The following is a 71,337-nucleotide window of genomic DNA, read 5'->3' on the forward strand; positions in this document are numbered from 1 at the left end:
TTACCCGGCTATATGAAGCTAAATTTATCAGACCCTGCAAGTATGCGGAGTGGGTTTCAAATATTGTTTCTATCATAAAAAAGAATGGAAAGTTGAGAGCCTGTGTAGATTTTCGCAATTTGAATAAAGCCACACCAAAGGATGAGTATCTTATGCTAGTTGCGGATACAATGGTTGATGTAGAGTTAGGTCATAAGATTTTGAGTTTTAGGATGGAAATGCAGGATACAATCAGATATTGATGGCAGAAGAAGACATTCAAAAGACCGCGTTCCGATGTCCTGGAGCTCTTGGACTTTATGAGGGGGTAGTTATTACCTTTGGTTTAAAGAATGCTGGTGCGACCTACCAACGAGCTATGAATTATATATTTCATAGTCTTATCAGCAGAATTGTGGAGATATATATTGATGATGTGGTGGTCAAATCTAAATCCCCTGAGAAACATTTAGCCAATTTATGCGAAACATTGGAATGCACAAGGAAGCATAGTTTAAAGATGAATCCAAACAAGTGTGCTTTTAGCGTATCGGCTGGAGAATTTTTGGGTTTCATGGTGCATAAAAGAGGAATTGAAGTTGGCTAAAGGAGCATCAAAGCTATCAATACTATTGTTCCACCAACAAACAAGATAGAGTTACAGTCTCTAATTGGAAAGGTCAACTTTATCAGGTTCATATCGAATTTGTCAACATGTATTGAGCCATTCATGCCGTTGTTGAAGTTAAAACCGGATCAAGAGTTCGTTTGGGGAAAGAAGCAACAAGTTGTTCTAGACGAAATCAAAAAAATATTTAAAATTGCCGCCAGTTTTGATTCCGACGCAACTAGACCGGCCGTTCAAGTTATACTTATCGGCCGATGATCAAGCAATCTGATTGGTGTTGGTTCAAGAAGTTGATGGGAAGGAACGAGTGATCTTTTATTTAAGCAGAAGACTTTTAGATGCTAAAACCAGGAATCCACCTGTCGAGAAATTATGTCTGTGCCTGTATTTTTTTCATGCACGAAGTTATGCCATTATCTATTGACCTCCGAGTGTATGGTGGTATGCAAAGCCGACATGGTTAAGTATATGTTGACAGCTCCTATCATGAAAGGAAGGATATGCAAATGGATTTTGGCTCTAACTGAGTTTGACTTACGGTATGAATTGGCTAAGGCTGTTAAGGCTTAGGCTGTGGCTGATTTTATCGTACACCATCGGGATGAATCAGTAGAACATGATTGAGCTAGTGCCTTGGGTTTTATTCTTTGATGGATCATCATGTGACAAAGGATGTGGTGTTGGCTTATATATTGTGTTGCCTCGGGGGGGCAACATTTGAGTTTCCTTTTTCGTTTAAGAAGGGCATGACCAACAATCAGATTGAGTACAAGGCGATATTGAAGGGACTCCATATATTGAAAGGATCAAGAGCCGACGTTGTTGAGATTTTTGGCGAATCATTGTTGGTTATCAACCAATTGTTGGGGATTTATGAATGCAAATTTGATTTGTTGCAAGAATACTTCAATGATTGTAAACAATTATTGGAGTTTGGGATTGTGTCATTGCACCACATCCCTCGAGAGAAAAATGGAGACACCAATCGGCTAGCTCAGATGGCGTCAGGATATCGACCAACAGAACAAATTATGGATGTTACAGACGATCGAGTTGGTGATTGGAGGAAAGAGATAATTGATTACTTGAAAAATCATTCCCAAAAGGTTACCAAGAAGTTACCTTTCAAGGCTAACAAATACGTATTGCTCGATGAGTCCTTGTATTATTGGACGATTGATGGAGTACTTTTGAAATTCTTAAGTTGAGAAAAGCTAAGTCTACAGTGGATGAAGTACACGGGGGAATTTGTGGTTCCCATCAATCGGCTCATAAAATGCGATGGGTGACATTGAGAACTAGATATTATTGGCCGACGATGTTGGAGGATTGCTTCAAATATTCTAAGGGTTTCCAAGAGTGTCAGCAATTTGGAAATGTTCAGAGGGCACCAGCGCCGGCTATGAACCCAATTATCAAACCTTGACCATTTAGGGGATGGGGAATTGATCTCATCAGCCAAATTTATCCATCATCAAGCAAAGGTCACAAGTTTATAATTGTGGCTACGGATTATTTCACAAATGGGTCGAAGCGATTCCTTTGAAGAATGCCAGTTCGAGCAATGTCATGGATTTTATTAAGGAACATATTATTCATCAATTCAGCATTCCTCAAACTATTAAAACTGATCAAGGATCAATGTTTATGTCCGGAGAGGTTGGGGAGTTTGCTGATGGATTGGGGGATAAAGCTATTAAATTCTTCGCCTTATTATGCTCAAGTTAATGGTTAGGCAGAAGCTTCCAATAAAAGTGTGATCAAGTAATAAAGTGCAAGATTGATGATACTCCTAGAATGTGGCACACAACTTTGAATGACGCATTATGGGCATACCATATGGCTTATCATGGAGCCATTAAAGTTTTGCCTTATCAGTTGGTCTACGGGCATGAAGCAGTATCACCTTGGGAAATCAAGACTGGATCAAGAAAGATTGGTAATCAAGACTTGGTATCGGCCGATGAATATTATGGTTTAATGAAAGATGAGTTGGAAGACTTGGTTCATCGTTGGCTGATTGCATTGGAACGGATCGAAGCAGATAAGGTTCGAGTTGTCAAATATTACAATAAAAAGGTGGTGCCTAAAAGTTTTCAAGAAGGGGAGCTAGTTTGGAAAACGGTGTTACCGATAGGAACTAAAGATAATAAATTTGGAAAATGGTTGCTTAATTGGGAAGGACTCTATCGAGTGAATCGTTGTGTTCCTGGAAATGCATAAATTCTGGAGACCTTTGAAGGAGAATTGTTTGCAAAGGCCTTAAATGGAAGATATTTGCAAAAGTACTATCCTAGCATTTGGGTAGATACGTGATTCTGTTTACCGCCAAGACATTAAAAGTAGGCCAAACACACAGGAGTTATGTGAAGGCTGATGTAAGGGAAATAAATTATCTTTTACAAGACCTTCTCGATGGCCTCAATCGCACGCAGGCGGATTTGTTCTACATTGGCTATCAGCTTAAGGTCTTCCTCGTCCGATCCTGGCACTTGGCTTATGCTTTGGTGTTGACGGTGTACTTGCTTAATAAAAGCCGTGAACTCTTCTTTCTTCTTCTGGATTGTGTTGGGATAAATATCAATTTGGCTCTTTCTTCTTGTGGATTGCGTTGGGATAAATATCAATTTGGCTCTTGGTGGCTGTAATGTCTCAGTTGACTTGGTCTAGTTCTTGCATCAATCGATCTCGCTTGATTTCCAATTCCTTTATAGTCTGTTATGCAGCAGAAGAAGAAGCTGCCAGGTTGTCAGCCTGCTGCTTGAGTTCTTTAACCCTTTGACGACCGGTTTCAAGTTGGAGCATAGCTTGTTGATTAGCCTGCCTGTCGGCTATCCGCTTTTGAGCTGCATGAACTTGAAAGAAGTTTGACTCAATAAAAGCTGCCGGGGTTAGCATTGCTACCAAGTCTGGGGCCAGATGGTTTCTAATTTGCCTGTACAGCTTCTGAATCTGCTCTGAGTCTTCCAACAAAACTGAAGCATCTTGATGAAGCATCTTGTGTATAGCCGATAGTTGGTTCTGGACATCCGACGATAATTGGGTGTTCTTTTGGCTTGAACTAACCTCTTCATCATCAACATACTCATCAATGCTGAAGGAAAAGAGGGCCGATGTTGATGGCTTCTCAACTTGGAAGATTGATCAGGATGAGTAGCTGTTTGTTGAAAAAGTGTTGCTGTTAAGGGCAAAAAATTCATACCTAGGTAGGGATTTGTTGCTACAAGAGGACATCGGCTTGAGATTTTTTTTCATCGGGCTGCAAACCTTGGGGAGTTGGGAGGATTCCTGGGTGATATCGAAGCCGACAGAATGGCCTCTGGATGGCTGGTAGATTCTTGGTGGGCTGTCTCTTCCCGCAAAAAAGGTTATGAATTGACATATGATAAAATGGTGAATATTGATTATTTCAATATGGATTTTTACTTGAATTGGTTCCTCCTGGACTGGATCGTGCTGTCCCTTCAAGATTTCATCTTCTACGGGGGAGGCCGATGCTGGGTCCATAAGTTTCTAGAGCAAAAGAAGATTTAGCAAGAAGGACATTTAAAGGAATAAAGAGAATATAAAGGACATACCCTGATGCTGATCCAACGGGCAGACTCTTCTTCCTTTAATCTGTATCCTTGGGGCAATTTCGTTTGGTGAAAGAAGAGGTGCCTTTGAGGAGAGTAGACACAGGTGGGGCATCGGCTCCCAGGATCGGTGTACGAGTCGACGGACCAAAATCAATTGGATGGCCAGTATTACTCACAATTGGGATTTCATCATCGGTTTCTTCCTGGGCAGCATAAAGGGTTAAAAAAAAGAGGAGGAAAAATTAAGTGATTGAATTTACTTGAGAAGAAGCTTGAAGAGGAACATTAGCTATGAAAGAGCAGCAACAGAAAAGTCTCGGTATCAAGTCCATGGAGCGATCAAACAGATTTTATCGGCCAAAATATTCAAGACATTGGACTTACAAAGTTTGAAGCATGAACGTTCATACTCCAAACTAGGGGACCTGTGTTGACACTGGATTTTAGCTGATAAAATCCCATAAAACCTAGAATAAAGAAAGTGCATGCAGAAGGTGTGCGCAGTGTAACTGATGACGACGTCACCATGAGGCCACCGGAACACGAGAATGGCACCAAGACAACGACGACACCATAGGCTGCTAGGGCTTGCGTCGAAGCCGATATATTGAGGAAGACGGGGCTTTACGCGGGCACGACACGATGAGATTATCTTCATGGCCAACAGCAAGGGCGAAATCGTGGTGGTGTTGAGGATGGCAAGATGACGCTCCCGTCGCTGCCGATACTACGATGCTCCCGGAACACCGCAGGCTGCCGAGGCGATGGTGATGTCGTGGGTTAGCTGGCCGCAGTACATGCATGCAAGGTGATTAAAATAAAGAAGATTACTAAGATTATCATGCATGCGGATCAGTCTCTTTTCGGATGAGTCGGACAAGAAAGCTTCATCAGCGAGGATTCTACATAAGCGAGAATAGAGTCCATGTATCTTCATATTTCCTTTGTTTAGTTAAGATTTCTAAAGTTAGCTAGTCATGTTTGGTTCTGACTCTGTTAGTTTCAGAGTACAAATATGTACCTGCAGACCTTGTAAAGGGTTGTCTCTCGATCAATACACAAACACACTTATCCTTTTCGGCCTAGCGCCACCCTTAGGAGTAGGAGTAATGTAGCTTCTCGATAAGTTTCTTCTAGCAAGCGGGGCTGCATCGACTTTGATCTCCGGCAAGCTCTAAGATCCATTTCTACCAGCGACTTCTCGATGAACATGGCTGCATCGCATTGATCTCTAAGATCCACGATAATTTGTGAACTAAGCGTACATCAGCTGAGAGTATTCTTCTTCGATGAACATGGCAGATCCAATCTACTAAGCATCGCATTGATCTATGTTGTAATTCGGTTCGCCTTCAAGCGTCACCATTGTTGACGGTTGTTTACACGATAATTTGTGAACCGTAAGCGTACGGATCAGTTGTAGCTGTTCCCTCAGAGTATTCCCCCAAGGTTTATCAATCCGTAGAACTTATAGCACAAGATCTATTTCAACTAGCATTGTTAGTATTAACTTGGTGTTTATGAAAGATTCAGATCCAATCTACTAAGCATGTACAGATAGAGCAAAGGTAACCAATCTATAACAACCTAGACTATGCATATGTTGTAATTCTGAGCATGGATAGTAATGCAACACAGATACGATCTTAGTAAAAGATATCTTTAAATCTACATCTCCGGTCTGGATCCTGAAACCCCCTACCTTACATAAGAAAGATCCTATCACGATCACCTCTATCAGCGCAAGCAGGTTAAGGGCATGATCATAAGAACATGTCATACTCATCGGTAGATCAGGCATGCAAATCTGGTCACCACGACCACAAGAACACCCTAGGCAATCTATCATTGATTCATAGATTGAAAAGCAAGCAAATCCGATAAAGCATAAAACTATCAAATGAGATACTTAGATCGCTAAGAACATGAATACATCTATTACTTCACCATGAATGATTATACATCACAAGATCACTACCGGGATCCTACCTTGATCTTGATGACTTCTAGCTCCATAACTCCAACGTGATCTTCGTCGCAGGGTGATCATGCCGGCAGAGGTTCGCCTACGCTAACCCTCGATAACTCCTTGGCCCTCGGCTCTCCGGAGAGGTGTCGTTCAAGCTCCTTCTGCTTCTCTGCTACTTCACGTCGTGTACGTCGTCTTTCATATGGGGCTCGGTGGATTTTTCACGGTATTTATAGTCCAGAGAGCGCATGACAAAAATTGGAAGGCGAGGGGGCGAAGGAAACCCCCAGGCTGATCGGCCTAGGAGGGTCCAGCCGATCGTCCTGGGCCTTCCTTTTCGCCTCTCGCGTCCTGTTTCGTCTCCAAGTATCCTCTGGTGCTCTGGAATTTTCTTTTCACTTGCATGTGGGCCTGGCATGTCAGTAGCTTCGGGATCAGATTGATCTTCAATGACTTTCCAAATCTTCGCTTAATCTTCTTCGGTTTCTCTTTCATTTTGAGCTGGCCTTTGCCATATCTTCATAAACTTAGCCCCTAAGTAACTTTGAAGGATTGATTGCCAAAGATGGGCACCAGGGGCGCAAGAGGGTGCAAGGACGATCGGCCTGGGCTCCTCTAGGCCGATCAACCTAGCCCCTTCCTGGACCCTTTGACCTTCATCTTCGTCTGATTCGATGCTCGTTCAGTGTTTTATCCAAAAATATGCTTTTAAACCCAATTTCTTGCAAAAATATAACATCCTCCAAAATACGTTGCATATGTGAAAATGACTAGTTTATTAGGTGTAATCAATAATTTAGGTATTAAATTCATGTCATTATTGAAGATAAACAGGGGTAAAAGTGTGTCAATAGTGAGCGTCAATAGCCATTACCAGGTGTTCTAGGCTTTAATTACCGTGCGCATAACTGTGATTTCGTCTAGATTCACCTACCAATTATCGATTCTCAGCATGTCTTGTAAGGACCTCTTGCTAGATGTGGTAGAATCAAAGTTATCTTGACTTGATTATGATCTATCTATTACATTGCTTTAATTGCCATATTATTAAGTGATTAATAGAGCATGCTTCAACAGCCGATAGTTTTTTATTCTTGGTCTTGTTGCCACCTACTAGTCTGGTTTATTAATGGGTCGAAGTTAATGTCCTATCAACCGTACTGTCTTGGTTAAGTCCAATCTACGTCTTATGATGATTAATTAGATCTATTAGTTTAATCAGCTTGTAAGCGGTCCTCATTGTTATGTTTAGATTAATGGATTAAAGTTAGTGCCCTCTCAGCCGTATTGCCTTGTTTAAGTTCAATATACGTCTTATGACACCAACTAGATCTAATTGATTTAATTAGCCTGCCTTTAATGGTTGTTGTTTTGTCTCGCGACGGCTCATACACCAACTAGATCTAATTGATTTAATTAGCCTGCCTTTAATGGTTGTTGTTTTGTCTCGCATCAGCCATCAGCCGTCGGCTCATTGCACTTTATTCCATCATCCGACCAACAAGCCATCATACATCTTATTTGCCCAAGTGTTGTATCGGTTCAGCATCGTGATTCTATTAACTAGCAGATACAATATCGTCGCACACCTTGTCAGTTGAATGGTTAAACTGACTAGCACACCCCGAACCTCAAGAAGCTTAGGATCTGCACTTCAGTTAAGCAGATCTCCTAAGCCTTCGTGTGTGGCGTGCGAGGGATCGCCGGTCGATTTTTCGTGTCAACACTCCGCCGCTCACAGATCGGGAGAGAACGAGCTGTTACCAAATTCTCGTCATCACTCTGGATACGGCCTTCTGCCGCCACTTCTCTGTGTCGGCAGGCGAGGGCACCGTTCATGACTTCAGCCATGGCCGCAGCATCCCAGCAGGGCCAATGGCATGCGGCCTCTTGAGCAATATGAGTAGCCTCTCGCGGGTTGTGGCGGAATCGACGTGATGGAACGTGTTTGTAGCAATAAGAGCATTTGCAATCGATTAAGAAACTATACTCCTTTATAATCTACCACCATGGGGTTCGGATCTCCTTTCTCTTTATTTTTCTCAGACTCTTTTATTCTCCTCTCTCCTTGAAAGAATGGAACCCCTCTCCGCTTTCCTCCTTTTCTCATTGTCAACGATACATGAACAGGGTTCCTGCCACATGGCAAGCCCTCATGACTTGGCACTAGACCTGAGCATTTTAAACCCGACCTGGCCTTGGCCACGGGCCTGACCCGAGCCTGATGGTTTTTGGCCCACCCGCGTCATCTACCAGGGCGGACGTGGTCAGAGAAAATCAAACTCGAAAAAAAATCGAGCCGGCCCGAGCCCGCCCAAACAATTAATTTTATTTATTTTCCAACTAAAAAAGAACGGGTGGCCTGAGCTCGACCCGAGCCCGGTCTAAAAACTCAGCCCGACAACACCCATACGTAGTTCGTCAGCACGAATTTTCGGTTCGAAATGAACCGGGCTTTTTGCGAACCTAACCCGACCCGCAAAATGCTCATGTCTACTTGGCACCATGTTAGCAAGCCTTCGGTCCTCAGGGAATCACACATGGTGTTTGACTATGAGAAACAGGTGTAAGTCCCCCAACAACTCGTGTTAAGGGGCCATGCTCCCATACACTAATCCCTAGCCCATGTGGTACAAGCGAACCCCTCATGGGCCAAGGATTTTAGGGGCTATTTGATACGATGTGCTAAACTTTAGGAGTGTCACATCGAACGTTCGGATGCTAATTAGAAGGACTAAATATGAGCTAATTATAAAACTAATTGCAGAATCCCTATACTAATTCGCAAGATGAATTTATTGAGTCTAATTAATCCATGATTAGCACACGTTTATTGTAGCAGCACATTGTCAAATCATGGACTAATTAGGTTTAATAGATTCATCTCGCGAATTAGACTTCATCTGTGCAATGGATTTTATAAATAGTTTATATTTAATACTTCTAATTAGTATTAAACATTTGATGTTACGGGTACTAAACTACTTTAGGGGGTGTATCCAAACACCCCCTCACCTGCTTCGCCCCGAGCCCTCCTTTTTGCACTTCAAAGAAGGGGCTTATGGGCTCAAGTACAGGCTACTGTTGGTGCATTCAATGCGTCTGCATCGACTGCGTGCACACCCCACTATGCCTCAATGCCCCTCCACAGCAGGCAGCGTGGCCCTATCGGCCACAGTCTGTGGCAGGGCAAGTACACCTCATCTCGCGCTAGGCTAGCCTCAACACTTGCATTGCACCAGCGCCATTATCTACAATCTCGTGCTATGGAGCAGAGGCGAGAGAAATAAGAAAGAGTGGGAGGAAAAGTAGAAGTAAAAACAGATTGACCCACCTACATATTGGTCTCACAAGTTAGGAGAGATAAAAAGGGAAAATGGGCAAAGAGGATCTGCTACAGGACACATCCCAATATCCTAAAACTATGAAAAGAGATACATGTTGTCACTGCGGAATCTGACCGACAAGTAGTTTTGCTGTGCGTTAGATCGGATATGGTCTAGTACACAATGACACAGGTTTTATATTAGTTCGGGCAACATGCCCTACGTCCAATCGAGGTCGGTCGGTCGACCGAATTCCTGAGCCCAGGTACTCGAAGTTTGTAGTGGGGGTACAAACGAGTAAGGGATGAGAAGGGGGTGTCCGAGACCCGGTCGTGCTCCGGTCCGAGTGGAGGAGAGTGACGGGAGCTCGAACGTGCGCTAAGTGTTAGAGAGAGTGTTTGAGTGCGTATGAGCGTCGGAGTGTCTTGAGAGAGCCAGAGAGTCTCCCATCCCCCGAGGGAAGGAGAGTGCGCCCCCCTTTATAGTTCAAGGGGGCGGCCTTACAAGTCATAGAGAGGGAGAGAAAAGGTGTATGGGCGCTGCCTAGTCTTATCATTGCCTACATCGCCGAGTACGGTATCACATCGCCCTCACAAGCATGTAGCACAGTGTCTACCTAACATCGCACGGCAGCACTGTGCGGTGCGTGTACAGGGCGTGGCGAGGTACGGCCTTCTATACGGTAGTTGACCTGAGTGCGTTTTCTTATCCGTTTCACCTACTCCCCGGGCCCATACCGAGCGGGAATCCCCGGTCGGTCATCCTGGTCGATCCCGGCCGTTTCGGTCGGAGGAGCGGTGTGAGTTGGTCCAACATATCCCCGGTCGGGGGAGCTCGGTCGAAGTCGGACTGTGGTCCCGGCCCCGACCAGGCCTCCTGGTCGGAGGCGCCGGTCGGTGGCCAGATCATGGTCTCGACCTAGTGTTTCATATCTGGGCCGGTCCAGGCGTGCATTATCGCTGCACCTCTCGTTGGGTCAGGCATTTGTCGAAAAGCGAGCCCATTGGGACCCGGATCTATGGACCGATCACATGTATAACCAGATAAAGGTAAAAGGGGGATTTGCTTGAGGTGCCCTGCTACATCTGAGTTGAAATGAGATTACATTACTCTTAAAGTCCACCGAATGTCCTTGAACTTATAATGTTGTGTTTTCATGTTTCTAAACTCACAAAATACATAATAGTCTCCAAATTTATTGTACCATATCTATACCTAATATTAAAGCAAGTAATGTTGCTGCTAATTTTTTTTCGTTCATTGTGGTTATTTTGCAAAAGAGTCCCTTAACTTTTATAGAATCAACCCGCAGTCCATATTCTAAAGAGGGGGGCTCGGGTGGAAAAAGGGGAAGGGATGGGGTTAAAGGGGAAAAAGTTTCTCCTTTCCTCCGTCTCTCTCCCTCCCGTCCGCCGCCTGCGCTCCCTCATCCGCGCCCCCGGACCCTACCCCGAGCCTCAACGGAGAGGCGGCCGATCCCCTCTGCTCCCCGTGCCGCACCTTCCTCCTACCCTGGGCGTGTCGCCTCTGCTGCCGCCCCCCCTCCCCTGTGCCCCTGCCCCCGTCACGGCCGTGGAGAGGGGGAGAAGGGAGAGTGTGAAGGGAGGTCCTCTCCCCTCCTCACCTCCACGAAGGAGGCACTGGAGGCGGGGCGCCGGCGGGAGGCGAGGCAGGGGCGGCGTCGAGCAGCAGCCGGTAGTGATTGGAGGGAGGGAGTACCCTGGCGGTGCGGCTGATGCCCGGAGCCGGCGGTGGCGAGCTCCCCAGGCCAGCAGGGGTGATGTCCCGAGCGGTGCGGCTAGGACCTGCGGCTAGCGGGGGCGAGATCCCCAGATGGTGTACCCGCCACTGGAGGCGGCGGGCCCACTTGGCGGCCATAGCGCCTGGAGCACAGGGCGGGCGGGGCCAGCGGCAACGCGGCCGCACAGCGCCTCAACCACAGACGCACTCTCACCGCCGACGGCCGTTAGCAGCCTCTGCAGCTCTCCCTTCTGTCCGCGCATATGGCCATTGCTCTCTCTAACGAGCTTGTCTCTACTGCACACAAGTTGTTTGTAGAAATGCCAAATAACAAGAACGAAAGCAAGAGCCTGTAATATTGTACATGATTATGCCCCCGCGCAGGTATTAATCTATCCACAATATATATTCATTTGAATTCAATATCCACCAATTTCCTACCAGCAGCTGGACATAACCAAAACAGCAATTACTAGCATTACTCACTGAGAAATGACTAGAAGTCTAGAACTATTCTTCTGTGCTGTATAAATTACCATTTATGTTAATTATTTCTCAAGGAATTGTGCTTCTTTTGTGGTACTCAATTTGTTGAAACGATTATTCCTCAAATTCGTGTCAAATGGTAACATTCAACTGGGTTCCATGGCGACTCAGCTGAAGGAAACATGTCTCTCTAATTAGGAAAAGCATATGGCTGCCTGTACAAGTCGGAGATAACTATTTGCTGTTAATAAACATCCGGATACAAAGCAACCATATAATAATGTTGTCTCAATCTCATGTAGAATATGGGCTTAAAATTTCATAACAACTATTAGAGAAATCAAATAGCTCTCTTAATTTCTGAACTGCAAATACTGCTCTTCTAATGTTTTGGGCCACAGACGTGTGCTCAAACAGTCATCAAGAACAAACTTTCTGCATGTATCCATGCATAAATGGCTATGTGAAATTTAAATGCTACGACATAGAACATATGAATCAATAAAATAGTAGGTTTTGAGGTTGCAACCTAAAATTAAAGCACCCGGACAATACTGATCTGAAACTTGGTAGATAGTTCGAGAGCATATATAATGAGTTTATTGCTGTAAAACATATGTCCATAGCTTTACTTCCTTCATGACTACTTGAACCATTTTTCATTTTTATTTTACAGTGTTGATATTAAGAACATGGAAATCATACAACCAAGGTAATGTAAACCATTGCATTCTGTATTAGATCTAATTATTAAGCAATGAATATGTAATTCCCAAAGCTTGCAAATATTCGAAATGCTATCTGATCACTTTTTAATCTCTGTATGCCACTACGGGGTGTTTCCAGGAAGCTTGGCTGCTCATGGTTAATCCTTAATTCCTTTTATATATATATATAGTTAAACACGATGATCGAGGGAGAGCGACTCCGAAAAATTTTCGGATTCAAAATTTCGAGTTACTATTCACAGCACTATTCAAATTCGGCGAACACTATTCAAATTCGTGGTACTATTTAAATTCAGCTCACTATTCACTCACTATTGCGCACTATTGAGCAACTATTCACTCACTATTGCGCACTATTGAGCTACTTATTCGGGGTCGCTTTCGGGGGATACGAGCACGCACGGGTGCGTGATTAGGTATATTCCTTAATTAAGTCTATTCTCAGGATCTTTGCGGGTTGGCGAGACCGAAGATTCAGCCGGTCGTGCTACTATGCTTGTGACAGTCCTACTCGGTACTCACCGCATGCCTCGCTGGCTCGCTTCAGAACCAGGCCAGCCCGGACTGCACCCTCACCGTCCCCAGCCACGCTCAACCAGGACTGAACCCGCCTAAAATTTCTAAACTAGCTCTCACTCACATGATGTCAGTCATAAGCTTTATTTCACCTTTGATAAGATCTGAGTGCTCATACACAAAACAAGGTGGAACAGTAAGGTAATGTCTTTGCTGTATTCTTGATGCCATTTTACATAACCTTTTATTTAAAAAAAATCATAAACCTGAAACCAAACCTCATATAATAAGATTCCACCTACATTGACAAGTGCATCAGTTAAGCTTGAAAAGACAAGTTATGGCAGTAATTTTTATTGTGACTGCAACATCTCCACGAGCACTGTTGTAGAAAAAAATTGACATACAGACATAGTAGGCCAAAGAATCAATGCACGTAAAAAGTTTATGCGTTGAGACAGGGTCTAGATATTATTTATAGATAATATTTCAAGATCTTCAGCTATAGACCCGTAGCAACGTACGGGCATATTTGCTAGTGAGTCCTAAATCTTCATAACTTGAGTTAAGATGCCTGCGTGGTATGCTGATAGTGATATGACGTAGACTTGACATCTAGGGCTCATAGGCCCTATCTCTCGTCTTGCTCCCTCGTACACTTTCTCTTCCCTCTCCCTCTCTCTCAACCACTTCCCCACCAAATTATGCGTCGCGGCATCAGAACGTGGGTAGTGGCAACAACGGTTGTATCCTTATGCCCCCGCCTTCCACGCCAGTGTTGACCAACCCTCTCACCGCCTTCTGTTTCTTCCTCATCCCTTGGTAATGCGAGCAGACACCATCGAAGAAACATCCACACCACTCCACCGCGTGTGCCTTGATCTCCACCTCTGCTGCCATGGTGTTAGAAAGCGACAACAGCTGGTGGTGGGCATGGTGCTGGCGTGAGCTTCATCATTTCACCTAGAGCCTAGAACATTGGGGTGACGAGCAACAGAGTGGCGAAGTCCAGGCTTTGGCGCGCGCTCTTATATGGAGAAGCTATCCCCTTGTCCCTCTTCTTGCAAGACAAAGCCCGACGACCCAGGAATGCCGTCATGCATAGAGGCAAAGCTTGGTTCATGCTGTATCATTGATGTCGCGACTGAGACCCACCAACTTCATTGCCTCCAGTCCCTCCCTTTCTCATCCGACCTTACATTGATCTACACCTCAACCCCCTACACCCTCGTGCCTCGACTCATTCTCTCCTAGCACTCTTCATGCTCCACATTGTGTAGGTAGGGTGTTTGCTCGTGCCACGTCGTGGCCTCGTTGCCACGGGTGGGTCCAACAGAAAAACCATTGGTGTCACTCAGTAAAATCATGTTGTCATTTCCATAATTCACACTAACAATCATTCATTTTTTACAGGACTTAGCAAATTCTTTTGTAATCCCATGACACAACCAAATACCTCTAGCGTCGCCCCGTTTTTCGCTAGCCAACCTCCCATACGAGCTTACCTATGGTGGCCCTAGGTAAGTTCACCCTAGCCTTTGGAGGGCTGTACATGTCCCTTTTGGGCATGAGGCCACCTGGGCTAGCTGCTACGTGTTCCTACTTATCATGCTATTGTCTTGAAACCCAGCCACTGACGTTGTTCCGGCACTTCCCTCCACCAACTCCCACTGCATATGTATTCATAGAAGCCTACGTGTAGATTGACCTACTCCCTAGCTACCCTTGTCCACTCCTGTGTCCATGGCTTGAGCTTGAGTCCTGGCCAGCTGACCATGGGGGATGGCATGTGATGAGACCGTGAATTCCTCTTCTTGGATCAAAAGTCCAAGCGCAATGTAGGGGGAAGAGAGAGCAGATAAGAGAGAAGAGATTGCACGATCCTACGTGTCAGGTTCATGTCAACATTTGACAACAAAATTTATTTTTAATGTACGAAATTGGAATGCAAAATTATTTATTAAACTATGTATAGTTTGCAAATGCTCTATATTTTTACTTTTGCAACCCGGCTGGCGGCTATTAACGTGACTTGCCTTCCCGGGGCATGCGCCCCCACCCGTCAGGCGGTCAAACCAGTTCGCCCCCGGAGACGGCGGGGCCCGGCGAAAACTAATCACGAAACGGCGGCTCGGGGGCGCGCGGCGGGTTGTTGGGCAGTAGGCAAGGCCGTACGCGGAAGAAACCGCGGCAGCCCATTCCCCATGCCCAGCGCAAGAAAAAGGCGCAACCCAACCGACCGATCGAACGGAAGCAATCAAAGCCAGCCGCGGCGCCCTCTCTTCTCTTCCCAACAACAAGCGAGAGGAGGAGAACGCGTCGTCGTCTCGTCCCCGCTCCGCCAGACCGCCACCACACCCCGCGCAAGAGCCTTCAGCACCGGGCGGGCCCTCGCCACGCGCGTTCCCCCCCAATCTGCAGCAAGCGGCGGGAGCGGCGGCCCCCCCTCCTCTTCCCTCCACCGCGGCCGAGCTCGCCGGCGTTACCCTTGCGTGCTGCAGCTGCCGGTGGTGGTATGGCTCCTCGCTTCTCGATTATTCTCTTTGGGGGATTTTCGGGCGTTTCTGTAATTCTCTGGGTGACGGCGGCGTGGGGGCTTCGGGTTCTGATCGGCGGGCACGGGATCGATTGCAGTTGAACCCAATCTGGGTTGTTGGGGAATCTTCGTCTTGGCGATGGACCAAGTCGAACCAATCGAGATTGGTTACCAGAGAGGGCTCTGCCGCGTGCGGGCTTGGCTTGACACGGTAGCTATCTTTTGCTAGTTCCTTGCGCTGGGGTCCGATTGAGGAATGGCCGCCTAGAGTATTGAGCTATCTGGGCATTCCGAACTAGTTTGCTGTTTTGGTAGAAAACTACGATAATGCGCGGCGAACTGTAGATGAACTTTTTTGTGCATGATTGGAGGGGGGAGATAGATGGTTAGTCAATACTGGAAAGCGAAATCTGTTGGGATCTTTTCCGCAGGGTACCGTGAAAAAAGTGGGTACATACTGGATACCATTCAGATTAGGCTCCTAACGCCTGTTCGACTTCTAGTAACCTTACCGTGAACAATTGCCGCTCAATTTGTAGCCACAGGATGCAATTCCGCGTTTCGGAACGTGTACTAGTCCTCCTGTCCTTTTCATAGTACTTTATAAGAAGCTAGCAGAGAAACTAACACACTTAGACTTGAGGAGAGATCCACATCCGATTTAAGGCAAATTTTAGTATCCATGAATTCATCATGGCTCCTTGTTCTTCAAGTGTAATATCAATGCCTCTACTGCACATATATAGTCCTACCTCTGGGAAGGCATTGTCAGCCCATAGGTACAGATTTAAGTATTACATGGGACATCACTATAAGTCCATATGGATAATTAATTATACCATGTGTGTTAAATGTATACTGAAGGACTTAGGATTTAGGAATGGTTAGATTGGGCTTGAGGAGAAAGATATTGAGATACCCATCAGACAGAGTCATCTTGAACCTGAGATTGCTGTGGATAAATGTTGATTCATGCAAGTTTATGCAAATCATTGTTCTTCTCTTCCAGCATGTACCCAGTAAAGTTTATTCGGATAAGCCTCTCTCATTTTTCCGGCATATGCTTTTATTTTCTTGTTTGCATCTCCAGTAAAGATATAAATTTTCACCATGTGCTTTATAGGTTCTGTTGCCTTCCTTGACTTCTGTAGTTGTACATGTAAATTGTATACCTTATTTTCCTTCTTATTAGCTATTCAATTCCTTGAACTCTTCAAGATCTTTTCCAACAGATTTAACGCATCATCATTTTTAATATAAATTTTATCATGACATCCTTTAGGTTGGAGATGACGCACATGTTTCCAAGGGGAGGTGCCTCATCTAGCTCAACCTCTATGAGCAGCCAGAGGAGTGAGACGGATGATGATAGGATGATTGCAATGGTTCTCTCTGAAGAATATGCCAAGTTAGATGGTGCTATGGCCAAGCGTCTTACGAATTTAACATCGATTCCTGTGAGATGTCTCATGCCTTTTATGTTATTTTTATTCCTTTGCCTTTTCCTTTTCTTCCCTGCACAGTACTATTGGTGTTTGTTTCATAGGCGCAATCTCTTCCTTTCTGGTACAGATTGATGGCTTCTTACCTGATACTCATTTTTATATGTATGTGTGTAGCATGTTCCCCGGATTAATACATACTTCCCGACATATAGTGATGCCACTATGGACCATTATCGCCTTCTTGATAGGTAACTTTTCATGAGCTTTAGGTTCCTTTAATTTTCCCAAAGCATTCGCATTTATTATTATAAATTAGGCCCTCATTTTTCGCAAAGGTGTTTCAGCATTTTGTCTTATTTTTCAAGGATTAATTTTCTGCACATTTACATTTGTACAACTCCATCCTCCTATTAATCTTTGGTAAAAATTTAGAGACCCCTATCCTTGAGAGTGTAGAGTTCTTCTTTTTTATCATACAATATGTAGCTGTTGAGTTAAAGGCTCAAAGTACAAGGTTTTCCATTGAGTTTTGAGATTTGGGAATGTACCTGGGATGTTGGGAAGAAATTGTAGAAAACTGTGAATTCACAAGCAAACAGGCGAGATTCAACATAGGATATGTTTCCCATCATACATCTCCAACTCCTAATAAAACATATAAATTGCATCCTTTTCTTTCTGATTTTTTTGTTCACAGAGTATTCTGCGTTTTCAAACAATAATTAGCCATATGTTTATTTTATGCACATTATGGATATGGAAGTATTGTCTATATATATTGTGCCTGTTTCAGTTATAGACGGAATATAAACTTATCCTCACAATGTAAGAGTTTTTTGTAGGCTAAATGCATATGGCTTGTTCGAGGTGAGAGTAGCTGGTGATGGAAATTGTCAGGTTCAACAACTTCTTGTGCCCATTCTGTTTATCTGACGAAATTAGATAATCATGTTATACTCTTAATATATGCTCATGTGCCTTTTTTTGTTTATGTAGTTTCGTGCACTCTCAGACCAGCTATACCGTTCACCTGATTATCACAAGCATGTTCGAAAGGAGATTGTAAAGCAGGTATGTCAATCTGCTGGCCATATTGGAAGTACCACTTTCTTAATCTATTTTAACAAGCTGATATGGTTCAACTGCAAGTTCTTGGATGCTGCAACACATGCTTTTTACCTTGGTTTATTTTCATTGCTCTGTGCTTAACTGTATTAGTATGTCTATTTTCTTATGAGCGTATTAAGAAACTTTTTTGATCTGATACTTCCTGTTCTGAGCAACCCGCATGCTTACATTACGTGTGCTGTTTTTCTTCTTGTGCAGCTCAAGGAATGTAACTCCTTGTACGAAGGTTATGTTCCAATGAAATATAAACAATATTGCAAGAAAATGAAGAAGTATGTATTTTCCTAGTAATAGCTTTGCTGCTCATTAGTTAAAGTTTGTGAATTGTGGTGTCATTGAATACCATCTTTTCCAGATCTGGTGAATGGGGTGACCATGTCACACTTCAAGCAGCTGCTGACAAGGTTAATTTTTTTTTCTCCCTGCTATAATTCAACCATCATTTGTTTAGCTTCTTCACACAACTTACTGTAGTACTGCAAGATTTGTAACCATTACATTAGCTATGTTGTCCACAAGCATGACTAAGAATAGAAACCTTAACTCTTGTAATTTGTACTCCCACCGTCCATCAATATAAGGCATATTCTGGTAAAAGTAAGTCTTGAAAAGTAGTTTAAACACAAATGTACCCCCACACCACCACCACCAACAAAAAAAACGTCATTTAGTTTTGTCCTAAGTCACTTTTCTAAGTGTGGCCTTATAGCGAAAAGTATCAACATTTATTACACCAAATAGGTATATTACGAAAATACAATTCATGATAGATCTAATCTAATGATACTTATTTGACTTATTTGTTATCATAAATATTGGTACTTTTTTGTATATACTTGGTCAGACTAAAGAAGGTTTGACTTAAGAATGACTTCTTGGAATGGGGGGAGTACTGATGAAACTTTTGTACACTAAAGTGCATTTGATTTTACTAATTGTTTGTCTAAACTTGCAAAATTTTGACCTTTCTATATCAAAATGCACCTTACGTTGATGTGGGTATTGTTGTAATGCATTTGATTATACATATTTTCTTTGTGCTTCACTAAAAGTTCCATACTTCTGATTATACACATGCTCATTGATTTATACTCTATATAAGGGAAGCCTTTGCGCATATTTACTGTAGTGCGACATGACTCTTCCTGGAGAGTGATGATGTCTAATGTTTTCCTTTTGCTTTTGGCAGTTTGCTGCGAAGATCTGTCTTCTAACATCATTCAGAGATACCTGTTTTGTTGAAATTGTTCCGCAATATCAAACTCCACAGAGAGGTAAGGTTCTTTTGGATTAAGCCCCGAATACTTATTAGTGACTACTAGCTTATTAGCAGGGTTGGAGCTTCATCCCCCCCCCCCCCCCCGCCCCCCCCCCCCCCCCCCCCCCCCCCCCCCCCCCCCCCGCATTTGTGTATTCTCCACTAGATGGGACAGTATTTAGGTATAGTTTGCTAATAAAGCTTGGTTAAATGGCCACCCCTAGACTGTTGGCCCCCTCTAAATTTTCCTTCAAGCTCCGCCACTGCTTATCAGCCACCTCTGCATACTAGCATAGAGGACCTCACTTGTGATAACTGACCACTAGATTTTGCATCGTATCACTTTGACAATGTGCTGTTTCATCATCATTATTAGTTAATGTTTGGATCTGTTGGAAGACCTCATGCATATACCTTTATGATCACTGCACGCTTACGCAATAGATTTACATACAAAATCAGTTGAAGAAAAGCTAGCTATGATTACTGACCCCAAAATCTTAAATATTTTTTTCAGAGATTTGGCTAAGTTTCTGGTCAGAAGTTCACTACAACTCACTGTATGATGCTCGAGGTGAGAAGCACAATATACTTGTAGTAACTTGCTTGTACGAAGTCTGGGTATACATTAATGTGGTTGCATCTTGCTATCTATGTCCATCTTTTAAGAAAAGAAATTACTTATCACTGTGCAGATATCCCTAGCAAGTACAAACCTAGAAAGAAGCACTGGTTATTGTTTTGATAACCACGGTTGATTTTGCTTCATACTGGTGGGTCAATATGCTTTACTTACACCACTGTTGGCTGGTGGCATCCTGGAGATAACCCTTATGTGGATTTATCCCCTATAGCTCGGAGTGAACAATCTGTTGTGTTTGCTCCTTGGGGCAGCATCATACATGCATACAGCACCTGATACAGTTACAATGCTGACCTGAGCCTTGTGAATATATACACCCTACACTGACAAACAGGTTGATTGTATACCTTTCCCTATTCGTTCGTTGTTATATTCTTTATTTATTTATACAGCTGCATATTGGTGCTCTTCATCAGTCCATTATTCACTTCATTTTTGGAACAGTTTCCTTTTGCTGGTATGCTTTATGGTGCATGGCTTCAATACCTGAATATGTATATCAGTTATGATGTCTGGATGTGCCTACCAAGCAGCGAACACCCTGACTGACTGATTTGAATGCTTATATATTATAGTGTACTAGTGCCTATTGGAGTAGTCTCTTTTTTTCGCGGCGTGAAATGTTTGTTGTTTCGGCGACAACAGGTGTTTTTATTGGAGAGTTGACCTCGTGTTTAGTCTTTTTATGGTGGTGGAAATACATGAAAATTGGTAGCGATTAACCGCACAAGAAAGCCGAAGAGATTTTTTTTTTAGTTTGTAGCGTTATCTAAACCTAAAATAATGGTATACCCCTTTTGTTTTCAAGGCATCCGCTGATCATTTGTCTTGAAAACGCCCCTGGACCCTGACAATTTCTGTTATATTGCCGTGGTTTGGTACTTAGGTGAACAAATTCACCGCTTGCATGTTGGTAATGCATGGCGTAGTGTTGTTGATAATTGGCGTGATGCGTTTTGTTGAGCGTTTCACGGGCCGTGCGCTTGACGAGCTGGGGATTGCTATGCGGTCGGGGCTCCTATATAACTTGAAAGTTGGTTAAGCACGTGGCTTTAAAGCCCATTAGTAGACCCAAATTAAGTATCTAAATTTAATATTTCGGAAGATTACATTCAACGTTTCTCGAGAAATAAATCAACATTTAGATATACTATATTCAACATTTTTTAAGAACTATATCAACATTTTTGTTAAAAAAATATCACTTTCAACATTTTTCACAACCTATTTTAACATTTTGGAAAAATGGATTCAATGTTTATCAACAACTGCATTAACATTTAAAATAAAAGCCACAGCTTCTTCTCCAGTGCTGATGCCGGCGCACAACAGGCGCGGTCCTGGGCGCGGCAGAGGAGCGCGCACGGCGGCAGCCGGCAGGCCGCGGCCCCGGGCGCAGCCGGGGGCGCGCGGGCCGCAGACCGGCGGCCAGGGGCGCGGTGGAGGCGCCGGGGTTGCGTGCGCAGGCCGGCGGCCATGGGACAACTGCGCTGTGACGAACCAAGCACCGTGAATCTTCCAGACCATGCACACCTACGCCGATTCACTGCACCAACACCGGATGTTTCAATAGGCAAAAAAACGGCACCAAAACCGTAGCGACCTGATCTAAGTTCCTCTACCATGTGCGCTATCTTGATTTACTGGTCAAAAGTATAGTAGCTAGGCCAAAACGAAGCAGTTTTCCCTTAAATTCAGTGAACATGATCTCATTGAGCATCAGAAACAGTATCAACATGGTTCATGGATTTCGCTCAATAAATACATGAGGATTTGGAATTAGATATTCTGGATCCAAGTTAACAAGGCACAAGCATGGATTGGACTTGTCTCGGTCCAGTTAGCTGCAGCAACCATCACCTCTGGATGGCTCAGCAACCAAAAGTTTCAAACCAGCAAACTGCATCGATTAGTGCGGAAGAACCTTATTAATTACGAAAAGATGAAAATTGTCTTAACAGAAAAATTTATCAATTACTTTGATATAAGAGTCACTGTAAAGGGATCATTTTATCGTGTCATGAGCCGTGGTAACCAGCACCTTAGCACTAAGCAAATGACTTATGTTTCATAATGACGCTGAAGAAATATATCATGAGCGTAGAGAATATTCAAACTATGGATGTGTAAGTGGTATATATAAGAGTAAAAGCACAAAAAACTAAAGTCTCACTCCAGTTGGACTACAAATATATAAGATGAAAGTAAGGCATATTTTAACACAATCAGGAGAATGTTTGCAAACCAGCAGAAATTGAAAGTATAGGAGAGAATATAATCTGATCATAACTTTGAGGCTAAACCTATCTGAGCAGGCAATTGTGCAATCACCCCATATACTGATGACTGAATGACATAAGAAGGGCACAATTATGCTTCTTATTACTGTCCAGGACAAAAGGTCACTCGTGGAGCTCCCAAATCATTTCCCTTTTTCCCAACCCAAAACAAAAATGAAATGTTTATCACTCAATCCTATGTCCAGTGTTCAGCTAGGCGATACTGTGGCATTTAGACCAGCACCGAATTGTGGTAAACGGTAGTTAGGAGGGCATAAGCAGCTGCTTAGGTGTATTGCTAATTTCAAATTAGGAGGGCATACATAGGTGGCTGCTTAGTAATTTTTCTTCAGGCAATATACTATTATGTTTTATGTAAAATAATTAGATCAATTTTGTAAAAGAAATGGGTGAAACACCCAAATCAGAACTCTTTTAGTAACACCAATGCCACACACTGAGATGCTATTCACAAAAATGAGCACTTTTCTGTTGTCTAAAAACATAACATTAGACGTGTGGCACCATAAGCACATAACACGGAGCCAGGAATGTATTCAATATCTAGTACTCCATCTTTGATTTTCTTGCATACTGTTCTAGCAGCCATAGTGAATGCCTGCACCATGGCATGTGTTTTTACTAGTTCCCAAGAGGAACAAACTGTGCAATTGTACCAAAATCACTAAGGATAAAACATCACCTCCTCCACATTGTGAGCAGTTTTTGCTGATGATTCCATAAAGAAGAGCCCATGCGTCTTGGCAAAACTTTCATCCTCCTCATAACTGACAGTGCGTCTATCAGACAGACCACATTTGTTTCCAATTAGAATTGCGGTCAGATTGGCTGGTGCAACCTCCATTGCATCTTTCAGCCACCTTGCAACATGATCATAAGTCTCCCTCCTGATTGTTCAGGTTAGTCAAGCATATATAAGGAGCATTGTATGTATGCAGAAGCTTAAACAGCACAGTTACCTGGTGATGTCATAAACGAAGATGGCCGCAGCAGCTCTTCTGTAGTATGACTTATTAATATATCTGTATAATTCCTGGCCAGCCTGTAAAATAATGAGATAGTAGTAGCATGAGCAGGCATTTCAAATAATTGCATTGTAGGTTAATTAATTAGTTGCAGGCAGTAGAAGCAGCGTTTAAAAAAGAAGGATGGGTGATTATGAGCAGAGACCGTGTCCCAAATCTGGAGCTTGGTAGGCTTGCCTTCGATGTCGACAATGCGCATGCTACAATCGCAACCGAGGGTGGGATCGAGCTCAGGTCGGAACCTCTGGTCCGTGAACTGCAGGAGCAGGCACAACTTCCCCACGCCTGCACGCAGCAATCAATCAATAACAGGGAAATTTATCTCCTCTGATCCCACGGAAGGAACAAGAGGAGGGATCTAACCAACATATTGGATAGGGAGAGGCCAGGATGCCAAAGTGACAGACCTGCGTCACCGATGGTGATGCACTTGAAGACCTGTTCCCAGACACCTCCCCTCCCGGCGCCTCCATCGCCAGCAGCGATTTCACACAGCGCGGCTGCAAGTTGGAGGTTTCTAAGTTAGCGAAGAAGAACAACGGCGAATAGGGGACTGAAATCACCGGTACTAAACGGCAGCACAGGCGCCCACGCACTGGATTAGACGGCCTCACGGCCCACGGGTAGTCTCCTTGGCTCCGAACTGGGGAATCGGGGAGCAGACAACGGGAGAATATGGAAACCACTTGGACGGCGGAATCCTCGATACTGGACAGTCTGGACTGTCTGATCGGGGATGTACGGTGTAAGCAGCTACGTAGTTACGTTACCTCGTAATATTTTCCATTTAACCCTCCATGTTTTACTGGATACCACCTACTTCCCAACAGTACTATCTCAGTACAATAAATGCAACCCTGCAGTTGCAACTGACATAGTTCGATAGTTCGAGTTGCAATTGGTCTACACTATGAGTTGTAAATAGGATATTCCTAACTCAGGGAAGTCGGTAGTCTATAGTATTTGCAACTCTGAGTGCAGACCGATTACAACTCGAATATGGCTCCAGTTGCAACTACAGGATCCCATTTACTCCATGTTTTACTGGATACCACCTACTTCCCAACAGTACTATCTCAGTGCAATAAATGCAACCCTGCAGTTGCAACTGACATAGTTCGATAGTTCGAGTTGCAATTGGTCTACACTATGAGTTGTAAATAGGATATTCCTAACTCAGGGAAGTCGGTAGTCTATAGTATTTGCAACTCTGAGTGCAGACCGATTACAACTCGAATATGGCTCCAGTTGCAACTACAGGATCCCATTTATTGCACTGAGATAGTACTATCAGTAGGTGACGTACAGTAAAGGGGTGTTTGGATCCATACACTAATTTTTAATAATTTTTAGTTTGGGTCATATTGGATGTTTGATATTTGATTAGAAGGACTAAATGTGAACTAATTGTATAAGCCGTGGCTAATTCGCGAGATAAATCTATTAAGACTAATTAATCCATAATTAACATATATTTACTGTAGCATCACATAGTCAAATCATAAACTGGTTAAACTTAATAGATTTGTCTTGCGAATTAGTCTTCATCTATATAATTGATTTTGTAATTAACATATATTTAATACTGCTAATTAGTATCAGAGCGACTAAACTTTAATCTCCAAACAAGACCTAAAACAGAGGAACTGTACCTCGGTGTTTACGCTATACATCTCCGATATGACAGTCGATAGTGGAATTTCCAAGATTCCATTGGTTTCCACCACGTATTTACCCGCAGACAGGTGCGAAGAGGAAAGTACAAACTTTTTGCGACTAGTGTTCCTACGTGTCAGGAGGAGAGTATCCGACGCAAGTTCAGCTAGGGTAAGCGAATGTTCCGAATCCGATGCAAGCTCAGCTTAGGTAGTAATGTTAAATTCTCTCTCTTTCTATATCCTTATTATATTTATGTGGTTATATCCTAGTCAAATATGACGAGAAATTTGATATTTGACATATAATTCTTGAACCTTTTAAGATTTGATATAATGACATGTAGAATCATATATTATAATGACATGTAGGATCAATCTAAATCATTAACGCGTTGTAATAAAATAATATTCTCTACGCTCCCTCCATTTACATGCATATCAAGATTCAAACTTTACTAGACCAATAATTTTTTATTTTTATGATGTAAATTTGAGAGGATTTGTAATCAAATGTACTCTCCAATGATTATAAATTTATAACCATAAACAATATAATATAAGATAAATTAATGGTCAAAACGTAATTTGGGAGATCGTGTCACGTCATATCACGTCTTATAAAAATAAATGGATGAAGTAGCAGAAATGTCCGTGCGTTGTTACAGGGTTCTACCCGTTCTCAAGTCAATCCGCTAGTGAAAAGGAAACATACAGACCGGATCGTTCTTTGTTAAATTGAGTATGCACTTTCTTAGAAGCTTCGGGTTTGACGTTGCCCCCATCCATTATTCATGTCAGTACGGCGCTGGGGAGCTGATCGCTGAGCCTAAGCAGCTCGCAACTCAACAACAAGTGTAACCAAACACAAAGGACTCGCTAGCTCTCTCCTGCGTTATTCTCCCGGGTAAGTAAAATAATCCAAACTCAAATCTTGTCCTAGCTCACATGGCGCTTGCCAGAGCACCGCGGCTCGCCACATCCTCCTGTGCCACGCTGCCTCATATGAACTTCACCGCTCTCGTGAGGACCAAACATCTATGTCGTTTGCTATCGCTTCTAGCATCCAGCCAAATCGACACCGCAATGCGCACTGTACTCCCTGACAGTCTCGCTTGCTCACTCACGTGCAGGGTGTTGGCCCAACGGCGGGTGCGGCATCATGCTGTCATCCCATGGGCACACACACCTCTCCAAACAGCACGTCCGTACCACCACTACATCTTCTCCACCAAGAAGCTCAACACACTGAGCATGGCCGCCGTGTTGGCCTTTTCCACCACGATCCCGCTTTCAGATATCGCCATCGCGGTACTCCTTCTCCCCTACCTCCTCGCCCTCGCCAGGTTTCCTACTTGCAACGTCCCGGTAAGCCCAACCTAATTGCGCCCATCTTCCCAAGCCTCGATGGGCGGCTCCGCCTCACGGTGCACACCATGGTAGGCTTTGTCATCCCAGCTCTCTACATTCTCTACAGGCTTCGAGTTGGGGACACCGTTGGCGTCATCGCCACTATGGCCCGACATGTGTTCCTCCTCTCCACGTAGGTCGGTAGGTGTTCACCGAGGGTACCATGGTGGTATAACCGGGCACGTTCTCGCTCCCTTTTAGAGCCATGCTGCAGCGCCTGAGTGGCGGCGAGAGGAGCTGCAGGAGCTCGACGAGCTCGAGTAGCCCACCTGTGGCGGCAAGGCGGGTGGTGGTCGCGGCTAGGAGCAACAATCCAGTGGTGATGATCGTCAGCAGCGAGCTCTAGAAGGCCGGGTGCATCTTGATACTAGCTGGACGGGGAGGGATAAAGGGACAAGCGCTATGCCACTAGCATCGCGTGTCGGATTGCCGGGTCAGGAGTCATGGTTGGAGATAGACTGAGAGAGTGAGTAAGAGGCGGACGATGAGTCGTACATGCCGCCGAGCACGGACGGGTGGGACGAAGGTGTGGATAAAGAGTGACGAGTATTTTAGGATTGAGGGTTAATTATGAAAGAAGTGAGGGATTTTTTAAGACAATTTTAGGATTGAGGGCTAATTATGAAAGAAGTGAGGGGTTTTTTACAAGATGTCCATAACGGTTGGAAGAAACACTTCGCCCTTAATATTGTGTGTGTATTTTACTACGGGGAAAATCCAGCTTACATGATAAACTATATATTTAGTCAAACTCAAACACGTGACAGCTTACTGTCATCAATCTCTTAAGAACGAATTACAAGCGGGAAGCAGTCAGCAACTCCGGCTCCGACCTGCGTCCTTCGTCAGCACCGTGCGGCGCCACTTTTTCTCCGTCCGTTCTCTCTCGATCACGATCACACCACACCAGACTGTGGTTCCATACGATGCCAACCATTAGGCAATCAAGGAAACCGATGGACTTGGACGGCGCGCAGCTCTGCAGACTACGTACACGCAGTCAGGCCGCGTACGCGCGCGCACGGCCGTGTCCCGACTTCCCGCGAGGACGTGGAAAGAGCGTCCTTTTTCGCTCGGATTCCTCGGTCAGCCACGCGCTTTTCCGTGCGAGAGACTCCGGTGCCGGGCGCGCGGTGAGTGGCCGGCAACGGCAGGGTCCTGCGCGACTGACTAAGCTGAAGCGCGACGTGCCGCGGCCGGCGACCGCGCCGCTGAATGAAGTGGACGCGCGCACGAACGCGCGTGGCGCCGTGCGTGGGGACACGCGGGGACTACACGGCCGGCGTGGCGTGGAGACTGGGATCGGAGGAAGCAGCGCCGGGCGGTCCTGGTGGCTGCTAGTCAATGGGTGCGAGTCAGCACTCAGCACTGCACACTGGCAAGGACTATTGGCATCGGGGTGGGCAGTCGGTGGTGCCGCATTCGATGAACGAAGAGGAGACGGATCCAAGGAGCACGCAACTCGTCTCGGGTATAAGAAAGTTCAAGGACGTACTACTACGCATCAGTACACTACACCTTGCGCTCACATCTTGGTGCTCTTGTTCATCGACCCAATCGATCAGAGCTGATCACATTCTAATGGCATCCGTATGAAACCTCGACGAAATCTCCATTAATCTGTGATGGAGACGGAGCCCCTCCAAAACTAAATGATTTGGATAGATTTTTTTCTTCTTCTGAAGCTCGTATAGAACCTCTCTGAAACTCGCGACATTCCTAGCTGAAATCGTCTTACTACTATTCCGTTTCATTGCGGTCTGATTCCCATACAACCGTTTGCACACAAATCCATATAGAACCATGTGTTTAAAAACCATCCAGATTATATATGAGCTACCATCAGCTGGCGATTTGATTTGAGCCATCTAATTCTAAGTCGTATGTAATAAGTTGTATAAAAAGATTATGCATGTGGCTCGTTTGCATACCCAACTTTTGATTGTTCTGCAGTAACATGAGCAGCACAAGGGATATCCAGTTAAAATAGGCAAATATGTTCAAGTGGATAAAGAAAGCCTCAAAAGAGGCCCTAAATAATCACCATCGGTTAAGTTATCCCCACAAAATTTTCACGTAACTCAACTTCATCTCCGGTATAGGAAAAAAGACAAAATACTAAGCGAATGGGAGAGCATATGATGCACCTGATTGGACGGCATATGCATATACTTGTTCTGATGAAATCCAAATGATCTTTCAGCTAAAATGAAAAAAGAATGCTCATGCACGTTATGTTTCACAAGGGGCAAAAAAAAAAACGAACTCGTCGCTGACGAGGGAAATTAAGTGACCACGACACATAGGAACATGCATGTATCACAAAGGCCCAACGCTCTGAGTCTTGGCCATGCACAATCGCCATGCTGCCAAAGGCGACATATGGCCAGGAAATAGTTCCGGGACAAGACAAAGTCCCTAATCAGATGTGCCCTTTCAGAGTGCAATGCTAAAGAAATCAGAACGTCTCCAGCAGTGTTTTGTTCCATGCCGGCCCCGGCTCCGGGCAACTGTGATTACGCAGCCTCATCTGCACATGCCAAGAACTTGAAGCAGCAGTACACGCTGGATCTTGGATAGCATACACAGTAACGTTGCAGAGCTTTTGCCCGGATAGAGATCGCTTCCTGCAGTTACTTTGTAGTCTCTGGCTCTTTGCTGGTCTCATTTCTGCAGCAGTTTTTGGCCCTTGTACCGTTCAGAATCTGTGTTGCATTTCGTGATAACGCCTTGATCGTTGCAGTCATCTGAACTCCTTGGAACACCGATGTTCGCTCGCTACACATACAGCTCTAAAGCAGAATTTTGATTTGCCATGCAATTTTGAGGCATATCCATTGGTCGTCAGAAGGCTGATGATGCCGGAACAATTGATTCTGACGGTTCGTTAAATTGTTGCCGAACTTCTCAGAAAGAACGCCTGCAGTAAACTCTGAAGTCTAAAACGCCTGAGATGTTCAATATTCAGAACTGTCTGCATGGAAAGCTGGCTTTTACATGGTACCCTGAGAACCAACCCCAGCTTCCATATTCATGAACCAACCAAATTTGCTTCTCCTTGACGAACACTGCCAACTCTTCCCATAACACTTGCTGGTACACCATTTTTGCCGGTCCGGTAACTGAACTGAGGATCAGAGCCACGATTCCATTTTTCTTGGATGCCAAACTCCATTCACTTTTTCGTGCAGGTTAGGTCATCTTGGCAACGGTGTCGCAAGAACAATTCCAGTCTCTCTTGCGCTGATTCGCTGTCGCTCTTGCGCCACTCTTTCCCAGCTTCCAGACTGCAATTCTGATCATTGGCATCTTGTCTGATCGAGCGATCTGGTGTGGACGGCGAGAATAGAGCGAGGGACGCGTGCACCGTGTGTGCTCGGATGATGCTGGAGGCTTCAGGACAGCAGGACATGGAGCGAGGCGTTCTTGGCGGCGGCGCAGATGGGGCACGCGTCCACGGCGGCCTCGCACGAGAGGCAGAGGCACAGGTGCCGGCACGGGAGCAGCAGCACGCACGCGTCCCCGCCGCCGCACGCCCTGCACGACGACGACGCTGCGGTCCTGGACGCCGCGCCGGCGCCCGCCGCCGGCGCCTCGAAGCAGCTCGACTGCGCGTCCTCGGCGTCACCCTCGCGGGCAGCGCCAATCGCGCCGGCTGCCGCGCGAGGCGACTGCAGGAGCTGGTCGAGCGTGGCGCGGAGGCCGGCGGCGACGGCCTCGTGGCTCTGGGCGACGTCCATCCACGCCTGGCACTCGGCCCCCATCTGCCGGGCCTTCTCCTCCAGCTCCGCGTTGTGGCGGAGCGCGCGCTCCAGCTCCGCCTCCGCCGCGCGCAGCCGCCCCGACGCGGCGCGGTCCACGGCCGCCAGCAGCGCCCGGGCGTGCCTGCGCCGGGCCGCCTCCAGCACCGCGCGCATCCTCTCGCTCTGCAGGAACACGAATCACAGCCACGCCGATCAGAAAACAATCCCACCAAATTAAGAAATCGATTCCAAATTCCAATCAACCACCAGAGTTAAAATCGTCGATACGAAAAATCCCCGTACGTACCTCGAGTGTTAGGAGCGCGTCGATCTCCGCGTCCTGGTGGTAGCACAGCCTCGACAGGAGGCCCTGCGGCTGCGAGACGGCGGCGCCATTGGCCAATCTCCCGCTCGTGGACGCCGTGCCGGAACCCGGCGCCCTTCCCTGCCCGTTGCCCACTGGCACTGCCGCCACAAGTTCCTGCGCCACCGCCGGGGGCAGGACCACGCTGCGATCCTCCAAGGAACCCGCCGCCTCCGCCGTCACGCGCGGCCGCTTCCTCGGCTCGAAACCGTAGTTGCACGTCAGCTCGCTGCGCGGGAAGTCACCGAGCACCGGCGTGCCGCCGAGCCCTGGCGCCGGCGCGCTCAAGCCGTACTCGTCGAAGAACGCCGTGCCCGGCACCACCCCCACGTCGTCCATAGCCCTGCGGAAGTGCGGAGCGTACAAGATCAGAGACCGATCCTGGGACAATGATCGATCACACAGCGGAGGAAAGCAGGGCAAGAGGTTGTTACCTGAAGGCGTGGAGGTAGGGGGGGAAAGCGTGGGAGAGGTGGCGCGCCTGCACTGCCATGGATGGCGCCAACGCGAAGCAAGGGGAAGTGGGCGTTGGGTGGGAAGCGCAAAGTGGATGAGGAGAGTTGGTTAGACGCAGGCGGCGTGGCGTGGGAGCGAGAGAGGGAGGTTATATATACACACAAGTGTATTTTTCGTGCTATGTATCACAAAAGTGTGACGCCCATCCTTTAGGTTCTAATAGGTGCAAATCAATCCTCTAACTAATTAAACTGGTGCATTATTCATCCCACCTCGGTTTAACAACAGTTTATGCCATGTAATCAGCTGACTAATACTTAGACACATCAGCCAACGGACCAACAGCTCCAGCAAGCCTTCCATTAATCGTGTGCTCGTGTGAGCCGCCCAAGCCACATTGAATTGAGCTCCAACACCACCAAATCGACCTCTGTTGTAGGCAAATCGACACCCACCGCAGCTGAATCGAGAGCTCCATCACCACGAAATTGAGCGCCGCTGTGGACAAATCGAACCCTGCCGCCGCCGAATCGAGCACCGCTGCAGCTTCAGCCCCGCCGGCCACCGAATCAAGCCTACCGACCGCAACATCTAGCTCCAGCGCCACCACTCGAGCCCTGTTGGCCACCGAATCAAGCCTGTCGACCGCAACATCTAGCTCCAGCGCCACCACTCGAGCCCTGTTGGCCACCGAATCAAGCCTGTCGACCGCAACATCTAGCTCCAGCGCCACCACTCGAGCCCTGTTGGCCACCGAATCAAGCCTGTCGACCGCAACATCTAGCTCCAGCGCCGCCGCATTGAGCTCCCCCATTGCCACATCGAGCTAGGGTGCAAGGCATGCTGAGCAACAACAAGGGAATAAACATTGTGGGATGAGTTAGTTTCCCATCCGTCTCCTTCCTGGGTGTCCTGCTGCTGAAGAGTGGAGGAGGAGAAGGAAAAGGCGCTGGTGTTAGCCGGTGGCATTGCGACGGCGGCAACCATGAGCTAGAAAACGGGAGTAGGCATGGATTGCTTAACCAGGAGGTGCATGCTACTGCTATATGTCAGGAGCTTCTGCTTTGGCCTGCTCGATCTTCACCAACAGGTAATCAGTAGCTTAGCCAGGAGTAGTGTTGTTAATTTGTGGATTGGGGAGCTCATGACTTCAAGAATTCAGATTTTTTTCATAGCTGCCATGTGGTCGATTGGTCTTGATGCAAATATATGCCCTTATCAGGTTAACATGATTAATAGAGATGCGAAACTCTGAAACACAAATGGAATAAGTCATACATGTCTGAGATTCGCAAAAGGAACAAAATAAGGAATTCCAAAAAATAAAGATGAATAAAACACACAAATTGATCATCTCAATCTTCCAGGCATAGTTGTGGCAGGTTGTTCTTTTTCTTCCTAAGCTCCTGAGTTCTGACATTTGCATTAGCAGACTGCAGATTGGAAGATGAGCATTGTCCCTTGGAGAGCTTGGTGATGTCACTTTTCTTCCTCTTCTTTGTACCAACCTGCATAGTACATACTTAGATTTAAGTGTATTTAGGTAGGAAAAAAGGAGATAAAACATGAAAAAAAATAATTAACCATGCTTTTCTTTTGTGACGGTGCTTTCGCTAGAGGGTTACCCTGTTCCTGCACCTCCTCCTTGTGCAGCCAGGTGAGCTTTATATTCTTTGCAAGTTCTCTTGTTGTGAGTAGTACATTTACACCAGCTGCATTTAATTTTTGTTCCTACCTTTGACAACTTAGTTGCTTTAGGTTTTTCATGTCCTTCTCTTGTACGCTCTTTCTTAGGCCTTCCAGGAAGCTTCACATACTCTGGAGCTACAGGTCTAGCTTTATCTAATGTTGGCCATTGTTGCATGCCCTCAACAGGTTCTAGGCAATGTGCATAAGTCCTCTTGAAATGTTCTACCGAGTAACAATCAGCCACATATGCATCTATATTGTTAGTAAGCAAGTGTATGCATGATATAGCATGATGGCAAGGCAGTCCTGACAGTTCCCAATATCTACAGCTACACTTTCTCTCATTCAAATCAACATTATATCTGTGCTCACAGTAAAATACTTCACCTCAAATTTGATTGCACCATTCGAGATTGCTTCACAATTTGCAATCAACTTAATGTATGAATTTATTTTCTTGTAAATACTAGAACATATTAGCCGTGTCCATCCGTCGCACTTTGTCCTTTGTTCCTGGATCCTAACCATTACCTTCCTCCTAACGATTTCTAGCATAAAAATGATAGGAAAAAAATCTTACTTCAACAATCCATTAATTAAAGCTCTCGCATGTGTTATTATCTACACTGTCGCAGTTGGATCCTAATTTGAAGTAAGCTCTAGACCAGTGTTCAGGGGCTGTTTTAAGGATAGCGTTAGCTCCATCTCTTGTTTTCTGTGCAATCTTGGCCCTCACTAAATTGAATAGAGGAACACTTGGTGCCTTTGCACATCTCCAAAAGAGTTTTTGCCATTCCTTTATCTTGTAGATTTTTCTCTAGTTAGCGTAGATATGCCTTGCACAGTTTCTATGTTCAGCCTGAGGTGCCCAAAAGCTCACAGCATTGATAACGCCCTTTTGCTGATCAAAACTTATCACCCAACCAGTACCATCACCCACTAGCACATCCTTGAATACCAAATAACAGAACCAATCCCATGATTCATTATTCTCTTTTTTCCACCACGACCCATGCTATTGGGTACATTTGATTGTTTGCATCCCTCCCTAAGGCACACGATAGTTCTCCGTTGGTTGCGCCTTTAAAGAAGCAACCATCAAGGCCTATCACTCTCCTACATCCAGCCATGAATCCCTTCTTTACTGCATCTAGGCACACATAAATTCTCTGAAAGATAGATACTTTCAAGCTTGATGATAACAGTTGATTCAGGATTACTTCTGAGCAATTCAGCTTGATACTCATATATTTTGCCATATTATCCCTTTGTTGCATCAAACCACTTTAGCATAACAAGCTTCTTAGCTCTCTTTACTTTATGAATGCTAACATCAACAAACATTTCCTCTACAATATGAGATTTTAGACTGTCTATCCTCCAATATGGGTTGGCTCTGATTAGCTTTTCATACTTCATGACTATTCTTTTTGTAGTCACTAACTTGTTATCTTTCCTTTGTGGGTATGTGTGCAGATCATTGAAGGTTGTGATTTGCCAACTTTTAGATTTGGTTGTATCAGAAAGAAGGCATGTCCATGGGCATGTAACCCAATCACACACAGCTCTAACCCTCTCTAGGTCATCCTTCTTAAATATAATTAGTTTCCTCTCATGAAGTCCATACTTTATGATTGCCTCCTTGAATTGTTTCTTATCAGTAAATTTTATACCCAAAGAGAACTGTGGCACCTCATGATTTTCGCTGAACCTAGAATCTCTTGACTCTCTTTTGACAAGGTGCCCTTCATCATCTATTTCATCAAATGAATCATTAAGTCAGTTAAGTCTTCATATACACTGCCATCTTCATTCTCTATCTCCTACCATGTTTTTCGATCCAACCGATAACCCCTCAAAATAAATCTCATCTAGGTGCTCATACTTGCTTTCACCAAGCATCTTCTTGTACTCCCTGAATTTTGCAGTGATAATAGCTACTTCATCATCTTCTTTAGATGATGATGAATCACCATCCACATACTCACTGTCACTGCTCTCTTCATCCTTTTCTTTGACCACTTGCACAATTTGTCGCTTCTTCTTAGCTACAGTCCTTGTACCATTCTTTGACCTCAACTTTGCACTGTCATAAAACTCATTACAGTTTGTTATCTCACTGCATCTGACTTCAATTGGTGGAGGAGTAGGCACAACTGGAGTAATCAAGTTGCTTGTAGCCATATTACCACCACTAGATTCAACACATACCTCTACATAACTCCAGTCCAGAATGGTATTCTTCATGAGTTCAAAGTTTGTATCATCATATAACAACATGAATCCATCACGCATATCCCTACCGGGTATTAACTAGTGGAATCTCATGTCATTTGCCTCCTGACCAGACACTCCCTGAAATGCCCTCTAATCTCTTTTAGAGGCATCTTGCTGCGCACAATATATATCAACTCATCAGACCCACCAACGTAGCTAACATTGCCACCACTGCTCACAAGATCGCCATCCCAATGAATATGAACTACTAGGTATTCGAAATGATTCATCTCTACCGTACATGAAGATGTGTTCTAGATGATCACGACGAGCCGGCCATGTTGGCGAACAGAGGATGAACACAACACAAATATAAAACGAGATGCAAACAGGAGAGCTTACCAGAAAAATTGTAAGCTTAGTGACGTGAATCAATTTTGTGCACCTGTCGTCACGTATGTATGTTGCTGCCGTCTTCACGAGCACTCGTGCACTAGGGTTTATGTTAACCATTGTATGGCATCGAGGATTGGTCAGCATATGATGTGGCTAAGAGGTTGGTTAGTCAGCTGATTACGTGGCATAAACCATTGTTAAACCGAGGTGGGATGAATAATGCTCCGGTTTAATTAGTTAGGGGATTGATTTGCACCGATTAAAATATTAGGGATGAAAGTCACACTTTTGTGATACTTAGGGGATGAAAAAAACACACACACCTGGGTGCATCCTGTACATAGAATGCACCCAGGCCAGTGGGCGTACCAGGTTGGAGCAACCAGTGCACCCAACCAAACATGCGGTGAGTGCTTCCTAAGTTAATTTGTATTTTTCACCTACCATGTAAAACCACCTAGCATACAAATCCCACCAGACTACATGCATGCATGCATGGATGGAATCTTTTGTTGGTTCAAATCTTTGAAATAAATTTTCTCCTAAAACGTAACCCCGATTAACAAACCGTTTGTTCCATCTGTCTCAAAAATATTCTTAACAAAACTAGATTCAATATGGATATATTTTTTTTATCATTTAAGCGAGTTGCATATCTATGTACTATCAATTGCAAGTCGGACTACTACAGAGTTGCAACTAGTTATAACTCTGTGTATTGTTTACATCTGGTCGCAATAATCATATCAAGTTGCAATCATACATTGTTGCAACCAGAGTACCAACCGTGTTGCAACCGAGTAGTAACTAGTTACAATCAGTAGTAACTGGTTGCAATTCTATTCAGTAGGAAGCATATCTGGGTGCAATTAGAGTAGCAACTGGGTTGCAACTAAGTATTAAATAATTGCAACCATAAGTAGCAAGTGCTGAAGAGGCTACAATCAAATTGCAATTGGGTTGCATACGTTCTTGCAACTCAAAGCTGAATAGGTTACAATCAAATTGCAATTGGGTTGCATACGTTCTTGCAACTCAAAGTACAACTTAGTTGCAATGACATACTTAAAAAAAGCTTCATCAAATATAGCCTTCATGGATCTCATTGTGTTAAGCACATTTTTTCCAACAACCTGCTGCAAACGGATTTAAAATCGGATCTGCGGTTTAAGAGATATCGTATTTTTTTTCATTTTGAATCAAGAAAAGATTCCTTGCATGCATGTTTTCTGGATGGATGAGTTATGCTGTGAGGTGGCGTCACGTAGTTGGTTGTCTCCATTTAATTTTGCACGCAGGAGCGCGGAACGTAAGGTGGAAGGGTATGTGCATTTCTTATACAGAATGCACCTAGGTGCATTTTATATATATATACGCGCGCGCGCGGGGTCATGTCCCGCTCGGGAAGCCACGACGACGGCGACGACCGTGACTCGATCGGGCGTGGTGGGGAAAAGGCAAGGCGGATACGGCGCCACACGTATGCGCGGGGGAGGGCGCGCGCGCGCGCGTTGGGAGCGGCGACAAAAGCGGCTGCTGGCTCGTTTTCGACGGGGCCGGGGCGTGTGGGGCCGGGCGTGGAAAGGCAACGGGCGCGACGCACCGGTGCGCCAAATGGACTTGCCCATCCGCGATGCACTTTCGTTTCCGTGTGCCGCCAGGGGTTGTGCCATGTGAATGGGACGCGTGATGGGTGGTGGTCCGGCCGGGTGGACAAGACTGGCCTAGTGATGATTGTATGGATAAGTGAGGATTAGCACTAATCTTCTTTTGTTGGATCGGTCATCGGTGACAAACGTGCTGCAGATTGTTAGGTGACTATGACTATGATAAAAAATAAGGCTCGAGGCATCCCTAAAGCATTTTAGGTCGAGAAGAGGTCCGAAAGCTAGTTACTATCCATTAGCTGTCGCTTTAGCGACCATGCTACAACCAGTCCGCCATGAGAACACACCTAGCAAGATATTTTGAATCATATTAGTCGAACGTTGGATATTGAGCTCAGTCGGTGTCTTTTCTAGAATGATACTCCCTCCGTCCCAAATTACTATTCGTTTTGATTTTTCTAGATACACACCTTTTGATATGCACCTAGGGATATATTTATATCTAGATATATAGCAAAAATGATGTATCTAGAAAAGCCAAAACAAATAGTAATTTGGAACGGAGGGAATACTATTTTCTTCTGTCTTCTTAAATCTCATGCAATGACACATCAGCACAAAGCTTGCGTGACATTTATATGTATCTTTTCTTTTTACGAACCGGCAAGGGACCAACCTTATAATCTACTCCCTCCGTTCTAAATTATAAGTCATTTCAACTTTCTTGGAGAGTCAAACCATTTTATGTTTGACCAGAGAGGATCACAAAGATTTATGGCACCGAATAGATATACTATAAAAATATTTTATATATTTAATGAAGGAACTAATGATGCTTATTTGATATCATGAAAATTAGTATTTTATTGTATAAATTTGATCAAACTTAAGATGCTTTGACTGTCAAGAAAGTTGTAATGACTTATAATTTAAAACGGAGGGAGTAATACTCCACTACTCCAGTCAGTCGTGTGTCGCCTTTGTATTTTAACATCGGTCGACTACCGAAGCTAGTAATACTGACTCGATCAGAATGCACCTTACCATCTTACCAACTTGACTGTTCCAAATCGAATCAACAACAACTCCGATGACGGGAATGACCGTACCCACGGTTGGTTAGTCAAAGTCTTCCCCGAGAGATTCGCTGAAAAAAATTTGATGATGTGCCCTAGCTATAGATGATGCGACGACAGCTAGCACAAGCGAGATTGGATCGTTACGGCCGTCGAAACGCCGGCCGCCCGCCTCCCTTCTGAAACTTCAGCGCTTCACCGTTCACCCCTCGGAAGAAGCCGATCCACGGCGATCAACCAGCCAAATTTTCTAGACGCCGGCCGTACGTCCACGGGGGTCGTCAGATTTTATGGCGCTGCCTACCGTTGCCGGATAGAACCATTCAACTCCCTGACGAGAGTCATCAGCACGTTAGCTGCATGTTCCGCTTTCACTTTTTCAGTTCATGCACGCCGCGCCCGGGAAACGCCAAGCGAGCGTTCAAGGATTCGAGATGCCCAAGAGGGAGTCATGGACGACGAAAGATCTCGATGCTGGCTGGGGCAAGCTTGGGAAGAACAAGTTAGTTAATGGCTAACCTGTGGCTCTTCCTATGCATGAAGGATCTGGTAATAAGTTGATAGATCGCGCGGTACAGCACAGGAGCCCGGTCCTGCCTCCCACATGCGTGCGTGGATGGATGCAGAGAACGACCTGACGGATCAGGCCGGAGGCATCTTTTGGGACAGGCAGAGTCGTGGCGAGAAATTCATCATCAATTATCATGCATGTGCATGCAGAGCCAGGTCCCATACTGCCATACATACTCCGATCCCCTACGACGTAGTCCGAAGCGCGAATGCCAACGCGCAGCATCCACCGCCTGCGCCAACACGTCCACGCACAAAACACCAACGACGACAACACGGCCCGTCAGAGACCATCCATCCGTTCTACTCAAATCACTGATCGGATCCACGCATTCCACGAGCTCTCTCCACATCCGCCCTGCGTTTGTATCGTAGATTCGCAGGCCACGCATTGCATGCATGCATGGGCGGGCGACGGTACGGCCGGGGAGCCCAGCAATTGCGGAACCACGCTCCACGCACAAGATCCTGCGCATGCATGCCACAGAGCGAGCAAAGCGCTGTGCATGCATGCGAGCGACGGGACCTTAATTTTGCCACCAGCCAGCAGCTTTACTACAACTCCAACCTCTCTGCTGTGTAGCACCAGCAGCTAGATTGACTGCTGGCGAGCCGTGGCCCATGCATGTCGTCTGCTCCGATCCGGGGCGCGGTGCGTGACAGGCAGAGACAGTAGTACTGTGCCCTATAGCTGACGTGATAAGGGATCGTGTCGGCCGGTGCCACTGGCACCACCAACGCCGCCGTCCATGCATCCCGCGCTGCAATGTGCAATGCAACCGACGACGACCATGCAGCGATCGCCGGCCCGCCGCCCCGCCGGGGACCATGGCGCAGACGCGCGCACAGGAAACGCGTGATATATATACATATACTCGTCAGTAGTAGCACGTATAATTACTACAGCTAGCTCCATGTGCAATGAACCCCCGTGCACGGCTGCGCACAGGCACAGCGGCGGCCGGCCCGTCCGTTGTGGGACGGGGGCGGTGTAAATGTCTGGTTTCTTACATATACATGGCCTATTGGCCTCGACGGCTCGACGTGATTGTCGTCTCCTCGGGCTCTCCGGTGCTTAAACAGAATCGCATGCATGCGGGGTACTGTCATCACAGTGCTGCACTGCTGCTGCGCCTGTGCATTGGTCGTGCTTGCATACCAACTGCCGAGCACTGCCATCTCACTGCTGCTACTTTCCCGTAATATTTGCACAGTAATTAGGGTATTAAATATAGTCTAATAATAAAATTAATTGTATAAATAAGGGTTAATTCGGCGAGATGAATCCATCAAACCTAATTAGTCCATGATTAGCCCATGTGATGCTACGGTAAACATGTGCTAATTATGAATTAATTAGATTTAATATATTCGTCTCGCGAATTAGCCCTCGTTTATGCAATTAGTTTAATAATTAATTTACGTTTTGGTTTTGGTATTAGAATAATCGATGTGACCCGATAAAAATGAGTACATGAATCCAACCACACTCCCCGCCTTCTCGGTAGCATCCGTGCACCCTACAGCGTCCACAGGCTGCAGTGCTACACAGATGACGCTGCACGCCGTTCCCTGCAGGCTGCAGATCTCTGCTACAGTTTCAAGCCTTGGGTACCATCCGTTATCCGTACTTCCTACAGCGTCCACAGTCTCCAGTACTACACAGATCATGAAGGACGCTGCACGCCGTCCGCTACGCTAGCTGCAGATCCCTGCTACAGCTTTTGACACGAGCCATTGCCATGCCATCGACCGGTCGATGCCGCCAATCCTGCCAGCTCCATCCGATCCATGCACGATGCATCGGTGAGCCATCCTTGTTGGCTTCTGTGCTGGCAGATGGGTCGTATCGCGTTATCATTTCCACGCGCACGGTGCATGCACACCTCCTGCTTCACCTGTCGTTTGGTGGGTGCAGTGCAGTAACGCTAGTGCAGTAGCGCCGATACTGCCATAGGCGTGGATGCCTTTCACTTTTCTGTGCAAGCGCGCGCCGTGCAAGCAGGACCAGGATTGTGGGAGCAGTCAGAGAGGGTCCCGGTCAGATCGGCCATGTAGCGCGTCGCTGCTGCCTGTCTTCCTGGTTCCTGCTGCTGCATGCTTTGCTCACTGGATATGGATGTTGTCTGTGGATGACAGGAGCCAGGAGGCCTAGGCTGGACCGCTAGAGTCGTCGTCTCCTAGGCCTAGAGTATCAACGGCAACAGTAGCAGGAAGCAAGCACCAGCCTGTGCTCATACAGGTCGCTATACGGAGTAGCACAATGCCACAGTGGAGACATGGCGCTGCAAGTACAATGTAGCATATAGTTTTTCTTCCTTTCGAAAAAAAAAACGCATACATTCCCTTTTCCTTTTGTTAGATCAAATTAAGTAAATCTTTCAAAAAAAAGATCAAATTAAGTAGGAAAATATTCACACAAAAATTAATAAAGAGGAGAGAATAATATCGACTATACCTATGTTGTTCTGAGAGATAAACACAAGAGTATTCTTTCGCATTTAACCAAGATTTTGGCCGAGTATTTTTTGTGCCTATTATAGCCCGAACGAAAGTGTTCTTTTGTTCCTGGCGTGAAATCTGTACGATGCAGATCCGGTTCGGACCACAGTGTCACGTCCTAACATCGATCACTTTTCGTTTTCTAGCAATAGAATATCAGCTTTACACACATCTGAGCTGTGTGGTCCTACATTGTTTGTGAGTGGTATAACTGTATTTGTACCGTCCGTAGGCCGTACACGTCTCCTTTGGGTGGGCACGCACAACATCCGTCGGCAATGCCACCCGGCCACACCACCACCATGACGCCAACGAAGGTTGGGCCGCGATAGATAGGCACCGCTGCACGGGAGCATGCTTCGTATTCATGCTTGACGCCGACTCTTTGTGACACTACAATACCGACCTAGTTTCATTATATAAAAATCATGATATATATTTTTTTTCATAATGAATTTCTTTGATATTAGGTTAATATATTTTTCTATAAATAAACTTGTTCAAAATTAAATAAACTAGTCCATCAACATGGGCGGACCTGCGACTAGGGCCACCTGGGCCATGGCCCTAGTCGTAGCCCAGCGAAATCCACTGCCCCCCATTAATCTTTGGCCCAAAAACGAGACTTCCCGGCCCACTAACTAGGGCAAGCAGCGGAGAGAACACGCCAGGCGCACCGTCTCTGTCCGTTCGCGACGCCAAGTCGCGCGAGTCCGCTTCGCGAGGGGAGGATCCCGCCGCCGCCGCTGCCTGGTGCTCCACGCCTCCACCTGTCGCCGCCTGCTGCTCCTCCCGCCGCCGCCTGGCGCCTACCGCCTGGTTCTGTTGCCCTTCGTCCCGGCGCCGGGATCCGTCCTCGATCGCCACCGGCGGTTCCTCACCTCGTTCGTCCGCGACGCCTCCGGCCTGCTCGACAACGCCAAGCCGCTGACGGAGCGCGAGGGCCTCGTCCTCCTGCGCGTCTCTCCCAACGCCGCTGGCCAACAATTGTTCAGCCTCTGTGTGTGCAACCTGCTCACATGCAAGCTGGACGTCCTCCTGCCGCTGGACATGGCTTGCTTCGACGACGAGGGCGTGCTGGGATACGCCATTCTCACATCCACCAACCACGATGATGTGCCAGCCGATGGATACTCCCAACTTGTGCCAGGTGCTCGTCATTGGCGTTCACCAAGGTAACAAATAATTGCACATTCACAGCTTCTCCTCGGATGCCGCTGCATTGCAAAATTGGAGCACTGCACACTGGCTCTTTGAGGACTACCGTACACCTGGACTAAACTTGTATACCGTTGATGTAAATGTCAAGACAGGGCATGTCTGTGCATCCAAAATCACCATTGAATCGTCTTTACCCATGCTTTTCCCGGACTACTGGATCTATGCTTAGTTGTGCCTCACCGCTGAATTTTGGCCCTAGTATTGAACAAAAGCTGGGTCGCCACTGTCCATTAAGCCGTGCTCCCGCACGGCCTAATATTTTTAAAAGTTATTGTATTTGAAAATTATTTAGAAATTAAACTCTTAGTTAATAATCAAAATTATTTATCTACTACTCTCTCATTTTTTCAATACTTCAACATAATACTCATATATATGTACTTATCTTTGTCTAATTGTGATTGATTTTTAATTAGTAATTACTCTATACACTTTTATCTGCATTCACACATTTTTTATTTTGTATCGTACCTCCATACATTATATTTAGCATAAAAATCAATATTTTTATCACTTCCTCACATATACATGTATAAATGGTCTACATGGTGACACTCATCATGCGTATATACATTAACTTAGTATTTTTATATTAACAATGAAATAAATAGGTAATTTAAAATCATATATTAGTTTACTTTGGACATTTCTTGTGAGAACTAATGTGGAGTCTCTAATGATAAAAATAAGGTTACATTGCTACAAAACTATTACCTTCAGCTACCTCTCATTTATTAAATATTCAAACACAATACTTATATAGATATATACTTATTATCTTCATCCGATTGTGATATATTTTAGTTAGTAATTTCTCTACAATATTTTCATCCATATTTATAATATTTAAATTTTCATTTTGCATCGGAGGTTTAATAAACTCTAAGTTTAAGTTATAATTTAACATAGAAATCTATATTCTCATCACTTCCCCTATATCTTTATAAATGATGCCATACCTTAATTACTATATCATATACCAATAGTCTAAGAAATAGATGATTTAGAATCACATATTGTTGTGTATTTTTAATTAAAGTGATTTGGATTCAAATGTAGGATTATTTCATGTTATTATTTTTAATAATGGCATATATATGTGGGTAATATAGATGTAAATTGAAGGGGTACTTTAAGTTATTTTTTAAGTATTAGTAGTGGGTAATTTAGTTGCAAATTTAGGGGATTATTTTAAATATTATTTATAATGGCAAAAGTGAGTAATTTTGATGAAGATTAGGGGGTTACTTTAGTTTATTTTATATAATGGTATAGGTAGGTAATTTAGATATAGATTTAGGGGTTTATTTTAAGTTATTTTCAAATGGCATATGTGGGTAAGTTTTTTTAAAAATATAATAGATCCAATGGCTATGATGATTTGAGTCTACCGATTGATGGCCAGATGTTTTGCTTTTTTTGAGAATTTTTAGAATTTCTCTTTTTTTTCTAGAATGTCCACCTAGGATTCTAGGTGGCTTCACCTAGAGACTTCAAAAGGAGTCTCCAATTAGTAATAATAAGATTTAACTTAACAAAAGTAAAACGGTCTATAATTTTTAAAAGGAGAGATATTTCTTTTTCTGCGGTGTTTGATTTGGGAAGCAAACGACATAGACGAGCAACGGCACCAACCAAGTGGCAGTGCATGACATGATGACAGCATCAGCCACAGGGGCCATGGAAAATCTGTGGACCGGCAAGCACGCCTGCCTCTCCGGTCTCCATCCTGCACCTGCAGTGCTCGATGTGCAGCTAGCTAGGGGTCAAAACTCAAAAAGATGAGCGAGAGCGACGAGTCCATAAAGACTCGTATGCGGGGCGCACATCGGCTGCTGTTTGTTGCGTATCGTGGGGGACGGAGCAGGAGTCGTGACCACTCGCAAGTTGCAGCAACAGTGGTAGCTGCAGCCCACGATGGCAACGACCAGGACGTGGAGAAAAAGCCACTGCCGGGTGGTGCCTCCTCTTTGATGGCATCTGACCAGTGACCAGGCATCCGTGCCCGTGCCGTGCGTGGTGGGGCGCCGAGGCGCGCGGCACCGCATGGAGACCGTACCCTTGGCGTGTGGTAGCGGGCCCGGCAGCTGGCCGGCCGGCGGGTCAATCTCTGCAACCCCGGCCAGGGCCCAGGGATCGCCGGCCAGCTGCCCCCCGGCAGTAAGGACATTTCCACTAGCGGGTAAAATCAAGCTGCCAATATTTTTTTTCCACAAAGTAGTTTGACTTGGAGATCTACAGCGTCGTCGTCCCCATCGCGCGGTCTGTTCTTTGATTTCTCTCTTGTTAACCTACCGTAGCTAGCTGCTTGATGTTGCGGCGAACCGTAGAATTATTGACGACGATGACTCTGACCCAACGACAGTGGATCTCACAGGTCCAAGTAGTAGAACAGTAGCAATAGGTTGGGCAGCTTGGATTAAGGCAGTTATTATCAGGGTGGTCATTGGTCAACGTCGATCGATCCGTCGCCTCACTTCATATGACAGTGTGTTTTGGTCTTTGTAAGTGATGGCATCCATTCAATTCCTAGCTAGCTAATAGCTAGTGGAACTCTTCCACTCTAATCAAACTAACAAAGTACACTTCATTCAGTCACGAATGAGTGACATTTGGACATCGCTGTAATACGGTCACCGATGAAATTTTATGTGTGATTAGGGGATAATATAAAGGGGATAATATAATGCAAGTGTCATGTCCGGATTATAGAGTGAAAACAACTTAACAAGAAATATCTTCTCGTGTGCTCCGTCCGCGCCCCATATTTTCCACACGGATGGAAATGCTCATCCGTGTCGGTATCTAGCGTAAAGACTGATGAGGATGGGTGCTTTAGTAGAGTAATACTATAGGTGTATCTATGTACTTGCAAAATTTTTGTCAATCTCCAGATACGTCGTCCGTACATTATTATTATGATTGGGCTAACCCTATCTGTTACATAGCTTTATGTCCCGACACGAGAAAACAACCAAGGTTAAAGCTTTCCGTCTACAGTCAACTCTCCTCCTACATAATATTCAAATTACACGGGTCCTGGTCTCTAGAATGAGTTTACAACCTATTTAAATTAAAACCCTGAATATCTTTACAATAAAATAACAGTGCAATGGTTTTCCATTCCATTCTGTGGCTGAATTTCAAAGTATAGTTGTACTTATTTGGTACATAGATAACGCTTAATTGTGCTCCTTAGAGAACAATAGTTAAGTTGTGCTCATTATTATCCCATGGGAGCAATATATTGATTTTAGCTCAAGGAAAATATGAAATCGAACCGTTGGAGACTACTGACTAGCCCATCACAAGGTTCATATTTATCATAATAGACTATGAGACTATTGTTTGGATAAAACTATTCCCTCCAAAAACATGTGGGCTGGAGTGCAAAATAAACAACTCATCTTAGTATCTCCCAATATGTATGTATTAGTGGGGATTAGTTTCTATCCAAACAAGAGCAAAGTGAGTTCTATTCAGCGGTTCATGATTCATTTGTTTCTTTTTGCCAAGAAATAAAGCAACCTATTGCTCTCATCACATTGAGCTCTTCTCCTATAACGACACATAGCAACTCATAATTAAAGATGATGATGTTGTCATAAGATTATTAACATACCCATCATGCCGATGCAAATCACTTTAGAAAAGTTGAGAGTTATAACTAGTGCTAGTACTTGATTTGATTGATTTGTAACCTATGGAGTCACAATGGAAAACGATGAGAGGGGCCGGCATAGACAGGTATTGGACCACTACTCCCTCCATCTCAAAATAATTGCATTTCTAGCGTTCAAATTTTGTTCCATAAAAGAGTGCATGTGTTAGCTTCTGGATTAACTAGGTGAGGCCAACCAAATGTGCCAAGAAATACTTGGCACCAATCAAACAATCAATTGGTGATACTTTACTAGCTCCACTTTATGCGTATTTATTCAGGATCTAAATAAATAGATAATGTGGCTTTCAATCGCGACTACCATGAGTAATTGAGGGGTAATAAGCTAATTTCCCAAGACTAGTAATCTGTGTGAAATATACTAGATCTGCACACTTCTTTTTAGAAAAAGGGGCACTTATTAGCTAGTGGGCTGCTTGGAGACCCTCCCATTTTTGTTGCTCATTTATATGGTGGATCAGCATGAATCCCAACACGTGCTAGAGGCTCGAGACCTACTCAGTCTTTACATTTCTCTACTGTTATACAAACGAATACTTCATCGTTCTGTCACCTGTCCGGGGTCATCTGGCTGGCTTATTGGACTCCATATGTCTGAAAAACAGGCAAAACCAAGTTAACAAATAAAACTGAATGGAAAGAAGAAAAAAAAATGAAATAGCACCATCTATCCATCTTGGGACCGTGACGATGCATCCCTGATTTAAAAAACCACAAAACCCCCATAGAAAACAGCAAACCATAGGAAGAAGTAGCTAGGGGAAATATAATTCAAATTGCAAACCCCAAGTAGAAGTCCTTATATTTGGAGAAGGGGGGAGTATATGATACAAAAGTATACTCGTAAAAGATTTTTTTATATGAATCTATTGACATCAACTTTGTGTCACAAAATTATATATTGATAGAGCGATTGTTGGTTAATGGCTCAGTCCTGACAAAACGAAATAAGCCTTATAATTTTAACTGGAGGGAGTATCAGTTTCGGGCGTCCCATTGTTTACTCCTAGTGCTTGTTACTTCCCTAACCATTCACCCATCCAAAATTTTCAATCTGTTTTTGAATTCAAAGTTTCCCAACTAAATGGACTTGTATGATTCCCTACACCTGTTGGCTCCACGCCTAGTTGCAGGTACAACGTGGTTGGGTAAGTGGATGGGTATACTATAAAAAAATTCAAAGTTTTTTTTCCAGAATATATGTAAGGTTTAGAACTGAAAATTCTGAACTTTCAAATATTTTTGAACTAAAAAAGGTATATGTTTTGCACCTGGTAGAGCAATGTTAGAAGTAGTTGCTCAGTCTTTGGTTCCTTTTTCTTTCAAAAAAGTTTATTTCCAATCGTAACTTATTAATCTTCTTTTGTTTTGTTTAAGAAGGAAATGGTAGCCCAATAGCTAAAAAACGATGATTTTGGTTTACTAGTGAGACGACACCATGGTTACAAATAAGTGTAGTTTATTGGGCTTCTGTTCTGAATAATACACCTTTGATCATCACTGTTCCAGCGCTTCTCTTTGTATCTAGGAAGTAGTGAATTACCATACGAACCACTACTTTACAAACTCAAATCTCATCCTTTTTTCCGGAAGAGCCCAAATTAAAGCCCTAAGCAAGAATGGCTAGTTGCTGATTTTCGTCTTCTGGTTCACTATAGTTGGCTGATCCATCATCAACAGTGTTGTGGACCTAACATTTCCCAGCCAGGAACGTCTGCTTTGGGCCCCACCTGGCTTCTGTTTCCCGGTACTGGATTTCCCCAAGTGGACAACGCGACTGGTCCCGAGTCCAGAACGCTGAACGCAGCACGCGCACCCTGCACACGCATCGCCATCGCCGTCGGCATCGTGGGAGGCCAGAGGAGAGGATCGGAATGATCAGTCGGTGGGGCCCCGGCCAGGAGCGGCTGAAAAGGCGAAAGCTACGGGAGATTCGTCCGTGCGTACGCTGCGACCATGTTCATCACAGCTAGAGTGGTCCACGCGGGAAAGCAGGTGGTGTGGTGGTCCCTCCTCCGTCCCCGTTACGGCGATGCAAATCTCGCCGGGGTTCGTGTGAACGGAATCGGAGCCGAGCCAACGGACGACACCGTGCTGCACGCGGGCAGTCGCGAACAGCAGCTTGATCTGGCGATTCCTCCGCCGTCCGCTGCGCTCCGAGTAGGGACGCATGCAGCAGCGTGGTGGCGGCACGCCGCACGCTGGTTCGTACAGACAGGCAGGCAGCATCATGAGTGCAGCGGCAGTCTGCTCCCTGCTGCTGCATCCTCGTCGTCTCGACACCGATCCGCCCGCGCCAGCGTACGGTACGGAGCGAGGAATCGCCGCGGCGTCAGCTGCCTGCTGCTGGCGCATCGCCGTTCCCGGGGGACTATTTCGCGTTCTCTTCCGCAGCCGTGCCAACACCCAGGCATCGCATCCCATCCTCCGCCGCGCGGTCGTATACGGAATGACCATCCGGTTGAATTCCTGAACCTTGCTGCAACGCAATGAGGAACGACCGACGCCAAATTTGCATCATTGTTGTTGCTGGATGAATTTTCAAAGTACTCCCATCCTTTACAAAATAATATAGCTAGTTTTATCATTTGAAATCTGTCTCCGGATATTTATAGTATTAGTATGATACATCATTCTCAAGATCATTTGTACAATACTAGTATTTTTTTTATTTTTCATTTGCTTCTACGGCATGCATTACAATATGCTGCCACAAAAATGTTGCTTTAAAAGGTATTCAGGCTCCCTTTGGAATAAAGGATTGGGGAAAGAATTTTGTAGGATTTAGTTCCTATGGAAATTTTTCCTATGTACAGCCCGTCTGTAACGAAGGTTTCTCACAGGAATTTTACAGGAATGTGATTCCTTCGTTTTGCTGACGTAAGGCAGTGTCTGGATCAAAGGAATGAATCCTTCCATTCCGGTCGAAAGACTGGCTTTTCTTCACGAAGAACATCTACTCGGACTCAAACTTTTCGCTGAAGCCCGAGGCACACGCGCGCGACTGAGGCCTGGTTTGGTTCACTTGCTTAAATTTAAGCACCCGTCACATCGAATGTTTAGATACTAATTAGGAGTATTAAACATAGACTATTTACAAAATCGATTACATAAGTGGAGGCTAAACGGCGAGACGAATCTATTAAGCCTAATTAGTTCATGATTTGACAATGTGTTGCTACAGTAAACATTTGCTAATGATGGATTAATTAGGCTTAATAGATTCGTCTCGCTGTTTAGCCTCCACTTATGTAATGAGTTTTGTAAATAGTCTACGTTTAATACTCCTAATTAGTATCTAAACATTGATGTGACACTTGTTTAAAAATAAGCAAAGGGAACCAAACGGGCCCTGAAACGAGGCCGAGGCATGGGAAGATGGCCGAAGTCGTCGGATCTTGGCCGGCGCCGCTGCTTTTGCTTGAGCTACATCGCTGCCCGCACTGCCGCCGAGTCTGCACTCCGCAACTGCACCTCTTCTCACATTCCGAGCAAGAGCGCGACTGCAGCCTGCAGCACATGGCGTCGTAGCGAAGAGCAGGTGGTGCAGTACGAGCTCGGCAGCGAAGCGCAAAGCAGAGAGCGCGGGAAAGACAGGGATAAGCGGGTGTTTGAATTCCCAAGCTAAAGTTTAGTCCATGTCACATCGAATGTTTAGATACTAATTAGGAGTATTAAACATAGACTATTTACAAAACCCATTACACAGATGGAGGCATGAATCTATTGAGCCTAATTAGTCCATGATTTGACAATGTGCTGCTACACTAACCATTTGCTAATGATGGATTAATTAGGCTTAATAGATTCGTCTCGCCATTTAGCCTCCATCTGTGTAATTAGTTTTATAATTAACTCATATTTAGTTCTTCTAATTGCTTCCGAATATTCGATGTGACACGAACGAGTTTAGCTCTAGGATCAAACAACCCCTAAGAATGCATTGGGGATGAGGAATGAGTATGATAAGATTTTTTTACCGGCAGCTATTTGGGTGCGTTGCCGTTGGCGTTGGGCCCTTTGTCCCATTGGCCCACCTGTCAACATATTTAATTGGTCTTGCTGTGGTATTGCTGTTTTCTTAATTGTATACATATCCATATAATAACTTATACACATATATACTTATATTTTCATTCCTGCGTTCCAAACACCACTCAGTGCAACTTCCCGTGTTTTTCCATTCCCTTGTTTTGCCACCTCCATCATTTTCCTTTCCTGTGTTTCCTGTCATTCCTTTGTTTTCGATTCCTTTGTTATCCCTTTGGAACAAAGGACTGGGCATCAAAAATCCTATAGAATTTCTATAGAATACCTCAATCCAAAGGAATTTTGGAGGAAATCTAATATGAGGACCAACCTCTTGGAAAATTTCCTTTGTGTCTCTCTCCTCAAATTCCTATGTTTTCCGTGTTGTATCCAAACATTCATAGGAAACTTTCCTACATTATGAATTATGAATTCCTGTGGGGTTGTAGTTGGCAACCCACTTGAATTCTACATTTTTCTTATTCCTATGTTTTGAGAATCCTACATTGCAAAGGAGGCCTCGCTCTTTTTCAGGATCCCAAAAGCAAAGGCAATCAATCAATTTGGTCCATTCGACCAGCTCTTCAATATCCTAGATCTGAGATCTCTTTTCTTCAGCAGCCCCTGTTTGATATGATCCAAAATCTATTCAACATCCTTTGTCCTAAAGCGGAGGCAGGAATAGCATTTGCTGGGTGCCCCACGTACGCCGCGCAGGGCGCTCTGATGATGTCCCTGTCCCTCTCAATTCGCTATGCGATGGTCCCAAGGAAGCGAAATCAAACAATCGCGCAGCCCATGTGTGGGCCTCCGATCGATCCTGTCCAATATACTGTACCGTTGTCCGCTCGTGCTGTTGCAATGCAAGGCGTACGGATTGACGTGATTCTTTTTAAAGGTGATGCCAACTTACCTGGTCCAATATACTGTACCGTTTTCTTAAGAGAGTATTTTGTCCTTAAAAAGTCTGTCCGTCCATGGTGTAGACGAAGTTTATGGGCCTGTTCGCTTCAGCTTATTCAGCTGGCTTATCAGCCACCAAACAGTGTTTTGCTCTCATAACAAATCAGCCGTTTCAGCTTTTCAGCCGGCTTATAAGCTGAAGCGAACATGCCCTATCAAGCGCAAGCCGTTGCGTGCGATCGGGCATTCAGGCCTGTGCTTGTCAGCGGCCCAAAGCTGATGATGACCTGGTTAATCAGCTGGCGTTTATATATCACATGGTCAGCCTGTTGCGCGGCCGGCTACACGCGAGCGAGGGCCAGTGCGCGCGTGGCCCATGCTGCCCCCGGGCTCACGCAGCCACGCCTTTCGTCCCGGCGGCCGTCATCTCATCGCTTTCCGCTGATGGAGAGCACACAGCCCCTTGACCTACCTGCCGGCCAAGTCGCCGTACGCCACCGACTACCTACGCTAGCCCAGCAGCGTGCATCCCTGCTTGCACACAACAGCGAGCGCCCGAGCGAGCGCAAAAGTCGCAGCTTGTGCAATCCATAGTTTACGAGTCCAATCGGGCGCGCCCGATTATTTAAGAGATGAGACAGGGGAGCAGGGGACTGATCGATGGCGCTGGCTAGCTACCTAGCCTTTGTGTTTGGCGCTGAAACTTTTAGGTTCCGGAGGCATCATCCACAGTGATCCCACACGGACATGGCGACAGCGGCAAAAGAAGAAAAAGAGGAGTGCAGTAGTGCAATAAGTACCACCAATGCGCACGGCAGATTACAGGCAGGGCGCGCTGCAACTGCAAAACGCATGCCGACCTTGGATGGACGGCATGGGCGCCATGGATTAGCGAGTCATTGTCGTGCTTGTACCGTCCAAACCTTTTTCTTTTGGCTTGTGCTGTCCAAATTTTTTAAATTATTATCAGCCATATGCTAGCTCCCTGTTGCATAGGACGACGATATCACTACGTGTCACTGAAATGCTATTCCATCCATCCTAAGTTAGTTACTGTTCGTTTTAGTTTTTCTAAATTTATTAATTTTTCTAGATTTATAAGTTTTGTTATGCTCCTAAATATATGCTACGTCTAGATAATGACAATGCTCCTAAATATATGCTATATCTAAATACGTGGCAAAAGTCATGTACCAAAAAAAGTCAGAATAAATAATAATTTAGGACGGGGTGTACCATTCTACCAAGTTATCTAAAGTACACGGATCACTTCGAATAATCATCACTTTAAAGATACTTTTGTGCAGGCCTGATTTCTGCAGCGGTGTTGGCATCATTTCACAACTTCACCATTCAGAAACCAGAACCCCTCTCGCTTGCACAAAATATGTACATCGACGCCATCATCTCCTCGCGAGTCGCGGGACACCCGCCGTGCATCGTTGTCGGATTAGAGTTTTACCAAATCGCTTGAGAGGTGTAACGCGCACCATTCTTCAGAGATCTGAAAGCACCTCAAGGATTGGTTCAGACTTCAGACGAATCGATAATTTGTTGACAATCTACACTGAAAGAAAGCTTTTCCAGCAAAGAACTGTTCGTTGGTTCAGCCATTGGTGACTTTGTCAAGAGAACACGTGTGCTCGTCAGACATTGTCTCCATTTCTGCAGCTAACTCCTGCAAGCTGAACTACCTTCGCACGATTCAGTCTGGACGTCAACCTTCGGGTACCTCCAATTCATGTGCGACTGAACAGAATTGTTTTGCGCCGTTGCCCATTCTCCACATAATCTCCTTCCCAGGATGCTACGCTATTCCGCCCATCGGCATGATGCGAGGACGGCGTGGCACTGAAGTGGATAGCGTGCTCTCGCTCTGACTCGGCCTTGTGGGAGGAGCCAGGCCGTTGTCATCCGCGCGTCCACGGACGAGCACGGCACGCCTCAGGAGAACAGGACGTGGAGCGAGCCGTTCTTGGCGGCCGCGCAGACGGGGCACGCGTCTACGGCGGCCTCGCACGCGCGGCACAGGCACAGGTGCCGGCACGGCAGCAGCAGCACGCACGCCTCGCCGCCGCCGCACGACCTGCACGACGGTGCCGCCGCCACGGCCTTGGACGACCCCGCGGCACCGTCCACGTCTCCCGCGGCCGGCGGCGCCTCGAAGCAGCACGACTGCGCGTCCTCGGCATCGCCCTCGGCCGCACGGGGCGACTGGAGGAGCTGGTCGAGGGTGGCGCGGAGGCCGACGGCGACGGCCTCGTGGCTCCTGGCGACGCCCATCCACGCCTGGCACTCCGCGCCCATCTGCCGGGCTTTCTCCTCCAGCTCCGCGTTGCGCCGGAGCGCGCGCGACGCCTCGGCCTCCGCCGCGCGCAGCCGCCCCGACGCGGCGCGGCCCGCGGCGGCCAGAAGCGCACGGGCATGCCTCCGCCGCGCCTCCTCCAGACCCGCGCGCATCCTCTCTGCCTGCACATAGCCAAATCACAAGCACTGCTGATCAAACACCATCCCGTCCCATCCAAGCAAGAATTCGATCCCAACCAATACGCAAATCCTGCATCGATCAAGCCCGTACCTCGAGCCTTACGAGCGCATCGATCTCCATGCCCTGGTGGTGCATCCACGCCAGAAAGCCCCGCGCCGCGCTCGCGCCATTAGCCGCCCTCCCGCTGGTGGACGCGACGCCGGAGCCCACCACCCTGCTCTGCGCATCGACGACGCCAGATGGCACTGCCACCAGACCCTCGATCCCCGCCGGGATCATAACCGCGCGCTGATCGTCCAAGAAACATCCCGCCGCTGGCGCCTCCGCCGCCGCCAGGCGCGGCCTCTTCCGCGGCACGAAGCCGTAGTTGCAGGCGAGGTCGCTGCGCGGGAAGTCCCTGAGCACCGTCGTGTCCCGAGGCCACGCCGGCGCCGTCGTCGGCGCGCACCCGGCGTACTCGTCCAGGAACAGGGAGCCGCCCACCGCCGCCGGGAAGTCGTGGGAGAAGTGCCGCGCCTGCACGGCCATGGCGAACGCGTTTGGGTGGGCAGTGGAAGTGGGAATGGATGGGCAGTTGGATGGTTTGCCGGCGTGGGTGGTTATATATATTGCCACGGTTAAGGCCGGGAAGCCATGACAAGGAGCCGTGACTCCTGCGTGTGGCCGTGTGGGTGGGGAAGACACGGCGGTAACCAAATCACCACACGTCGGCGCGGCGGATGCGTTCGGATCGGAGCGCGACAAAAGCGGGCTCGCTTTCGACCGGCACACTGCCGGGCGTGGCGGACGCCGTTCTTTGCTGTAGCGCCTAGCAAGTAGCGTCATGATACACATAGCCGTGGGTGTAGTGTAAAGATGAGGAACGTGATGTGGAATCTGGCTGGTTGGGCGGTGGTCCGGCTGGCTGGCTGGATGGATGGATATGATGGGGCGGCCATTCCATGTTTCATGGTCAGTGCAAACGTTAATAGCACTCTAGCTAGTGCTTGGAATTTGGATAGCCATCACAGGCCTACAGTTCCATGCCATGAAGTGCATGTTTGGTTCCTATTTGGATCCAGGACTAAGGTCCTGTTTGGACTAAGTCCTGTCTGGTTCATGGGACTAAAGTTTAGTCCCTTTCTTTTAACTTTTTAATCCCTAAACTTCCAAACAGAGGAACTAAATGAAGAACTAAAGGGATTAGTCCTTTAGTCCCTTCGGGTGACTAAAGGGGACTAAAGGCCTAGGAGAACACCCCCTGCCCCCTCATTATTGCAGCGTGGGATGCAGATTTTATGCATTGATTAGGGGTATTTTGGTCTTTGTTCATCTGCTTTAATGACATTTAGTCCCTAGATCCAAACAAGATAGGGATTAACTTTAGTCCAGGGACTAAAGAAACCAACAGGCATTAAAGGTCATTAAAGCAGATGAACAAAGATCAAAATATCCCTAATCAATGTACAAAATCTGCATCCCATGTTGTAATAATGAGGGGCAGGAGGTGTCCTCCTGAGCCTTTAGTCCTCTTTAGTCACCCTCCAGGGACTAGAGAACTAATCCCTTTATCCTCCTTTTATTCCTCTGTTTGGAAGTCTATGAACTAAAGAGGCGAAAAGGAAGGAAAAAAACTTTAATCCTATCGAACCAAACAGGACCTGAAGGGATAACTTTTTGTTTCATCTTACAATTTCTAAACTGCGATCACTTGAAGCTCAAACAAACATACTCCGTGGTGCTAGCTTTGTCCTATTCAGATGTAATCACCTTTAACCATCAGTTCCCCCTCAAATGAAAAAACATGGAACGTACTACAATACACTAAAACCACATCGTAGCCAGGCACTTGATGGAAGTTTTTGATTTCTGCCAAGATAGAGGTCGTTCTTTGCGCTTGACGTGGTGTTGCTACCTAGTTAAGACAACGGTGGTCTCCTCATTGTCTTTCAACATGGAAATTAAAAGTTTCAGATTAGCATAGAAAATTAATTAGTCCGTTGTAGATAGGTTGGGTATTAAAAATCTTAAAAACTCATATGTCTTCCTGCCAAAATGACGGATCCAGGCGTATGTATACTTCTACATGGCTTCGGATAACCAATAATGAACCGGTATCAAACGCAATTTAATAAGAAAAGAGATGAAAAAGGCAATTCATAAAAAGATTTGGCGGCCTCACTAAATTCTGTAGTTAATAGAATTTGTAAATTCTGTAGTTAATAGAATTTGTAAATATGTAGTTCCCACTTGAAGAAGAATCAACATAATAGCTAATAGCATAAAAACAAACCCAAGTAAAAGATACAGAAAAAGATGATATGTTGCCTTGATCAAACCCTGTGGATCAGCATTTTTTTTTGCATTGTGCATGTTGTAGATAACCTCCAGGGCCCTGTGTATTTTCATCGGCACTGAGAGAGTACTATGTCCAAATTAAGGTGCAGGCTCCCCACTTGGCCCCTGCTCCTCTCGACACTGGCAGGGGAACCGTTCAACTGATGCTTGAGCATGTTGCATTAAGCTCTCAATGCACAATTTTATTATACTGTTATTAAGATTGGGAACTAGATAAATATGTGCCAGTTGAGTATCATGGGATGAAATTCCTCTCATATGTGATGAAACTCATCTTTCTCTCTTCTAATATATACATTGCCAAGTAATATCCATAAAATTTTCCATGAAACTCGGACGGAGACTAACATAGCCTGTTCACTGTTCGCAGCCGATGGCTTTTCGGAACCTCTGGATGCCACGCCCTCCGGAAACGCCAACCGAGTGTCGTTCAAGCTTTCGAGATGCCCTGCGGAACCCGGATCATGCATGCACGTTCAAGGACAACGGTTGGCAAGTTTGGAAACAAGTTGATTAGCCATACGCCCGTACCTGACGCTCTTAACTTTCCCTCTACAGATAAGCATGACGGGTCACTGCTCACTAGGTCAGGCTCATACAGCGGTGGTGCTACACTGCTACTGGTACAGCACAGTGGTGGCCTTCTGTCTCCCACATGCATATGTGCAATGCAGCCGAGCAGCGTCCTTCTCCGGTGGCACGAGCTACTAGTTAGTTCTAAACATTTTAGAAGACAACTCTTTTAATAAAGTGATTCTTAGCATTTTAGTAGACAACCCTTCCAATAATTTAGCTTTTAGCACGTAGCTCATAATATAAATGATCTTACACATCATCCTCACATAATTTTGAAGTACGTGTATGAGATTATTTCTTAATCTTCTCTCTCCTATTAAAATATAAGAAAATATTATATGAGCTATCTCATGTGTAACCAGAGGCCTGATGACGGTTTAGAGACAGGGCATCCTTTGGATCAGGATCGTGATCGAATTCAGCGCCAGGATTATCATCCTTACCCTATATCCGTACGCACTCTCACGTTGATTAACGCTCGGTCCATGCATGCTTGTCTGCGGCAAGGCCACAGCCGTGCCCGGGCGCACCGTTTCTGCGCAAAAATGTCCACGGAGAAAGCACCAAAGCGCTGCAACGTCCTCCTCGTCGTACGGGCGCACCTGGGCGCGCGGCCGGCCTGGGTTCCATTGCTCCATTGTCCTGCTGGTGCGCTCGCTCGCTCGCGTCAGGCTGGGGCGCTGCGGCACGCCGGCACCTGCCTCAACCCCGCTCGAGTCGGGCCGGCGGACAGGGACAGCAACATTACTTAATCCACTATTCCACTGTGCGCCGTGACGAGGATCTCTCTCGGGCGGGTCGGTCCATGGCACTGGCACCGGCACCACGCCTTCGTTGTCATTCGAGCACGAGTCGATGACAGGCGCTTCAAGTCTGCAACCGATCGATGCATCATGCATGTGCAGCGACGGCCGCGCCGGGGACCGGGATCGGCCGATGCGCGCGCAGGGACGGGCGCGATTCATCAGTAATTGCTACTCGATGCATGTCACGATCCTACACGCAGCCGACGACTCCAGGCTCCCGACATGTGCAGGGCCAGTACGTACGTGCACGGCTGTTGTGCTGCAGTCTGGTACCCGCGCGCCGCCGTGCCAGCTCGTACCTAGTAGACTAGTACCGTAGCCAGTTGGCTTTAGGAGTTAGGACTAGGAGGGCTATTGGCCAATCGGTCAGCCCCCATCCATCTCTTCAATTCAACCACATCCATGACGAATTGACGATCGACGCACGCAGTGTTTTGTGTTCATGCACTACCTCTGTTTCACCTGTTAGTTTGGTGGATGCAGTAACGCTGCTTCTCTTTAAATGACGGCAGATCGGAGGAGGGAGGCTAAACGACCGCAGCTGCTTTGCATCCTGCAAGGCGCAGACACGTTCACATTTCGCCGTTAGCGCCGGGCAGCAGCGCGGGGGGGGGGGGGGGGGGGGGGGGGGGGGGGGGGGGGGGGGGGCTCAGACCGACCATGTATGCATGTAGTATGTACGGTACACATACGGTTGCTGTTACCGGCACTGTTCTTAACGATGCGTGAAGGACTGAAGGTGTCTTGTCCGTAGTAGTACGTATGTGCAGTTAGTACAAAGGACGGAGGAAGGTTACTTTTGGTCTGCTGGTGATGGTATGGTAGCAGCACTGATAAACCACAAAGGTGCTACAATGCTGTACATAGTGGTGCCTCTGCTCGGTATCGTCCATTTCCTGATGCCCCCTGGCGGGCTTCCTGGGCTCCGACTCGTGCACTCCAGCGTGTGTCAGCCGGCTTATCAACCATCAAACAGTGTTTTTCTCTCACAACAAATTAGCCGTTTCAGCTTTTCAGCCAGCTTATAAGCTGAAGCGAACAGACCCATATTGTGGCTCCTCCCGTGGCTGTGAGAGAGAGGAGGGGAGAGAGAAAAACAACTCGGGTCAACAATGTCGCTACAGTAGTGCGTTAGAAGGAGATGGAGCTAGGAGGAGTTGTGCCAAACTGGTCCTAAGCATGATGTCCGCGCATGCAGCTCCCGTTTGTTTTTTTAAAAAAACTTCAGCTCCCGTTTGTTGGCGTACGGGTATTGGGAGCAAGGCGCGTGACCGCGCGCTAGCTCGAAAAGTTGTAGCAACAGTGCCACAATTCACGATTATTCAGAGCAGCCACCACGCCGGTAGGTTCCTTGATGGCATTACGTGCCGTGAGTGATGGACTGGTGGGGTGCCGAGCGGTTTGGCGTTAGCAGTGTAGTACTAGTGGGCCGGCAGGCAAATCTTGAGCTGTAGCAGGCAGGCTGCAGGCTGCAGCCCCCTGCACCGGCAGTAAGGTTATCGTAACAGGTTTTAGCCCACGTTTGCATCACCTGCAGGTCATAAAAATCCGAGAGATGGACTGTGATTACGAGAACTGATCCAAGTTGATCCATCAACTTGTGCTCCCACACGAGCTAATATTTTTAAAAATTATTAAATTCAAAATTATTTAGAAAGTAAATTCGTAGCTAATAATTAAAATTAAAATTATTTACCTACTACTCTCTCATTTTTTCAATACTTCAATATAATACTCATATATATATATATATATTTATCTTTTTTCCATTTTGTATCGTATCTCCATACATTGTGTTCAGTATAAAAATTCAACATTTTTCATCAATTCCTTACATACATGTATAAATGATTTATATGGTGACACTTATCATGTGTATATACTTTAACTTAGTATTTCTATATTACCAATAACATAAATAGGTAATTTAGAATCACATATTAGTTTGTTTTTGATGTTTTTGTATGATGCACATGAAGATAATTAAATTAAAATTTAGGTGTTTACTTTATATTATTTTTAATAACGACATAAGTGGGACTTAGACATAAATTTAGAATGTATTTTAAATTATGATTTGTAATGATATGTATGAGTAAATTGGATGAAGATTTTGAGGTTACTTTAGATTATTTTTATAATAGCTGACCTCAGTAATTTAAATATAGGTTTAGAGTTTATTTTTTAAATATTTTCATAATAATAGTGGTGGGTAATTTTTTAGAAAATATAATAGATCAATGACTATGATTATTAGAGTTTACATGATTGATGTTTTGATGTTTTTGATTTTTTTGAGAATTTCTAGAATTTATCTTTTTTTTCTAGCGTGTGTCGTGGGAACTAATGCGGAGTCTCAAATGAAGAAAATGAGACCACATTGCTACAAAACTATTACCATGAGCTACATCAAATTTGTTAAATATTCAAACACAATGTTGTAACGACCCAGCCTAGGAAAACAACTCATGCCCACTTTACATGCTGAGTGGACCACACCTACATAGCAACTTGCTTACGCTGTTGTCCTCGCTTCGCGTAAAAGGGTTAACCCGAGGTTGAAGTGTTTCCTTGAGCTAGCTATTTAACTTGTTCATCCCACTCTTCACTTTTCATTTGGGACTATTCTAGAGCTACCGTGCCTCATGCATGGTACTCGAATTGTTGGTCCAACTTGGTCCATGGGCTATTACATCCACCCACCCGTAAGGACTGTTGACGGCTGGTAGCACGCTAATTTGTAAACCGCAAGCGTACGGATCAGTTGTAGCTCTTCCCTCCTATTATTCCCCTAAGGTTTATCAATTCGTGAAACTTATAGCACAAGATCTATTTCAACTAGCATTGTTAGTATTAACTTTGTGTTTATGAGAGATTTAGATCCAATCTACTAAGAATGTATAGACAGATAACAGATAGAGCAAATGTAACCAATCTAGAGCAACCTAGACTATGCATATATTGTAATTCTGAGCATGGATAGCAAAGCAACACATATATGATCTCAGTAAAAAGCATTTTTAAATCTACACCTCCGGTTTGAATCCTGAAACCTCCCACCTTACATAAGAAAGATCCTGTCATGATCACTTCTATCAGCACCTTACACAAGAAAGATCCTATCACGATCACCTCTATCAGCGCAAGCAGGTTAAGGGCATGATCATAAGAACATGTCATACTCATCGATAGATCAGGCATGCAAATCTGGTCACCATGACCACAAGAACACCCTAGGCAATCTATCATCGATTCATAGATTGAAAAGCAAGCAAACCCGACAAAGCATAAAACCATCAAAGGAGATACTTAGATCGCTAAGAACATGAGCACATCTATTACTTCACCATGAATGATTGTACATCACGAGATCACACCGGGATCCTACCTTGATCTTGATGACTTCTAGCTTTAGAACTCCAGCGTGATCTTCCACGCACGGTGATCAGGTTGGTAAAGGTTCGCCTACGCTAAACTCCGACAACTGTACGACCCTCGGCTCTTCGGAGAGGTGTCCCTCAATCTTCTTCTGCTTCTCTACTGCTTCACGTCGAGTACGTCGTCTTGGATACAGGGCTCGATGGATTTTTTGGGGTATTTATAGTCCAAAGAGCGGATGGCAAAAATTGGAAGGCGAGGGGGCAAAGGAAACCCCTAGGCCGAACAACTTGGGAGGGTCCAGGCCAATCGTCCTGAGCCTTCCTTTTGGCCCCACACGTCATGCTTCGGCTCCAAGTCTCCTCTGGTGCTTTGAATTCTTATTTTCACTTGCACGTGGGCTTGGCGCATCGGTTGCTTCAGGATGAGATTGATCTTCAATGACTTTCCAAATCTCCAGTTGATCTTCTTTGATTCCTCTTTGATCTCGAAGTGATCTTTGCCATATTTTCAAAAACTTAGCCTTTAACTTATTTCGGAGGATTGCTTGCTAATGATGGGCATCGAAAGGCTCCAAAAGACCCTAGGCCGATCGGCCTGGGCTCCTCTTGTTGTACATACATCTATGGGCCCACCAGAAACTTTGGACAATCCTAAATATGGGGCTGGACACCGAGACACATCTGACATGAAGACCATGACGCAGGATGGCGTAGTCTACATGGAAAGACAGAACTAGTCGAGGATTAGAAAAGTTCTCGTTGTATAAGAGTAGAACTCCTCTAGTCGTATTCGACTAGTATTCTTGTAACCAACTGACCTGTAAGTCTGCCCCCAGCAATATAAGGTGAGGCAGGGACCCCTCCAACGCTATTCAATCCAATCAACACACAAGACGTATGGTATTACAATATTTAGTGGTCTGAACATGTCTAAATCGTGTGTCTGCGTTTACCTTCGAGTTCCTGATCTCAACGAGCCCCACTAACCAAAACACTACCTTGGGCACCCCTCGGTAGGTTGCCGGGTTTAAACACCGGCAGCTGGCGCGCTAGGTGGGGGACCTCGCCGAGAATCCACTAGCGAACTCGATGGCACAAGTTATCATCAAGCCAATCGTCGCGTTCGAAGCAAGCGCGATGTTTGTCTTCAGCTCCTGGGTTTGAATCACAGACGGCGTTGGAAATTTCCACCGCCACATTGCATCGACCTCGGAGAAAAAGCAGGAAACCATGAAGCTCCAGCGTCAAACTCTGGAGGATCTCGTCGAGAATTTTGGCAAATATTCAATTTCTGACCTAGTTAGAGGCTGCGGGAACATGTCCGATTTCAACTCGACTTCTTCCACTAGTCGGATTGACTTTCACGAGCCGGCACATAAGCCATCGTGCGAGTCGGATTAGCACCAGAGCCAAATCCTATTCGAACTCCACAATGCGACCACCGTTTATCAGGCGACCCTGTCCATATCACAATCCAATATGGATACGATCGAGGACCTCGACTACTATTTGGATCCGGACGAGGAGACTCCTTTATCAGGTCCGCAATAGGGCCTGGTAATCATATCAACCCCTCAAGGAAGATTCATCTACTGGCCCAATATAAAGTCACCCGCTTTTGCCAAAGACGATGATTCACGCCTCATCGCCTGCCTCGACACTCTCCCGTACTAGGAGGGAGCTCCTCTGTCGCCTATGTACGAGCAAGCCACCACCACGGAGGTCATCACTTCAAGCTCGGGAAGTTACTCCCGAGAACGAGAACTCTTCACTGTTATCGCTAGACAAGAGGACGAAGAAGAAGAGCAACGGGACAGAAACCTGCGACAAGAGTGTCACCTGGATGATGTCTTGTAGGATGAGCTCACCGCCAACATTGTTGCAGAAGAGACATAAGCTCAAAGAACTCGACGACGAGCAAGAAACACCGCAAGAGCAAAGAAGATCTACCAATCCAGAACCTGGATAACGCCTTCGAAGCAGTTCAAATGCGTCACCATCATACTCTTCTGGCTACCATCGCATCTATTCATCTCTTAACCCACGCGATGCCCCAGAACAATTACACTAGATAGTTGGTTGAACTGGCGGAACTCGCTACGAATAACTTGATCAGCAGAATCCGATACAGTTAGTCCAAGGCAGCGCATCCCAACGAATTCAACATGGCAGTAGCCATAGAGGTCATTCATCCAGACCTAGTCAACCCGGAGGTGACAGACCAAGTCAATTCGAAGGCGCCAGACGAAGCCAAGCTAGAGCTGAAGGTAGTCGGTCAGAACCCTCGGGAGGCCGTGGCCACCGTGGGGCTAACCCAAAGCCTGAACGCCCAGTAGGAGACCTCCGCAACAAGATCAACACCAGCCCCAATGCCCGTACCATCATCAATCAACGGTGCCGTGAGCGTGAGTAAGAAGTCAAACACCCAGGGGATGATACCAACATATTCCTTGCATTCTCCAGATGTGTGAGAAGGACAACTTTACCTGAAAAGTTCAAATCCTCGGGCATCACCAAGTACGATGGCAAGCAAGACCTAGTCCAATGATCCCGGTGCTACTCGCTGTCAGTACAAACAGCTGGGGAAAATGACGACACCAAAGTCATCTACTTCCCCATCTGCATGGAGGTGGCACCACTCACATGGCTCGAATCGTTGGACAAGAACTCCATTAACTCGTGGAAGGACCTCAAGGTGGCGTTCACCAGCAACTACACAGGGGCCCTGCAGCGTTCTGGCAATAGGATTGACTTGTCCCAGGTCAAGCAACAAGAAAGTGCGACCATGTGAAGCTACTTACATTGCTTTTTTGACAAGAAGGCCAAAATCATGGATATCACGGAGCGCGATGTCATTGACTGCTTTCAGAACGGCTTCCGCGACCGCCGGATGTCTCAAGACTTCGGCATAAGACGTCTCGCTGATGTTAAATATCTCAAGATTATGGCACAGGCGTGGGCAAATGAAGAAGATAAGGATATCGAAAGGTTCGAGTCCAATCGTAACAAGAGCAAGAACAAGAAGAATCAGAACAATGGCCAACGCAACGATAAGAACCGCAACGATCGTCTCAACGTGACAACCGAAATAACTGCGCAGGAAGTCACAACCGCAAGCGCAAGCCAGACAATACTGTCACAACAATGTCGCAGTCGTCCAAGAAGGGTGGCGGCCGGAACCAAGATAGACCCTCGTTCAACAAGCTCATGAAGAAACAAAGCCCGTGGCACCCATACCACAAGCACTCTACGATAGATTGCTTCAGTCTATATAAAGTGATGAAGGACCTGCCAGAGCCATCTGGCACCAAAGACAATGGCAAGACTAAGGAAGATAAAGACGATGGTGATAATGGCAAGTTCCAAAACCCATCCAACACCGTCAACGTCATCTTCGGTGAAACCTAGGGTACTGCTACCAAGCGGTCCTAAAAGCTCACTCTTCGAATGGTCCAAGGTGCCAATTACCTTCTCTAGGAAGGACCAATGGACTAGTTTCTCAGACCCAGGATGGTATCCCTTCGTCCTGGACCCGGTTGTCATTGGCTCCAGACTTAATAAAGTACTCATCGACAACAGTAGCGGTCTCAACGTCCCGTTCACCAAGATACTGAAGAAGATGGGCCTCAACGTCTCCGATATGGTCACCCCAATGAACTCTCCGTTCATTGAAAGGATTTCAATTGCACAAATAAAGGGATTTCAATTGAAAGGATCCCCATAATTCAGGACACCTGATTTGCAGTTTCCTTTTTTTCGGGTGAAGAAATGATCTCTTTCTAGAGATGGTTAGGTTGACGAAAGGTTGACCCTTCTACCCACCAAACTAATCGGCTAAAGGCTCGGAGGCTATGTGCCACGTGTCCAACGACAGAAAAGTTTTTTTCTCCAGGTTTTAAGGGGAAAGTGATGCAAATTACAGATTGACCATCAGCCGATTCTTCGATTCAACCTAAAGCTCGGGGACTACTCCATATGGTGTGCAACTTTTATTGTACTTCCATATAAAATTCAAAATTGAAGGATATGAGACTGAGTTAAATGAGGCACATTATAGCCGCATGACAGTTTTTGGTACCTTTGAAGACTCAACCAGACGAAGTACTTGAAGAGCACCAGAACTAGTTGGTGAAATCTACAAAAGTAATTGGAACTGCTGCATTCGACTAAAAAGTAGTCGGAGGCTTGTCGTACATACATCTATGGGTCCACCAGAAGGTTTGGGCAGTCCTAAATATTGGGTTGGACACCGAGACACATCTGACATGGAGACCATGGCGCAGGATGGCGTAGTCTACGTGAAAATATAGGAACTAATTGAGGATTAGAAAAGTACTCATTGTAATAAGAGTAGAACTCCTCTAGTTGTATCCGACTAGTATTCTTGTAAACAACCGACCTGTAACACTAACTCCAGCAATATAAGGTGAGGCAGGGCCCCCCTCTAAAGCAATTCAATCTAACCAACACACAAGATGTAGGGTATTAAGCAATCTAGCGGCTCGAACCTGTCTAAATTTTGTGTCTGCGTTTACCTTCGAGTTCGTGATCTCAATGAGTCCCACTAACCAAAACACTACCTCGAGCACCCCCCTCAATAGGTTGCCGGATTTAAACACCGACACCTCTGGGCTGATCGGCCTTGGCCCTTTCTGGACCCATTGGCCTCTGTCTTCATCTGCCTCGATGCTCGTTCAATGCTTTATCAAAAAATATACTTTTAGGTCCAATTCCCTACAAAAATAGAACATCCTCCAAAATTATGTTGCACATGTGAAAATGATTGGTTTATTAGGTGTAATCAATAGTTTAGGTATTAAATTCATGTTATTATTGAAGATAAATAGGGGTAAAGATGTGTCAATAGTGAGCATCAACAAGGACTCAACGTCCTCGTTGAGAGCTGAGCTAACTCACCCGTACGGGACAGTGATTCAGGATCGACTTTCCTAGCCATGTCCGTACGTCCAGTGCCGAAGCATGTGCCATACCGTGTCCACCAGAACCCATATGTCATGCGCACCATGCTCACGCATCTGACTCGCATGCGCCCGTGACACGTCATGCGCACCATGCCCGCGCATCTGACTCGCATTCGCCCGTGATACAGCGAAAGTTGGCTCTAATACCAATTGTAACGACCTAGTCTAGGAAAACGGCTATTCCCACTCTGCACGCTGAGTGGACCACACCTACACTACAACCTGATTACGCTTTCGTCCTCGCTTCGCGTAAAAGGGTTAACTCATGGTTGAAGTGCTTCCTTGAGCTAGGTATTTAAGTTGTTCATCCCACTCTCCACTTCCCATTTGGGACTATTCTAGAACTACCATGCCTCATGCATGGTACTCAAATTGTTGGCTGTACTTGGCCTATGGGCTGTTACAAATACTTATATAGAGATATACCTACTGTCTTCATTCGATTGTTATAGATTTTGGTTAATAATTACTCTATAACATTTTCATCCACATTAATAATCTTTAACTTTTCACTTTGCATCGTAGGTATGCGCTTGAATTTATTTAATGGACCCTAAGTTTGCGCTATAATTTTAACATAGAAATATATATTCTCATCACTTCCTCTATATCTTTATAAATGGTGATGGACATTATGCGTATATACCTAAGTTATTATATCAGATACCAATTGTCAGGGTTTCGTACCGACGACTAGTGATTGTACGCTGCGCTCTCCTCATTTCCGATGGCTAGCACATAAGAGACAAGGAGTTATACTGGTTCGGGAAGATCCCTACGTCTAGTTTCGGCAGGAGTCGTGTTCTTTGGATCGAGCGCACTGGGCTTACAATGGATGCTTGTAAGCAAGCGATGCGTGAGTGCGTGTGACTGAATCCGAGAGAGCAAGAAAAGAGGTCCAGTTCCCTTTATATAGGCCAGGGACCAGTGACAATGTTGAAACATAGAGGGGTCCCCGACCTCTGAGGTCTTGAGTTGTGGCGTGGTCGGGTCTTCCTTACACCAAGAGGCTTCCTTGTCCTATCCTCTTGGCCGGTCGTGGGCTTCGCATGCCCTGTACGGTAGCTCCTGTATGGCGTGGGCTGCTTATGCACGGCCTGGCCTGCTCCGTTGTGTGCTCCCATCCCGACCGCCAACCTCGTGGTAGTGAACGGGATAGGAGCCGTTGCTAACGTCCGTATCGGTGATGAGTGGGCGAGCCTTGATTAGTGGCCGAGACGGGGCGTGCCGCTCGTCCCGACTGTCCCCGACCTCTTTAGTGCGCTTATGGCCACTCCTCGCCATACCGTCTGTCGCTGGGTCCCGCCTCGCCTGCAGGACCGTACCGGGCCTTGCGTGGTGGCATGGCCTTGACCTTGACGGGTCACCCTGGCGGCGAAGGTGACGATGACGTCAAGCCGCATGGGCGTTTACGGCCACGTGTGGCCTCGTCCTGCAAGCCGTCCTGGGCGGTCCGAAGGGTGTAGCCTCACCCTCGGACCCCTTGGCTAAAGGTCGGCTCCCTCCGCCTGGTCATGTCCCCGCGTGGGGTGGTCAGGGGGAAGCCATGTCTCGCATTTAATGCTCCTGGTACGGCGTCGGTCACCCCTGGTCAAGAAGCGGGTGGGGCGATATGGGCCTCTTGCTGGCCCCGCCTCGATCTGGCTGGATCGATGGACTGTTGGCCTCGGCTCCCAACTAGGGGAGGTCGGGAGGTAGGTTGCGGTGTCTTCTGGGCCACCTCCAGCACGCCTCTTGCTGTTAGGCCTTTGGCTTTTTGGCGCCTAGTTGCCTTAAATCCACTGGGGGTACCACTGGTACAGGAACCCATCACCAATAATTTAAGAAATAGACGATTTAGACTCTCATATTGATGTATATTTTTAATTAAGGTGATTGGATTCAAATATCGGGTTACCTCATGTTATTTTTAATTATAGCATATGTGGATAATATAGATGCAAATTTAAGAGATTATTTTAAGTCTAGTGGTGGGAATTTAGTTGCAAATTTATAGGGTTATTTCAAATATTGTTTATAATGGCATGAGTGGGTAATTTTGATGAAGATTAATGGGTTACTTTAGTTAATTCTATATAATGGTAGAGGTGGATAATTTAGATATAGATTTAGGGGGTTACTTTAGGTTATTTTTATAATGGCATAGGTGGATCCAATAGCTATAATGATTTGAGTTTACCGATTGATGGTTAGATGTTTTGCTTCTTTGTGAGAATTTGTAGAATTTCGATCTTTCTCTAGAGTGTCCACCTAAAAATTCTAGGTGGCTTTACCTGGAGGCTTCAAAAGTAGCATCCAATTACTAATATTAATATCTGGATCTCGGATAGTGATCATTCAGACTGTTTCGATCCTGGAGTATAATCTGGATAATGAGTTGGTCGTGAATGCCAAATGTCCATAATGCTTTTGGTTTTTCACTTCTTTACAACCTCTAAAAAGCTAGACAAAATGGGATAGTAGGATTATGGTGGGGATTTTTAAAATATATACCACAATCCAACCTTATTCGAATGAAATTGTGATTAATTTGTTTTTCTGAATTATAGAATCCGTAGATCCAAAAGGTAGCAACAATAAGTTCCCACGGACGACCTAAACTTGGAGAGAATGGCAGTTGTTGCCAATTCCTTTCCTTTCTCTCGCTCTCACCCTTTTAATAACCTGTTTAATTTAGGGGGTGTTTGGGAGAGGGGTCCTAAACTTTAGCACCCCCACTTTAGCCTATTTTAGCCCCAAGCTTCCTAAACTTTAGCACCCCCACTTTAGCCTATTTTAACCCCCAAGCTTCCTAAACAGGTGGGCTAAATCTTGTGGGCTAAACTTTAGCCCCCCACTAATCATTTAGTCACTTGGGGGTAGCTAAAATGGACTAAATGGACTAAAAAGTGGTCCTCCCGGACCACTTTCCCCCCTGCCCCCTCCCCTCTCTCTCCTCCCCCTGTCTCTCTCTCCCTTCGCCTCCGCCTCCCGGACCTCCACGCCGGCCCCGCCGCCTCCACCTCGCCCGCCGCCTCCGCCTCGCTGCCGCCGTCGCGACCTCCGGCCGGCCCCGCGCCGGCCCCGCCGCCTCCACCTCGCCCGCCGCCTTCGCCGCGTCGCCGCCGCCGCGACCTCCGGCCGGCCCCACGCCGGCCCCGCCGCCGCCACCTCTCCCGCCGCCTTCGCCGCGTCGGCCCCGCCGCCGCCACCTCACCCCGCCGCCTCCATCTCGCCCGGCGCCGCCGCCGCGACCTCCGGCCGGCCCCGCCCGGCCCCGCGCCGACCCCGCCGCCTCCGCCGGCCCCGCCCGCCCCCGCGGCCTGACGGCGCTGCTCGCCGGCACCTCTGGCTCATGCTGCTCCAGGGGTAAAAGGGTCATTTGGTATAGCAGTTGCTAAACTTTAGGCTCCCTCCCAAACACCCCCAAAGGCTAAAATTTAGCACTCTTTTTGAGAGGACTAAAATTTAGTCCAGGACTAAATTTTAGTACCCTCCTCCCAAACAGGGCCTTAATGTTGCGCCAAGAATTGATGCAGGCGTACGTCGTTTTCACATGGAAAACAACTTAACGGCTATCTTTCTCGTGTGATCTTCCTGTGCGCCACATTTTTCAGGTTAGCCTTGTGGTCGTAGGAGAGCGCATCCTGGCCGGTCCGCGTCGTGTGTGCTGTCTGATGACGAGTTCGTTTTGCCGGCCAACGCCGTGTCTCCACTTGCACAGCTTCTTTGTCACGCTCTTCAAACAACATGTCCTGACATGCTGAGTATGATGTTTTTTTTTTGAACCGAAATGCTGAGTATGATGTGGACTCTCGCAATCCATGAGGTACACAGATTTACACCTAGCCGCCAGAAAACAGCTAGTACACGATCAATTAGACCTCAACATCTATAACCCGTCACGTCTCCTCTTTCTTACGAATACATGCACAACCATGAGTGGCATGAATCAATTTGAGTTTTCCATCAATACGTGCACGACGCATGTTGGTGGAGGCGTGTGGAGCAGGAGGAAGATAAAGGGAGAGATAAGATTGGTAAGTGGTGCAAGGGAAGTGTAGGATAGATAAATATCTCTTCAACTATTATTTAGCTAGTGGATCCAAACATCCATAACTAAAATTTAGCTAATAACTAATCTTTACCCAGCTAAAAAAGATGAACTAAGATAGGTGGATCCAAACATGATCTAAAGTTGCAAATCATTCCCTAATATAGTCCTACATAACCCTCAAGCCTAGAACTAAAACATAACTGCATGCACTGCACCTTGATATTAATCCAAAGGCAAATTAAATAGGCGTCATGGTCCCTCAACTTTACCTTAATGGTCAAGTTCGTCCCCCAACTATTAAATCGACCAATCTAGTCCTTCACCTTTCATTTTAGGTCAATCTCATCCTTGTGCTGATGTGGAGCTCCATGCCAGTACGAGACTAATACAAAAGTCATTTTTACCCTTGCTTCCTTCCTTCTTCCCCTCCTCAATTTTGTTGATTTTCAGGAATTTACTAGGGACGTCGAGATTCTTGTTGCCTGATTTTTTTTCTAGTAATTCCAATCAATGTCCAATAATGTTAACATCATTGTTCTTGTCACCTTGTGTAAAAGGGTATAAGACTCCAGTCTACTACTGTTGCTGCAGTTTGCATAGTTTCTTAGAAACGCTAACCCACATTGCCCTACTCAAAAGCACTAGAATTTATGATCAGATTGTGTCATTTAAGAACTGAAGTAAGTTCTAAAAACTCTCTTCAATTACTTAAAGCAATGAATCAAATACTTATATAGGATTGATGTTAGTATGATTGTATCATAAGATTGTGTCATTTAAGCACTAGAGTTAAAAAGTTTCCGTTGGCTCACGTCATAGCTGATAGCAGGTCTGCGTCGCCGTCAGAACAGTGGCATTGGGTTTGCTCAAAAAAAAAAGTGGCATAGGGTCCATGAAACGGCTGGCCCAAGTTACTTCATTCAATGAGAAATTACCGGTGGTCCAAGTAAATAGCACATTGGCATAAATTGAGAAGGGGAGAAGGGGCCAAGGGTCAAAAAAAAGACCCAGTATACTGGAGCGTCATGTCAGCACAAAAGGACGAGTTTGATAATAAAAAGAAAGTTGAGAGACTAGTTTGATCCATTTGAAAGTTAACGAACGAACTTGACCCTTAAACTAAAATTGAGGGACTAAAATTGCTATTTTGCCTAATCCAAAGATACCTAACTATCGGACTACAGAACATCCACATCTCTATTCATTGCACTGACTGATGTGGTCGCCGTCCTCTCTCCCTGCAACATGCCAGCATCTCTCCATCCCAACAGTACGTGCCAAGTACGCGTAACTATTTCAGCGGAAAGAACAACAATCTGTAGCTGCCAGCTAGCTCCTTTTGAAAGTTTCAAGTCTAGTCTTACGATGAAATAATTGAAGTTACTTTCTTCATGAAAAAAATTACTTTGGAAAAAGCAAGCAGAGATAGATTATTGCTAGTGTACGGTGTACCACGCTAGAAGCTGCACGATTGATTTGTATAAGGGCAAGGGCAATGTTGCCAAAGCTAGCCTTAAGATGTACCCTGTCAGTTGGCAATAGTAGTTGTAATTACTACAATGCTTGAGGTCAAAATTGACATTAGATGTGGGCCCACACTCTCTCTCCGTCTGCAATTCCGCATGTGCATGCAGCCTGCCTTCTGATGTTATCCACAGCCATGCGTGCGAGGAGGAGAGGAGAGAGAAATCACTTTTTCTTTTCCATCTTATTAAACCTTTCGACTTAAAAATTACGATAGCAAAATATATTGCCAAGATTACGGATAAGTTGCGGCCTTAATTGAAAACAACAACCCATGAACAAATAAAACGTGAGTAGTTCACATATTATTGGTACCTTCCTGCATGCTGTTTTTTATAAAGGATACATACATAGGACGCACACAACCACGCACATCACACTCACACCGCATGCACACACGCGC

The 71,337-nt window shown here is 45.8% G+C and overlaps 4 protein-coding genes and 2 pseudogenes across 5 annotated transcripts; 2 read left to right on the plus strand and 4 right to left on the minus strand.

The window, feature by feature from the left end:
• The first annotated feature begins 15,179 nt into the window (after window positions 1-15,179).
• On the plus strand, window positions 15,180-20,392 carry LOC117865430 (OVARIAN TUMOR DOMAIN-containing deubiquitinating enzyme 12). Its single transcript, XM_034749629.2, has 10 exons — window positions 15,180-15,463; window positions 16,769-16,943; window positions 17,106-17,179; window positions 17,774-17,828; window positions 17,928-18,002; window positions 18,258-18,331; window positions 18,415-18,463; window positions 19,249-19,333; window positions 19,835-19,891; window positions 20,013-20,392. Exons 2-10 carry the CDS (start codon window positions 16,776-16,778, stop codon window positions 20,060-20,062), a joined length of 687 nt encoding a protein of 228 aa, XP_034605520.1. The 5' UTR covers window positions 15,180-15,463; window positions 16,769-16,775; the 3' UTR covers window positions 20,063-20,392.
• A 785-nt stretch (window positions 20,393-21,177) lies between these two features.
• LOC117865431 (ras-related protein Rab-2-A) lies at window positions 21,178-24,697 on the minus strand. 2 transcript variants are annotated; one of them, XM_034749630.2, is made up of 6 exons: window positions 23,882-24,697; window positions 23,693-23,785; window positions 23,431-23,570; window positions 23,220-23,302; window positions 22,943-23,147; window positions 21,178-22,858 (listed from the first exon to the last, which is right to left on the minus strand). In XM_034749630.2, the coding sequence occupies exons 3-6, from the start codon at window positions 23,482-23,484 to the stop codon at window positions 22,736-22,738; spliced, it is 465 nt and encodes a 154-aa protein (XP_034605521.1). In that variant the 5' UTR covers window positions 23,485-23,570; window positions 23,693-23,785; window positions 23,882-24,697; the 3' UTR covers window positions 21,178-22,735. The 2 variants fall into 2 exon arrangements, with proteins under 2 accessions (XP_034605521.1, XP_034605523.1); XM_034749632.2 differs by having other exon boundaries at window positions 21,178-21,506; window positions 23,882-24,682.
• A 1,418-nt stretch (window positions 24,698-26,115) lies between these two features.
• Window positions 26,116-26,696, plus strand: LOC117864691 (uncharacterized; annotated as a pseudogene).
• Window positions 26,697-28,607: 1,911 nt separating this feature from the next.
• LOC117864213 (E3 ubiquitin-protein ligase BOI) lies at window positions 28,608-31,050 on the minus strand. Its single transcript, XM_034748239.2, has 3 exons — window positions 30,892-31,050; window positions 30,401-30,800; window positions 28,608-30,276 (listed from the first exon to the last, which is right to left on the minus strand). The coding sequence occupies exons 1-3, from the start codon at window positions 30,948-30,950 to the stop codon at window positions 29,746-29,748; spliced, it is 990 nt and encodes a 329-aa protein (XP_034604130.1). The 5' UTR covers window positions 30,951-31,050; the 3' UTR covers window positions 28,608-29,745.
• Window positions 31,051-32,268: 1,218 nt separating this feature from the next.
• On the minus strand, window positions 32,269-42,131 carry LOC140223462 (uncharacterized; annotated as a pseudogene).
• A 9,865-nt stretch (window positions 42,132-51,996) lies between these two features.
• On the minus strand, window positions 51,997-54,077 carry LOC117864212 (probable BOI-related E3 ubiquitin-protein ligase 3). Its single transcript, XM_034748238.2, has 2 exons — window positions 53,384-54,077; window positions 51,997-53,274 (listed from the first exon to the last, which is right to left on the minus strand). Exons 1-2 carry the CDS (start codon window positions 53,819-53,821, stop codon window positions 52,750-52,752), a joined length of 963 nt encoding a protein of 320 aa, XP_034604129.2. The 5' UTR covers window positions 53,822-54,077; the 3' UTR covers window positions 51,997-52,749.
• Window positions 54,078-71,337: the final 17,260 nt, after the last annotated feature.

This window comes from Setaria viridis, chromosome 7 (assembly GCF_005286985.2).
Source record: "Setaria viridis chromosome 7, Setaria_viridis_v4.0, whole genome shotgun sequence".
NCBI lineage: Eukaryota > Viridiplantae > Streptophyta > Magnoliopsida > Poales > Poaceae > Setaria > Setaria viridis.

Coding starts and splice junctions, on each gene's coding strand:
- LOC117865430 (XM_034749629.2), top strand. CDS start 16,776: ATGACGCACATGTTTCCAAGGGGAGGTGCCTCATCTAGCTCAACCTCT. Junction 19,334..19,834: donor ATATCAAACTCCACAGAGAG/GTAAGGTTCTTT, acceptor TATTTTTTTCAG/AGATTTGGCTAAGTTTCTGG. Junction 19,892..20,012: donor CTCACTGTATGATGCTCGAG/GTGAGAAGCACA, acceptor ATCACTGTGCAG/ATATCCCTAGCAAGTACAAA.
- LOC117865431 (XM_034749630.2), bottom strand. CDS start 23,484: ATGCGCATTGTCGACATCGAAGGCAAGCCTACCAAGCTCCAGATTTGG. Junction 23,303..23,430: donor AGCTCCAGATTTGGGACACG/GTCTCTGCTCAT, acceptor ATTATTTTACAG/GCTGGCCAGGAATTATACAG. Junction 23,148..23,219: donor TTCGTTTATGACATCACCAG/GTAACTGTGCTG, acceptor CTGAACAATCAG/GAGGGAGACTTATGATCATG.
- LOC117864213 (XM_034748239.2), bottom strand. CDS start 30,950: ATGGCAGTGCAGGCGCGCCACCTCTCCCACGCTTTCCCCCCCTACCTC. Junction 30,801..30,891: donor CCCTACCTCCACGCCTTCAG/GTAACAACCTCT, acceptor GCACTTCCGCAG/GGCTATGGACGACGTGGGGG. Junction 30,277..30,400: donor ACGCGCTCCTAACACTCGAG/GTACGTACGGGG, acceptor GTGTTCCTGCAG/AGCGAGAGGATGCGCGCGGT.
- LOC117864212 (XM_034748238.2), bottom strand. CDS start 53,821: ATGGCCGTGCAGGCGCGGCACTTCTCCCACGACTTCCCGGCGGCGGTG. Junction 53,275..53,383: donor ATGCGCTCGTAAGGCTCGAG/GTACGGGCTTGA, acceptor GGCTATGTGCAG/GCAGAGAGGATGCGCGCGGG.